General features: G+C 36.1%; 11 protein-coding genes and 2 pseudogenes across 20 annotated transcripts in view; 4 read left to right on the top strand and 9 right to left on the bottom strand.

The window, feature by feature from the left end:
- The window catches only part of LOC125185122 (uncharacterized), a 5,292-nt gene extending 1,620 nt beyond the window's left edge, over positions 1-3,672 (bottom strand). Inside the window, exons 1-4 of one of the 2 annotated variants that reach the window (XM_048081614.2) lie at positions 3,440-3,672; positions 2,780-2,972; positions 2,627-2,685; positions 810-2,528 (exon numbers count right to left, since the gene is read on the bottom strand). In XM_048081614.2, the coding sequence (XP_047937571.1) occupies positions 810-2,528; positions 2,627-2,685; positions 2,780-2,879 (1,878 nt within the window). In that variant the 5' untranslated portion in view covers positions 2,880-2,972; positions 3,440-3,672. The remainder of the gene's footprint in view (positions 1-809; positions 2,529-2,626; positions 2,686-2,779; positions 2,973-3,439) is intronic. The other variant, XM_048081615.2, reaches the window with a different exon arrangement.
- A 6,481-nt stretch (positions 3,673-10,153) lies between these two features.
- On the bottom strand, positions 10,154-16,904 carry RECQI1 (RECQ helicase l1). Its single transcript, XM_048124986.2, has 11 exons — positions 16,779-16,904; positions 15,313-15,678; positions 14,679-15,073; positions 14,091-14,351; positions 12,819-12,982; positions 12,017-12,113; positions 11,860-11,903; positions 11,484-11,598; positions 11,047-11,400; positions 10,580-10,804; positions 10,154-10,498 (listed from the first exon to the last, which is right to left on the bottom strand). Exons 2-11 carry the CDS (start codon positions 15,425-15,427, stop codon positions 10,388-10,390), a joined length of 1,881 nt encoding a protein of 626 aa, XP_047980943.1. The 5' UTR covers positions 15,428-15,678; positions 16,779-16,904; the 3' UTR covers positions 10,154-10,387.
- Positions 16,617-19,443, bottom strand: LOC125222408 (Ppx-GppA phosphatase). 3 transcript variants are annotated; one of them, XR_016134503.1, is made up of 8 exons: positions 18,270-19,442; positions 18,020-18,187; positions 17,661-17,702; positions 17,512-17,586; positions 17,318-17,428; positions 17,074-17,199; positions 16,779-16,953; positions 16,617-16,687 (listed from the first exon to the last, which is right to left on the bottom strand). XR_016134503.1 is itself a non-coding variant. In XM_048124988.2 (7 exons), the coding sequence occupies exons 1-7, from the start codon at positions 19,386-19,388 to the stop codon at positions 16,900-16,902; spliced, it is 1,695 nt and encodes a 564-aa protein (XP_047980945.1). In that variant the 5' UTR covers positions 19,389-19,442; the 3' UTR covers positions 16,617-16,899. The 3 variants fall into 3 exon arrangements, 2 of the variants coding, with proteins under 2 accessions (XP_047980945.1, XP_047980947.1); XM_048124988.2 differs by having other exon boundaries at positions 16,617-16,953; XM_048124990.2 differs by lacking the exons at positions 16,617-16,687; positions 16,779-16,953; positions 17,074-17,199 and having other exon boundaries at positions 17,512-17,593; positions 18,270-19,443.
- Positions 19,444-19,640: 197 nt separating this feature from the next.
- On the top strand, positions 19,641-21,284 carry LOC125222409 (GDP-fucose transporter 1 pseudogene; annotated as a pseudogene).
- Positions 21,285-22,217: 933 nt separating this feature from the next.
- LOC125222410 (GATA transcription factor 15) lies at positions 22,218-23,317 on the bottom strand. Of its 3 annotated transcripts, none has more exons than XM_048124992.2 (3): positions 22,956-23,317; positions 22,765-22,866; positions 22,218-22,656 (listed from the first exon to the last, which is right to left on the bottom strand). In XM_048124992.2, exons 1-3 carry the CDS (start codon positions 22,983-22,985, stop codon positions 22,402-22,404), a joined length of 387 nt encoding a protein of 128 aa, XP_047980949.1. In that variant the 5' UTR covers positions 22,986-23,317; the 3' UTR covers positions 22,218-22,401. The 3 variants fall into 3 exon arrangements, with proteins under 3 accessions (XP_047980949.1, XP_047980948.1, XP_047980950.1); XM_048124991.2 differs by having other exon boundaries at positions 22,947-23,316; XM_048124993.2 differs by having other exon boundaries at positions 23,018-23,314.
- Positions 23,318-27,846: 4,529 nt separating this feature from the next.
- Positions 27,847-30,214, top strand: LOC125220949 (uncharacterized). The gene is made up of 2 exons (XM_048123076.2): positions 27,847-28,233; positions 29,494-30,214. Exons 1-2 carry the CDS (start codon positions 27,897-27,899, stop codon positions 30,024-30,026), a joined length of 870 nt encoding a protein of 289 aa, XP_047979033.2. The 5' UTR covers positions 27,847-27,896; the 3' UTR covers positions 30,027-30,214.
- A 422-nt stretch (positions 30,215-30,636) lies between these two features.
- DPD1 (Polynucleotidyl transferase, ribonuclease H-like superfamily protein) lies at positions 30,637-33,612 on the top strand. Of its 4 annotated transcripts, none has more exons than XM_089062591.1 (5): positions 30,637-30,828; positions 31,137-31,207; positions 31,850-32,537; positions 32,965-33,170; positions 33,250-33,612. In XM_089062591.1, the coding sequence occupies exons 3-5, from the start codon at positions 31,903-31,905 to the stop codon at positions 33,426-33,428; spliced, it is 1,020 nt and encodes a 339-aa protein (XP_088918717.1). In that variant the 5' UTR covers positions 30,637-30,828; positions 31,137-31,207; positions 31,850-31,902; the 3' UTR covers positions 33,429-33,612. The 4 variants fall into 4 exon arrangements, with proteins under 4 accessions (XP_088918717.1, XP_047975542.1, XP_047975544.1 ...); XM_048119587.2 differs by lacking the exon at positions 30,637-30,828 and adding an exon at positions 30,854-31,065; XM_048119585.2 differs by lacking the exon at positions 31,137-31,207.
- Positions 33,613-34,050: 438 nt separating this feature from the next.
- LOC125218881 (syntaxin-43-like) lies at positions 34,051-38,334 on the bottom strand. 2 transcript variants are annotated; one of them, XM_048120672.2, is made up of 8 exons: positions 37,829-38,334; positions 36,674-36,947; positions 36,007-36,096; positions 35,770-35,853; positions 34,894-34,971; positions 34,749-34,814; positions 34,591-34,671; positions 34,051-34,492 (listed from the first exon to the last, which is right to left on the bottom strand). In XM_048120672.2, the coding sequence occupies exons 1-8, from the start codon at positions 38,008-38,010 to the stop codon at positions 34,385-34,387; spliced, it is 963 nt and encodes a 320-aa protein (XP_047976629.1). In that variant the 5' UTR covers positions 38,011-38,334; the 3' UTR covers positions 34,051-34,384. The 2 variants fall into 2 exon arrangements, with proteins under 2 accessions (XP_047976629.1, XP_047976628.1); XM_048120671.2 differs by having other exon boundaries at positions 36,674-36,950; positions 37,829-38,333.
- A 1,849-nt stretch (positions 38,335-40,183) lies between these two features.
- On the bottom strand, positions 40,184-41,314 carry LOC125220950 (F-box protein CPR1-like). Its single transcript, XM_048123077.2, has one exon. The coding sequence runs from the start codon at positions 41,312-41,314 to the stop codon at positions 40,184-40,186; it is 1,131 nt and encodes a 376-aa protein (XP_047979034.2).
- Positions 41,315-45,501: 4,187 nt separating this feature from the next.
- On the bottom strand, positions 45,502-46,665 carry LOC125220951 (F-box protein At3g07870-like). Its single transcript, XM_048123078.1, has one exon. The coding sequence runs from the start codon at positions 46,663-46,665 to the stop codon at positions 45,502-45,504; it is 1,164 nt and encodes a 387-aa protein (XP_047979035.1).
- Positions 46,666-47,537: 872 nt separating this feature from the next.
- LOC125220952 (F-box protein CPR1-like) lies at positions 47,538-48,359 on the bottom strand. The gene has a single exon (XM_048123080.1). The coding sequence runs from the start codon at positions 48,357-48,359 to the stop codon at positions 47,538-47,540; it is 822 nt and encodes a 273-aa protein (XP_047979037.1).
- An 11,579-nt stretch (positions 48,360-59,938) lies between these two features.
- On the top strand, positions 59,939-60,445 carry LOC125220953 (secreted RxLR effector protein 161 pseudogene; annotated as a pseudogene).
- Positions 60,446-67,532: 7,087 nt separating this feature from the next.
- Positions 67,533-68,156, bottom strand: LOC125220954 (F-box protein At1g47340-like). The gene has a single exon (XM_048123082.1). It carries the CDS (start codon positions 68,154-68,156, stop codon positions 67,533-67,535), a length of 624 nt encoding a protein of 207 aa, XP_047979039.1.
- Positions 68,157-69,310: the final 1,154 nt, after the last annotated feature.

Raw genomic sequence — 69,310 nt, 5'->3', positions numbered from 1 at the left:
TATGGTTTAATTTATTTCACTCCATATAATCTTTCCATGCCCCAACACCATGTATTAGAAAGAATGACATAAAAAATTGGCCAAAAGGTATACATTATGATTTCCTTTTCGTTTGACAATCAATGCACACTTGCATAGTAGAAGATAGCTGACTACACGAGATCTAGGGAACAACCTTTGCTGTCAATTTTCCTTGAGTTATAACACTAGAATTAAACAGCATGCAACAATATGAAACAGTGTTCCTGGCAAAGTGAATAGAGAAAATTTCACTAATGACATTGTTCTCTAGTTAGATGTCTTTGTAGTTGAAATTGAAGGCCAGTCAGATATCTATGGTAGTCATATCTAATGCTTTCATGGAAAGGGGTTAGTCAATCATCACACCTTTGCTAAACATAAAGCAGCAGGAAAGAGCTTGATTAAAGACCTGAGTAATTACATTTAAAGATTATCTATTGCAAGAAATTGGCAGGTAAAAAGATGTTGCGGAATTGCCAGGAGAAAAAAGAAGATTAAATCAATAATTAGAGAGGAACGTCTCAGAAGGATGAAATCTGTAACTACAGAGAAGCATCCCATCACTTCTCAGGAATCAACTTCCTTTGAACTCAGAATACTGATTCTCCATATATTGAACTCTCCCATAAATTTTCAACTGAAGTTCATGTCCAAATATTAGTTATCTAATTTTCATTTCTTTACAGTATGATGCTACCAGAACAGACAAAGAAAACACAGTTTACAAGGACATAGGTTATTGATATAGTATAAACTAGCAAAGAAGATACCAAAGGAAGGTGCAGTACCTTGCTGCCTTGCTCAGCTTGGAGCCAAGGTTTGTCAACAGAAGTACAATCCGATGCATCCTGGGCTTCTCGGTCCACCAAGTTAACTGCAGGTCCCATGTTTCCGTAGTTATTAACGGACAAAGAAGATGACCCTGACACGTCTTTCTGCGAAAACTCAACCCTAGAAGTCAATTCTTTAAGTTTTTCCTCCAGAAGTACACTTAAAGCATCTCCACCTATAACATTGAAACCTGAAGAGGATGTTGCAGTAGTTCTTAAATCAGATTCGCGTACACAAGGATCGTAACTAGGAGAAGGCAAGCTAGTTTCTTCCAAGATTGCAGCACTTGAATTAGATCCAACGGACTTCTTGATTGGAGATGTGAATGTGAATGACACGACATCAAAACTACTTTTCCTGTCAATTCCATCCCACTTGGAATCACCTTCAAAGGAAACATTACATTTTATGGATTTTTCATCTTTAATGGCCATAGCTTTTAAAGCAACACCTCCACTAGACTGAACATTCCTGTTGATAGGTAATCTTTTCTTTGAAGCTGTCTTTGCTCTGACTGAAGAAGCATCTTTTCCAGGATCAGCAGCCACAAAATTTGTCTTTCTTGATGTCGTCAAGGTATTGAAAACAATTTTATTGACAGTCCTATTTGTAGTACGCCCATTAATGTAACTGGAGGACAAGTTTGATTCTTGTCTCTCCTTAGGCTTGGAACAAGAAGATTCAAACTTTTCTTCATCTTTGCCTGAGGCACGATTTTGCTTCTGATTATTCAACCTGAGCGCCTCAGAAGGCTTTCTTGATGAACCTTGCTTTTCCACTTTTTTTTGTGCATGTGTAAGATCCCTAGTTACACATCCATTGTGTTCTTTTTGCTTCTCAGTACTTCTGCTACCAGAAGAAGTTGACCCATCTCTTTTCTGGATGCTGGGTTTTGTCTGAACTGCAAGAGAAACTAGTTTTTCATTACTCTTTGATCTTTGAGAACTAGCCCTCTTGGATTCTTCAGATCCCTTATACTGATAATTGTCTTCTAATCGGCCTTTACCCCGGGCATTAAGTTGTTTCTTGATATTTTTTGAATTATCCTCTTTCACCTTTTGGGATGCATTAGCTGCTTGAGATGATCGCGGAGCAGACTCGAGTTTCTCCCTCAAATCCCGAACTCTAAACGGACCAGAAGGCAATCCAAGTGACGAAAAATTGCCTTTAGTGATTGACCTTGGACTCTGGTCAATTATCTTAGAAGCAGCCTCAATTATGTAAGCCGCATTTTTAGGTGGAATGAATCCAGGACTTTTGATAGGAGACATGATCCGGTTATGAGTAACAGGCATGGGCTTAGCGGATTTGGGAGGCAATACCTCTCTTTGAAACCTCTCTATATGTCGATTCTGTACCTTCTGCAACCTCAGGTCTAAAGGATTCCGACTATATCCATCCAATTTATTCCGCACACTCTCAAAGATTACGATATCATGTTCACCATGAAATGCATGAGCAGCCATTAAGTAACTAGAATCTCTGAATGAGTAGGAGTCAGAAAGCGGATTAGAACAAGGTTCATTAACATTTGAAGTTGGCAAGGAATCCAGTCCCATAAGACGTGCGACAACCCCAGGTGCTTTTGTTCCCTGTTCTGAGTCGCCACTGGCTGAAGAAGCATAAGGATAATCATTCTCACAAGTGGCATTAAGAGGGAAGCCTTGATTAAGCACCTTCATACAAGCACACAACAAAAATAATTAAGTCAGTACCAAAACCTTACACAGTTACTTTGAGCCCACTTTGAGTGGAGAAAATTCAAGAGATTTACCAGCTGACGCCGTGCAATGACTGAACCATGGCAATTATCTTTTCCATGGTTGGAACTCTCTGCATACAATACCAAAAACAACGTTCAAGCACCGAAACAGTCAAAACCACAATAAAACGTATATGACTGTTACAGTAAGAAGAAGAAGAATACCAGGTAGATCAGGTTTGCTAGTGAAGAGCTTCTTCCGAGATTTACCATTCCAATCAAACAACTGAAGAAAGCCTCCCTTTCCTCGCTTCTCAACCTCCATTTTAGTTCTTTACTCGAACGTGAAATTCTCTAGATAGCCACTAGATAAATCAAGTGACACCCATCTGCTAGAGTGAATTCCAATCTTTACTCCCTTAGGAATGTGAAGTGATCAAAAATTGAAAAGAAACCAATTAAATCATTATAACTCCAGTGATAGCTAAGCTAACAAAAATAGACCCCAAATTAAGATCAAAACCCTTCACAAATCAAATTTGCGGAGATTATCACAAATTCGTGTTCATTTTGCTCCTCTAAGTATTCATGAAGGTGATAACAATATGCTATGCGAATCACCCTACAAAAATCAAGCCGAGACGCCATTTTCAAAAATCCCCAATTTCAATGGCAAAACCATTAGCGCACACACAAACCCAGAATTCAAGAAAAAGATGGAGACCTCACTTCCTACAAACACACATTAGACGCGCAAGAAAACAAAGGATCCGATCTCATTCAATTCCATGATCCATCCATGAACATAAAACATAGCAACATTCAACAGAGAAAGCCTCAATTTTTCATTATTTCAAACAAATAGAAGAAGTTGCAGAAACAAACCTGCAAAGCTCATATCCTAAATTCTCACATCACTAGTGTGAACAAGTCTTGGTAAAAAGTTTGAATCTTTGTTGTCAGAAACTGCAGCATTAAATTACGAGTACAGGAAGAGAGCAGAGGTAAAGATCTGGGAACGTTAAATGAGAAGTGGATATGGATTTTGAATTTCGATCTTGCAGAGAGAGAGAGAGATTTGAAAAATATTAAAAGTGAAAAAGAGTAATAAACAAAGAGAGTGTCGCAAAACAAAAACACGCAGTCAGATTTAAAATTGATTATTGGTTATTTGAATATGACTGTATATTGTAAGCTATGGCCCACCGCCACATTTATTTTCCATTTATTATTGGTTTAAATTAAGGCTCAAAAAAGGGAAATAAATTCATTGAAACTCCAGGGGATAATAATTTCTTCACATGCTTGGTCTCAGGAATTTATTTGGAACTTTTACAATAATTTTTCTCAAGTAGACAGAATATGGGCATTCTACTCTTTTCGATATATATCATGTTGTCTTGGAAATTTTGGATGATTCTTTTGTTCTTTTACTTTTGAATTTATTGGAGTTTAATTAACCTTTGAGTGATTTTATTTTATCGAATATATGATGGTATAATTAAACGGGTATTTGCATGTTTGCCAAATTTTGGTTTATATAGCATTTTCAAGGTAAGTGTTCATATTTTTGTTGCAACTTTCCAAAATAAATTAGCTATTTTCTTTTATGGTATTCACTTTCTTATTTTTTTTATTTTATCACTCAACTAATAAAATCTCATTTTCTTAAATTTCATTGTAGGATTAGGAATAACAATAAAAAAAATAGTGTTCTTTAATTAATTTGCATTTACTTATAAATCAGCAGTCAAATGAAAGCATCACTCATGACTTACAAAATATTGTTATTTTTATAAAAGAAATTTGAATTGGAATATTGAGAAGAAACACAATTTCTAAAAATTGAGAGCATGGGTTAAAAGGAAATTTTAACTATATGCCGAGATAAATGCGTGAAATTTTAGTCAAAGTGACAAGCTGATCAAGAGGAAATCATGAAACCTATCCCTCTATTATAAGAAATTTATACTACTTTATTTGTTTATTGATGTTTATTTTGTGCATTCTCTACTAATTTGGAGTTAGGATTATTTTTGGCTGATTACACTTTGGTCTCAGTTTGTTTGTGCCACTTTGTTTTTTGTTAAGCAAGTTGTGGATGACTTGCTGTCTTAACCTTTTTTAAGTTTCGGGACTTCATTGATGTTTTGATGAATTTTTTTAGTATTGTTTTGCTCATCATTTTGTTGCAATTAGAGTTATTATGGATTGACAATGAAAATGTATACACATACCCTTACTATATACACTTCAAATCAAATAAAGCTCTTATAAGATTCAATCTAGGTCATATACAACCTTTTATCTTACTTATAAAATTTTCAAATAATCATGGTCACTTCTAGAAATGTGACCCACATTAAAAAAAATATGACTATTTATGTGTATGTCTTCTTCGCTTGTGGTAGTTGCACCAATGTAGTATTATTCGGAAGTAGCAATGTGGAAATTTACAAGATTTAATTGTTGGCGAATACCCCTGCAGTGACTTTAAGCGAAGAAAATTAAATCACGCAATAATAAAACTCCATCTATCTATTAAGAATGTGCAACATGTTAATCGGTAAAGAGGTTAATGTTCGAGGTCAAAGGTTTCGAGTTCGAGTGTGACCTTAAATCTAAACTCTATCATTATCCATAAAAGACGTGCAACATAGAAAATGAAACAATTTTTAATAAAATATTAATTAGATATTTGATTAACGAATAAAATGTCACATTATGGGCAATAATAAATTGAGACGGTTGATCATATGCATAATTCGTATTAAGAGCTACTTGATATGATGAAATGGAATGTGATTCCTACTTCCATTCTATTCATTTGCTTGGTGTGATGGAATGAATGAGTGAATGGATGAAAATGCAAAGGAAATCCAAGAAAATTAATATTTCATTCCTATCTTCATTCCATTCCAACCTCCATTCCATTCCACCCTCATTTCATTCCATCATACCAAGCATGGCCTAAGGATTATTGTGAGAGTAAATAATGAGTGGTATTTGTTAAAAAAGTTAAACTCTCAATGTGGAGGTCAAATAAAGCCATTACATTTCAAACGTTCTCATTTGTGGGCAAAGTTATTTAATTGGATTTTGAGACAAAAATGTAGTGTTTGGTGTAAATTAAATCTTAGGTTATATTTGATTTTCGGTATGCACATATAAAATGATATTTATCTATATTATATCTTGAATGATATAATATGTGCATACCGAAAATCAAATATAACCTAAGATTTAATTTATACCAAACACTACATTTTTGTCTCAAAATCCAAATAAATAACTTTGCCCACAAATGAGAGCGTTTGAAATGTAATTGCTTTATTTGACCTCCACATTGAGAGCTTAACTTTTTTAACAAATACCACTCATTATTTACTCTCACAATAATCCTTAGGCCATGCTTGGTATGATGGAATGAAATGAGGGTGGAATGGAATGGAGGTTGGAATGGAATGAAGATAGGAATGAAATATCAATTTCCTTGGATTTTCTTTGCATTTTCATCCATTCACTCATTCATTCCATCACACAAAGCAAATGAATAGAATGGAAGTAGGAATCACATTCCATTCCATCATACCAAGTAGCCCCTAATACGAATTATGCATATGATCAACCGTCTCAATTTATTATTGCCCATAATGTGACATTTTATTCGTTAATCAAATATCTAATTAATATTTTATTAAAAATTGTTTCATTTTCTATGTTGCACGTTTTTTATGGATAATGATAGAGTTTAGATTTAAGGTCGCACTCGAACTCGAAACATTTGACCTCGAACATTAACCTCTCTACCGATTAACATGTTGCACATTCTTAATAGATGGATGGAGTTTTATTATTGCGTGATTTAATTTTCTTCGCTTAAAGTCACTGCAGGGGTATTCGCCAACAATTAAATCTTGTAAATTTCCACATTGCTTCCGAATAATACTACATTGGTGCAACTACCACAAGCGAAGAAGACATACACATAAATAGTCATATTTTTTTTTTAATGTGGGTCACATTTCTAGAAGTGACCATGATTATTTGAAAATTTTATAAGTAAGATAAAAGGTTGTATATGACCTAGATTGAATCTTATAAGAGCTTTATTTGATTTGAAGTGTATATAGTAAGGGTATGTGTATACATTTTCATTGTCAATCCATAATAACTCTAATTGCAACAAAATGATGAGCAAAACAATACTACAAAAATTCATCAAAACATCAATGAAGTCCCGAAACTTAAAAAAGGTCAAGACAGCAAGTCATCCACAACTTGCTTAACAAAAAACAAAGTGGCACAAACAAACTGAGACCAAAGTGTAATCAGCCAAAAATAATCCTAACTCCAAATTAGTAGAGAATGCACAAAATAAACATCAATAAACAAATAAAGTAGTATAAATTTCTTATAATAGAGGGATAGGTTTCATGATTTCCTCTTGATCAGCTTGTCACTTTGACTAAAATTTCACGCATTTATCTCGGCATATAGTTAAAATTTCCTTTTAACCCATGCTCTCAATTTTTAGAAATTGTGTTTCTTCTCAATATTCCAATTCAAATTTCTTTTATAAAAATAACAGTATTTTGTAAGCCATGAGTGATGCTTTCATTTTCATTTGCACCACTTGTTTTAACGAGTTTTCTCTTTCTCTAAATTTCTGTACAAGAGCAACATCGAGCGATGAGTAACGCGGGTGGTAGCAGTGGTGGTAGTGGTGGGGATGCTGAGGAGTACGAACGGCAGATGAACGAGGCTATGGAGGCCTACATGAACCGCGAGATAGAGCGGTACATGCGAAGGGTCGAACAGCAGGCGGTACCTCGCCCTCCACCCGTTGTCCACCGCCAAGCAGTGATTGATCGGGATCATGTAGCTGCACATCAACGGCTATATGACGACTACTTCGCTCCGGACCCGCCGTTTCCCGCAAACATGTTTAGGCGGCGTTTTAGAATGCGCAGAGAGTTGTTTATGCGTATTGTTGACGCTTTGGAGCGTCGATATCTGTATTTGCGCTCCAAGCACGGTGCGGTTGGCAGACCCGACCACACCCCTATTCAAAAGTGCACGGCGGCAATCAGACAGTTGGCCTACGGAGGCGCGGCAAACATGTGGGATGAGTACCTCCACATCGGTGAGTCGACAGCCCTGGAATGTCTGATGTATTTCTGTCAGGGCGTGATTGCAATTTTCCGTGATCAGTACCTTCGAAGCCCTACCCCCCAAGATTGTCAGGATCTGATGCAGATGCACGGGGAACAGCATTGGGAGTGGAAGAACTGTCCGATTGCCTGGAAGGGGGCCTACACGACCGGCTACAAGGGAAAGAATCCCACGATGATCCTCGAGGCCATAGCTGATTACCGGCTGTGGATCTGGCATGCGTATTTTGGGGTAGCCGGGTCGAACAACGACCTCAACGTCCTCAACTCGTTGCCCCTCTTCAACGAGCAGTGTCAGGGCATCGGTCTGGCCGTCTCATTTGTGGCCAACGGCAACCGGCATGATATGGGCTACTACTTGGCGGATGGGATATACCCTAGGTGGCCCGTCTTTGTGAAGACGATCAGGCACACAAATGATGACAGGAAGGCCTACTTTGCGGAACAGCAGGAGTCGGCGCGCAAGGACGTGGAGCGCGCATTTGGTGTGCTCCAGTCTCGATGAGCAGCAATCAATGGTCCAACGCGTTTGTGGGATGTTAGCTGCATTGATGATATAATGTACGCATGCATTATCTTGCACAACATGATCGTCGAAGACGAAGACGTACAACTGACTAATTGGGCCAATGACGATGAAGCCGGTCCAAGCCACGGAATGGTCACCCCTAACGTACGACGTGAGGTACCTCACGATGAAGCCGGCCGCCTCCAGGCACATGCCGACATGCGCCAAGTGAATGCTCATATTCAACTCCAAAAGGATATAATTGAAGAGTTGTGGGCACGGAAGACTGCACGGTGATAGTTTTTTTCTTTATTATGTATTTTTTTTAATGAATGTACTTTTTTTAAAAATGAAATTAATATGTCTCGTAATTTTAATTCTGTAATTTATCGTAAATTTAATTCCATAAATTTAGTTGTTTTGAATTATTTTTATTGCGGCTAGCCTATTTACTTAAAATAATGATGTGGCATGTGAAATTTTAGTGCTGATGACATGGCAGAGAGAGAGAATGACTAGCCTTGCCTAACCTAAAGCTATTGGAGATGCTCTTATAGCTCCTCCCAATTCCCATAGAAGTCGAGACGTATTATTCTTATTTCATGTCCTTTTCATCATCATCTCAAGACTCAAGTCTCAACCACTGCAAAAGATTTGTATCTTTTGGAAGAAAGATAATATGATGAATAGTTTTACACTTTTACTGTATTATAAAAAAATATGTTGGATATTATCGCATATAGTAATAAAAAAGAGAATTTCCAACATTTATTGCAATTTCAAATTCCATACTTGGTTTTGTAAAATGTTCTTTTACTTTGTGTCGTCTTCGGTCGTTCCTCTAAACAAGATTGCCATTCTCAAGGTCGAGAAGTAAATGAAAAGGGGAAGGAAGAATAAACAAACCAACCAACCAACAAACAAACAAATTTAATACCTATCCATCCTTTCCATGCAACCACAATAGATTTAGTCAATATTAATAAATTGATAACACTTGAAACAGTAAAATACACAAAGAATAAATATATTACGCTATTACCATTAAACTGAATGTATATATATAGAGGAATAAAATAGGACAATAAATTATTTAATAGAGGTATGTGTACAAATTTATACTCCCATCACTCCATCAGATGTTCTCTCTGTGCGGATTAATTTAACTTAAAATTGACGGTGAATATACACTTTTTGTTTGAATGAAATTGCATCATGTCACATATTTAAGGCATATTGATGTTGGATATAAGTATAACGCCATTCTGCATCATTCATGATGGACTAAGGCCCCCCTCCAACCATAATTATAGGCAAATATTCAAACTGTAGCCAACATCAATGGGGTTTTGGGGGCCAACGATTCTGTTCAATCTATTATTTGGCACTATTCTTCATTTTCAACCACTATCATAATCACTATAATTATTCCTATATAGTACTTTCATATTGAAAAACCTCAATAATAAAGGGAAGGGGTTAAATTTATAGCAATTGGTAGAAGAATATGAACAGGGGCCAATCCCTAAATCTTGGTGAGTGATTTCTAAGATGAGCAGAATTGGGGCAGGGGCCAAATTTTGAAGATATAAATAAATAGATAAAATAGTGGGTGGAAGAGCTGTTATGATTAAAACCATACTAGAACAAATAGTCAAGAAAATCCTTGTGGCTAGATCTCTGATTGAGGGCCCATCCAGATTCCACTATCATAAGATGCTAACTGAAAACCCCAATTTATACTAATTAGATGGAGCATATAACAATGACCCATCCCTATATATTTTATTAGCATTAATAGACACAGTGCTAGATGATTAGTCAAAACACGTTTTCCCATTCTTCTGTTTTTTGGGCACATGGGAGTTGGGCTGTTCAGGTTGCTTTCAACACAATGGAAAAATCATCTACACCACATAATCCAAACACCAAACTCTCATATTGCTGACTAATTTCTACTCCATAATTGTTAACACCTCAAAAGTATGGATCTACTTAGAAAATATGTTCCATACATGAGAAATAATTAAGGCGGTTACAAGTGAAAGGAAATAGAAAGAGACCTGCTTGTATTGAAGATAATATTCTCCATGAAGCATGAGTTGTTTCATATATTGCAAACACATCTCTCTCAATATGAGGCATTCCTGATCATGAAGATAACTTGAGACAGTTATCACAAGGATTGGAGCCATTTCTGCAGGCATTGGGGTCAAAGGATTCTCCAAAGTGTTCTAGTAAAGCTTTCCTACGGCATTTATCCTGCAGCAGTTGCAATTTTACATTTATAAGAAAATTCTAAGTAAGATGATCTTGGCATCTCCATAGAGTTGCAGTCTGTACCTTGAGTTCACAATATGTTTGCATTTTCCGAGCTTGATCCATGGCTAGTTTGAAGCTTTCTCTTTTACCAGTTTGTCCACTCCTAAGCATGCATACAGTCCGACTGAAATCCTTCTTCTGATACAGAAGAATGCATTTGGAAGGTAGATTATCTCGTCCTGCCCTTCCAGATTCCTGATAATAACTCTCTATTGATTTGGACATGGTGTTGTGAACAACGAAACGCTGAAAAAAGTGACAAGGAATCAAGTTCATCATTATAAATTCTTGCAAAAATAAGATTTTCGAAATTCAGTACTACTTTTGGGATAATGCACAGATTCACAGGCCCTTCAGCAATTGTAATATAGAAAATGTCTCTCTCTTAATCGCTGACAATTCAGTTTCGTGTATTTTCAAACTTCAATCCTAGAAAGGAAATGAAGAACAATAGACACAAAATTCAAAGAACAGACAGTAAGACTCACAACATCAGGTTTGTCTATTCCCATCCCAAAAGCGATGGTAGCACAAACAACATGGGCTTCTCCACTATGCCATTTTTGCTGAGCTGCAATCCTCTGACGAGCAGACAAACCAGCATGGTAATACACTGCTTTGATCTTGAATTTGTCATTTATATATTTTGAAACCTCCACACATTCGTTTTTTGAAAGGCAGTATACAATTCCACACAAATTTTTGAAACGATCCATCAGTAAATTCCCAAGCTGTTTGAGCGGTTCTTTAGTTTTCCCTATCACTTCATACTTCAAGTTTGGTCTATCAAAACTTGCTTCAAGCACCATTGCCCTGGGGATTCGCAACGAGTTTATGATATCCTGGTCGTAAGATCACTTTAGAGCTTGACAGTTAAGAGATACTATTAGCTAATTCAGATGTAACCAAATGCCGGTAATCTAACCTTTCGAACTACAGGGGTTGCAGTGGCAGTTAAAGCCATCACAGGAACATATGGAAAGTTCTGCTTGAGGCATCCTAGTACTCTATAATCCGGACGGAAGTCATGGCCCCACTGGCTGAGAAACATAGCAAAGAGATTACAGAAAATAAACCCTTCTCTTCAAACTAGCCGTATCATTAATCCAACACTTTATCATGTAGGCTCGATTTTAAAGACATGCAGCACAGGCTTCGTGGACTCAGAACATATTTATGCCATCGATGATAACTATCTTGATTTGAAAAATTTGTTTTTTTAAGTTCTTTCCCTTTTATCAAAATCTTTATTCTTTAACGTGCTAGAACTTGTCACTGGAAAATCTCAGTGAACAGCATACCTCAGACAGTGAGCTTCATCAACAACAAATCCTGATAAAAGTCCCTGCATTGATGCTAATATTTTCATACTCATTATCATGAAGAAAGCATCGGAAAAGTTGAAAGAGTCAAGCATCAAACATTGCCTTGATATCCCACAGCATAGAAAGGATTTACCTTCCTATGCAGAACTCTTAGGATCTCTTGGAATGACATATTTCCAGCAACCCTTTCTGGAGTTACATATAGAAGTTTACAGGAAGGCTTTTCTTTCCTAGAACATTCAAACAAAATGCAAAATGTGAGATGGAAAAATTAATGAACAATCAATGTATTTATGTTGAGTAGCTGCAGTTTGCACTTCAATTTGAAGCTATATCAATATGCGGTGCACATAATACCACCTTCCTGTGATTTCACATAAAACCTCTGATGTTAAGTAATAATCTGAGAAATCGACTGAGATCCTTGTACATTTCCAGCAGTTGATCCCATAAAGACCATAGTATCCATAATTTTGGCATAATATGTCTTGCACTCTAAACAAAGTCACAATAATAAACAGGCTAGGAAAAGAATGAAGTAGTAAATTTAATCACTATTTAGATCACTTGGCAATCAAGTGAAAGAAAAAGAATAAAATGCTCTATTATATGCAAATGATGACCCTGTTATGTTCATATTAGGTCTTTCATTTCCTCCAGGTGTATAAAATGTTTGCTGTTGCATAGGATGGTAAAACTAATGACGATTACATTCAAACAATAATATGAGTTGGACATGGAATTGCTACGTGATATTGGATTTGTAGGAAACACATTCTAAATTTATGAAAAATTTAAGTGGCACTGGCCTGATAATGACAGCTTGAGAGGAGTGTTTGACTGGACAAATGAGGAGGTGGAAAATACATGTAATATTACACCAATAAACATGGAGAATATAAAAATATACGCGTGGAGAATACACTGTCGTGTACCTTAATTCTTGTAGCACGGCTGCTGCTTGTGATGGCTTCTGTTGAGAATTTAAGAAAGTCGCTGGTATACCATATTTGAAATTCAGTGCAACAATCTGATCTTGAATGAGTGAGAGAAGTGGAGATATAACAATTGTAACACCTGGCTGCAAAATGGCTGGAAGCTGCACTATATGGTATGACCAAGTAAGAAAACAAATATAAATCCCTATGTGTAAGGAATTAGGAAGTGGATCATATGAGAATGTTTCCTACTATACAGTTTAGGAACCTATCCTGATCAGTGATCATTGATGTTGGTATTATCTACGGTTGTTATGAAAGAAAGCATAATTGTGATATAGAACAAGCATTATCACCAAAGAAGAATAATTGTATGCATAATTTAATTGTCAATTAATTAGCCTGCACATAGATGAAGCCATAATTCTTAGTCCCAGGGGCCTGAAACATCCTGCTGTTTGAATTTAAAATAATACTCATCTAAACAAAAAGAGGGATGCAGCCACTTGGATCTAGTGTGTTCAACTTCAGCTAATATACGCTTTTCAGGTTTATGGCACTCGACTCACTAATAGTACAAGGACTTTGATAAATACCTTACTTCAAACTACATGCAAAGTTTCAAGTCTAATATAGTCAATAAATGCAGTACTGCAGAAAGTTTCCTATACAAAGCTTCAGCTACACCTGCCTTAGGCCTAGTTGGCCTTTTGTCAAAAAAATGACTTTTTCCTTTTTTTGATTGAACTATTTTTTAGATAGTAAAATTGTTATAATTACTTCATATTTTATAAATCATATGTTTATTTGTGGAAAAAAACTTTACAATAGTTTAGAACAGACTAACAATTAACATCATTAGTCGGGAACTTGGAAAACTGTGGTCTATGAACTTCTCCAACAATAACAGAATGAATCCTTGAGAACCCATGATCAAAATAAGGTCAATAAACTGTTTGGTCAAGAAACAGACTAACAAAATGTGCAACTATAAGGAGGGCAATGAAGATGGAGAGCTCAGATAATAATAATTATACAATGAAGATGGTTTGTCCCTAGAAAGTTGAAAGAAAACAACAGAGCCTACATCCTAGCACAAGCAAAGAATGATCAAGTCATGAGAAAACTAGGCAATTTCTCATAATTATGTCATGCAAGTTATCTACAAAAATGGGTATCATAGGGTTATATCTTAGTAGTTTTGCAGGCAGATATGATAGTCCAATAAATTTCATAGAGAAAGGCCTAGTGTACCATCTTGGCACTCACCTGGTAACAAAGGCTTTTACCACCTCCAGTGGGCATAAGAACAAAACAATCGCGATTAGCGACAAATGCTTTACACGCTTGATGCTGCAAGTGTCGAAAACTTCTGTTACCAAAGACAACATTGTTTGCCAATTCAAAATCATCTAGTTTTTGCAGCTCCTCATATGTGAGAGATCCATGCCTATTCTCACATAAACTGGAGTTCCATGTTTCATGGGAAACTGATGAATCTAAACTTCGAGTAGGATCATTTCGATGGGCCTGCAAAAATAATTGCACATCATTACTTGGAAGCAGAGAATGTTAAACACTCTTGTCTATCTTACTCCTTTTGGGCAGGGGAAAACTGATGGGCTTTGAAGCAACACAAAGGCAGGTTAAAGATTCATAGGCCTATTCATAATTCTTCATCCCTGGTATAAGCTGCTTTAAAGGATATTGTAAGTAGTTATATTTATCCACATAAATATCAGATATTGTAGGGGTGGAGCCGTGGAAGGGAAGGGTGGCTGCAAAGAATCAAGGATTCTAAAGCAACAGGTTTATACATAACCCTAGTAATTGATATTAAGGATAAGAAGTCCTTACAGAAATTGATGGAGGTTTTACTGAACTCGTAGAGGGGTCCCAACCATTTCCATTTAAACCAATATTAAAGGACGACTTGAATCGTTTGCTGGAAATATTTTGGCTTGCCTCTTCACTGTCACTTGAAGAATCTATATGCATTACGTTGTGATGCTTTCGAGATTCAGGAGAATCTTCTATGACATAAATTTCGCTTCTATTTTCTGTAGCCTCTGAATCATAATTACTGGGATGATCCTTGTCCAGGATCTCAGTCAAAGCACCGCAAGCTTCTGATTCCATAGCTTGCTCATCATCCCAATCTTCAGCCTGAGTCTCTTGCATAAATTCAGCTAGTGATGCAAGAAAGTCATCACCACAATGCTCCACACTGATGAAATCTCGCCCATCATCACCTTAAAAAATGAAACCAGGAATTTTGGCATGCCTTCGAAATGAAATTCAGAATAGAGCATAAAAATTGCTTAAAGTTCTTCATACTAAGTAGTTACATATAGGAAATTAGGCAGCTTTGAGAAATATCAATATGCGGAGACATGAGCAAGTCAGGCATTAACAGCAAAGTGAAATGAGAGAAAAACATAGCATAAGCCATAAGGGTTTTGGGCGTGAAAGAAAAGGGGGAATAGTTTACCATATAGTTGAACAAGACGATCCAAACAGCTATGGGCGGACTCCCCGTCGAACCCGAATTCCAGAGCCAAGCTTATCAATCTCGTCTTCTCTAACTCCAAATCGTCGCCGTCCATTTTCTTCCCGCCGGCGAGAGTTCAGAAGTGGTGAACTTCCCGCGCTTTCAAATTGGATTTTATTTTCAGTAAATGGGTCGTTTGGATATGAACTTCACAATTTATGGGTATAAATGAAAAATGTTTTAACTCCAAGGCAACGAGTCATTACTGTATGAAAAAAGGTTTTAAATAAGAAAACAAGAGCATCTCCAATGTAAATAGGTCAGCCACTCTCTCTTGCTGCCACGTCAATAGCACTAAAAATCCACCTGCCATATCAGATTTATGTCAGCCGCAATAAAAATAATTCAAAATATACTATATTTACGGAATTAAAATTACGATTAAATTACGGATTAAATTTACGACACAGATACAGGAAAATTAATTCAAAGATTTATTAAAAAATACATGATTTTTTTAAAAAAAAAAGGCTTCCACACACGAGCCCCGCCACTCTCTACTCCTCGTCGCCGTCGCCGCTGCCGCCACCCGGGGTATCTAACCCCACGTCGGAACCCCCATCTGTGCCCTCGCGGTATCCAAATCAACCCGCATGCTCTCAGGCATCGAGTGAAGAAACATCTTCTCCGTGGGGTCAGTGGCGTTTATATAGGTTTTAAAAATGAAAATGAAACTAAAATCGCGTTTATATAGGTTTTAAAAAAATCAAAAAAAAAATCAAAAATCGGCGCTGGCCGATCGGGCCGCCACAATGGCGGCCAGCGCATCGGCCAGCCCACGCCAAAAATTTCGCCGATTTCTCGCTCGCCTGCTCTAATGGTTCGGCTAGCCGACCGGCTAGCGACGCGGATCGGCTAGCCGGCATTGGAGATGCTCTAATACTCCCTTTTATTACATAGTTAGTAGAATCATTTTTCTATTTTGGTCATGTTTGCTTTTCAGGAATCTATCCAGGAAAGTAATCCGATTTCTTAATTTTCAAATTCCTGTGTTTGTTCTTAAGCATACGATCTTGTGAGTACTTACTAAATTGATCGATCTGAGTTCAACAAGTACTTATGGACAATATTGACTACACTCTACATATGTGTTACATATACAACATAGAAAGTAGTTACCATAAAGAAAACATATATCAAAGCGACGATGAAACGCAACTCAATTGGTAAGACGTTTCTCATCCAACCATATGAGTGCCATTATTGATCCTCTTTAAAAAAAACATTTATCAAGGCCTCTGCAGTAAACCACATTCAGTGCAAGCTCTAGCACACCAGCTTCACTGCATTCATTTTATATTCCAACTTTTTTTTCCTGATACATTAACACAAGATATTTCCTTTTGGTATTGAACTTCTATTTGTTATAATGGCTATACATGTAAAGAATACAGGAACCAATCAACCTTACAAGCTTCTTGATCATAGCATGGAGAGGAGATGCTGAGGAATTCATATTCTTTAGCCTGTTACAAACTCTACCCGGATAGTAAACAACCAAACTGATTAAGGGCTTCACTTCACAGCCTAGCCGCCAGGAACGGTTCCAGTAACTAAAATAGACAATTTTTCCCTGAAAACCTGCAATGGCATACATGTTTTGATGCTGATTCAGAAGGATATGGTTGTCGCCTTGTCAGAATAAGAGAGAGCTAGAATTTCAAAGGAATTAAATGAAACCAGAATAGTAAGTACTACTACCATCCTAAAATGTTCCAATTCTTTCTCCATCAACACATTGTTATCCTCATCTAATGGTTGGATGATGTCAGCTAATGCTTGGACATCCTCGGCAGACTGATTTCTTGCCTCGCTTGCATTGAGTACCTGAATGTACTTACATCAGTGCATTGCTTCATGGAATGAATTCAATTCAATCCTATGCCAGGATATTAACAGCTAGAAAGAATGGGAGAAGTTATATATAAATATAAACTGAACATACCAATTTGTAACCTTCTGGAGAATATGCAAATTCTGCTACTTGAATATCCCCAGGGAGACATTGCTGCACTGCATAAGCTAACCGCATAATCGTACAGAGAACTCTGAATTTCTGCTTTACCAAACACAAAGGTAAACTAACAAGAACCTAAACCACAAAATCAAATGCACATAGGTATTGTACAGAGATTTAACCTGTTTAGCAGGTCCCTTAAAAGCATCTTTTTTGGGATATTTTTTCCTATGATATCTCACAAGCAATGCAGTCAGCTGAAAGCTTTGAAAAGCGAGTTAATACCAAAGCCCTTTAAAACTGAATTACATCACATCGAAAAAGTATATACCTTAATCTCTTCCTCAGTATATCCGCAGAGGTGATCCCCATTCTGAAAACAAAAAGGCAGAACACCATGATTATGAAAAGATATAGGCTACATCCAACTAAAATATTTACAGGCAAGAGGATTGAGAGTCAAAACTATCCAGCTGATCATGGAACGAATACTAGGGTAATTTTTTCCTGCAACTTAGATAAATAGTGACTTCTCATACCATCAGATTATACATCCCTTGTCCAATACAATCGACAAGACATATAAAGTTACATCCAACAAGGTTGGACGTTGCATGCATTGGAATTAAGATTTCACAAGTACCTCCGACCATAAGATAAAATGAAGCATACAGCACAAAATGCACTCACCATTATCACGCGATAAGACTGCTTGTGATAACCCTTTTTGCCAGTATATAGGCCAATATTGTGAAGCAAACAAGCAGCATCCAGGCATTCAAGATCCCTGTGATCCAAGGACACTGAGAGCTTATTATCATGATTGTCATTCAATTTCCTCAAACCTTCACAAATATCCTGAAAAACCCAAATTAATAAGCAACAGGAAAGGAGATTGCACACAGAATGAATGATCCATTAAATAAATGTTCCTCTATACCCTTGCGATTGCTGCATACGTTGTAGCAGCATTCATCCTCTTCTTATTATTAAACCTCAAAGCAAGCCTGAAAACGGACCTCCACCGTGCATTAGCATTCAAATCAAACCCCTCAAAAACGCGCCCCGCCATCTCTGCAAGCACCCCCTCCCCTAATGCATACCCTGAAACCTCCATTTCCTCAATCCCCAGCCTCCCAAATATCTCATCCAGTAAAACAGTTCCTGCCAAGATGAACGCACCTCGCCTCTTGAAAAACTCCATTCTTCTAAGCCTCCCCTCCATTCCCTTGTCTTCCTCATACAAACTCTGCAGTAGACAACTCAGCTCGTGCCTAGTAAACCTCCACTCCCTTTTCCCAAATTCCTCAGGCACACCAACGGTTTCCACCTCTGCCTTAACTGCATAGCCTTTACACACAGCCTTCTCGATAGCATTAATCGTACCCGAGGAGCCTATCACTGTATCGAGTTTGAACTCCCTGATTTTCCCGATCAATCCAGAAGCTTCTATTTCATTACGAATATGTTCCCGCATTTGCTCAACATCGGGATATCTCCGAGTTAATGTGACGTGCCCTAATCTCAATGATTTCGAATACAGAACTTTTCCCCCTTTCGCAATGGTGAATTCAGTAGAGCCGCCGCCGATGTCAATTGTAAGAACCGTAGAGCTGTAAACCGGGAAGAATTGTAGAACTCCGAGGTAAATGAGGCGCGCCTCTTCGGCGCCAGAGATGATTTCTACGCCGAGACCTAGGGTTTCGCTGATGGTTTGGATGAATTGGGATTTGTTGGAAGCTTCGCGGACGGCTGACGTGGCGACGAGGCGGAGATGGGAGGGGGGAAGGCGGTGGGAGTGGAGGTAGTTTTGGAAAGTGCGGAGGGCGGAGATTGAGCGGTCGAGGGAGTCGGCGGAGATGGCGGCGGAGGAGGCTGTGGTGTCGAGGCCGAGGACGACTGGTTCTTTGAGGCGGCTGAGGGTGAGGAATCGGCCGGAAAATGGATCGACCTTGGCAAGCGTAAGTTTGAATGAGTTGGTACCCATGTCCACGGCGGCGAAGAGGTTGTTATTGGCCGTTGACGTGGCGGTCATCGGAGCTGGATAATTGGTGCTCATTTTGTGAAAATTGATATTGACTCAACAGATTCTGTTATTTTGTTTGAATCAAGTCTCAAATCTAAAACAAAGAAAATAAAAAACCAAAATATCTAATTACATTTAATTAATCTATAGGCGTAATACTAATTTAAATTAAATTTGGTTTAAGTACTGATCACAGCGATGATGTATCTTTGGCAATAAAAATTTGAAATTTCATAATTTAACATTCTATTTTGAATTTCTTCGTATATTTTGTCCATTTTAATTTCTTTTACAAAGCTCCATTGATTTTTTTTCTTCAATCCATGCTTCCTTGTCCTTTCTACATTGAATTCACTGATTTCGATCATATGGTTTTCCATTCCACGCATTTATTTGACCTTGATTTAGCTTTACATGAACCACATTTCTTGTCAATTTTGCCACAATTTTTTCCTTCTCATTTCCCTCATCAATTTTTAGGGTTTCTCTTCACCCTATTTTTTATCAGGGACAGATCGTCTATTCTGCTAACGAGCTGATGAATCCATATCGATTCCACCAGGATTTAGCTTAACTCAGCTAAATTTCTCCAATTTAAAAGCCCCGCAATGATGGCGTTGATACGGTTGGAGGCGCAGAAGCAATACTGCGCAACTAGCAGCTTGGTAATCGGCTATGCTCTCTGCTCCAGCTTGCACTCTGATCAACAAATTAGCGATTACCAAGTTTAATTACCCTGGTTTACTCACTGCTCTCCAGTATTTAACTTCAGCTGCAGGTGTTTGGCTTCTTGGTAAACTTGGGCTCTTGCACTACGATCCTTTTAATCTAGACACAGCCAAGAAGTTCCTTCCTGCAGCATTGGTGTTTTATCTGGCTATTTTCACGAATACGAACCTCCTTCGTCATGCCAATGTTGATACCTTCATAGTTTTCAGATCTTTGACTCCACTTCTTGTGGCCATAGCTGACACAGCGTTTAGGAGGCAGCCTTGTCCTTCTAAATTGACTTTCCTTTCACTGGTGATCATTTTGGGGGGCGCGGTTGGATATGTAGCGACCGATGATGGGTTTACGCTGACTGCGTATTCGTGGGCTTTCGCCTATTTGGTGACTATCACGACAGAGATGGTTTACATCAAGCACATTGTGACTAATCTTGGATTGAACACTTGGGGATTTGTGTTGTACAATAATCTTTTGTCGTTGATGATAGCTCCCCTGTTTTGGGTTTTGACAGGGGAGTATGCTGATGTCTTTGCAGCTCTGGGATCCTCGAGTGGATCGGATTTCCTTGAACCCGTTGCATTTTCTGCAGTGTCTTTGTCTTGTGTGTTTGGGTTGCTCATTAGCTTTTTTGGCTTCGCGGCGAGAAAGGCTATATCCGCTACTGCATTTACAGTTACAGGGGTTGTGAACAAGTTTTTGACTGTTGCTATCAATGTGTTGATATGGGATAAGCATGCCACTCCTTTTGGTTTGGTGTGTTTGCTCTTGACTATTGTTGGAGGGGTTTTCTATCAGCAGTCACTCACTGGAGGGGTCGGAACTGCTCCTAACCAGCGGGAGTCCAAGCAAATGGACAGTAAGAATGATATCAAAACTGATAAGGATGAAGAAAAAGGTATCTCTGGTAAACTTTCGGGAGTATGAGTGTTCATTTTGTTATTAGCTGCTGGGAGAACACTTCTTATTTGATTACACTCTATAGGTCACTCACTCACACAAAAATTTCCTGGAATTTTGTATATTTGGAATGTCTATACTTATGATCATCTCCATCATTTACTATCTTAGTTTGGCCATGTTTTAATTTAACTAGTTATAGATTAGACTCTTTTGCCTTATAGATTGATGCTGAGTGTTTATTTTGTCCGGCTTTTATGGTCACTTTCATATTTATCTACCAGATTCTTCGGATTGCTTCCATTTCTGATTAACTATGTTAGATCGTCTATTTATTTTTTCTAGGCACTTATATTTGAATCCTCTTTCAATGGCCATGACAACTTTACAAGGCAATCGTGGATGCTTATGTATAAACTATCCTCCTTTAGTTACTAATTAGGCTGCAAAGTTATGCTTTTAATAACAGAGTAGCTTCTCCATGAAGAGTTGAGCATGATCTTCAGTTGCATTAGGTGGTTTGTTGCTAAAATCATGAGTTTAATCTCCTGGTTTTATACCATAATTGGAACGAAAGGAATATAGCTGCATATTGGAAAACAGATTTGGTGAAATAAAGCCATAAAGGTACACTTCCTATTTTCAAATAGTATTGCTAGATTCAAGCTCTCATTGACCTTCTTCATTTAGTATAAAATGTAGTGGTTGTCCTGTTATGTAGTAGCAACTAGCAAGTGCTATCTTATAAGTAGCATAGAATGGAAGTTTGGGTTTGGTGGAGTGGTAAATACACCACACCCTCTTTGCATACTTGGAAATAATCACTTTTTACTATCAGAATAGTGATGCTTTTCTCATGGGATCTTGTTCGATTCATAAAGAAAGTTATTCCTATTTAAATGGGAGTACTGTTCTTTATTTTTGGGTTGGACTGACTTGGGTTGAAATGGGAATTGTAAGTTCACTTTTATCTTTTTAAATAGTTGGTCTTAACATATTGATTACTATTTGATTAAAACTAGGTGATGAGCAGACCTTATTGTCAGCGGACATCTTTGACGTGCCTTAATTTGTTGAATCATACATATGTAGAGTACTTTATACAAATGACTGAACCAATCCCTCACTAGTCAACCTTGAACAAGGTCAAAAAGTAGATGAATTTGCACGAACAGAGAAAGCCTAGCTACTCGACTAGGCAAATGATTTATTTAATGCTGAGAATAAAATAAAGACTTGAAAAGAAAAACACTTCATTGATGATTTCCATCGATATTTACACTTGCTTTTTTTTTTCAATTCTAACACCCCAAGCCCAACAAAACAAAGGAAAATGAAACCACTAACTCCTAACCCCCTTTCTTCAATCTACAACCCTAGTAAAACCATGAAGAAAATAGCTACTCTTTCTCACACCAATCTAGGCAAAAACAGCACCACAAGACAGAGCCATCAGAAGCAGGGCAGCCCTCTCAACTTCACCCCACTCTTTCGGCCTCCTCAGCCTCTTCGCCGCCGCCGTCGACCTCCGCCCCTCCGCCACCTCTACTTCCTTCCCCAGAGGCATCAAGTTCCTCGTTTTCCCTATTTTCCCCTTCCTCACATCGTTCTTCGCCACCGCCACCGCCACCACCCGCTTCTTTCTGTGTCTGATCCCGCAAGCATTACACAGAGACTGAGGGGAAAAAACACACACAGCAAACAGAATTAGCTTCACAAGAAGAGATCCCGAATTGGGAAAAAAATGAACTTTTTTATGGATCGATTGATGAGAAATTGAGACCTTAGGGCCTGAAGGGCCGCTCCTCCACAGCGGCGTGGTGGTAGTTCTGCAGTCGGAGCAGTATTTCTCGATCTCCGCTCCGATCGTCGACGAACCCTCTTCCTAAAAGACCAGATAAGTAAGTACATCAGCGAAAGGGGAGATTTTGAAAATATAAGTAAAAAGAGTGTGCGATGGATCACTTGAAATACTTGTGAATTGCAACGGAAGACTGATCCCATCTCTCAATAAACTAATTCTCCTTCCTCTTTACCTTTTGGCTAGATTCCATGGCTTCCTTTTTGTGATCGCTGTTTACTCTTTCAAAGCGGGAAAGGAAAAAGATTGTTTCGCGACTAAAGATGAATGAATGTTGGGAAGCAGAATTTCGCAGAATGGTCACATGATCTTGTTAATCACAAGGAGAAGTAGTTTAATTCTGGGAGTAAGACATAGAGAGAGACGGAGAAACCCCAGAAAGCAGGTAGGCAAAGGGGGGAAATGGCGAACTGAGCAGAGGGATCATAGAGAGAGAAAGAAGAGAGAGAGGCACGGGCACCGAGAAAAATCCAACCCTAATTGGAGAAGTGGAATGACGAAAAAGGGCCTGAATTGAGGTTGGGATAAATGTCCCCGCCAAATAAGTGTTGAGAAGGAAAAGGCGGGTATTATCCCACGTGTCACCATGCATGCAAAGGTCCCACATCTCTTCTCTTATTATCCCTGCCACCACCTTTTTTTTAAAAAAAAAATTTAAAAATGCACAAATGAATTTTAGAATAAATTATTAAAATAAGAGATAAGGAGAAGAATCGTTAAAGTATTATTAGTGGATATTGAGATTTTTATAATTAATAATATTTAATAATGGTATAAATTATAAATAAGTTGATGTATTAGATATTAAACTGGGATGATTTTTTCAAAATGAAATATTCATATTTTTTTAGGATAAAAATGAAAAGCACATATAAACGGAGGAGTAAATCACTTTTAACATCCTTAAATCTATAAATCTCTTTAAAATTCTTACACAATTTTTTGGGTCAGGGCGGACTTCCATTACTTTCATGGGCCTCGTGATTGCCTAAACATGGCAATCAACAACTATAAACTCAAGCTTATCATGATTCATGTCTATTCCACTTGTTTCCAGTCAATCAAACGAGCCCTTAATAATGTTATTTCTAGGTCTTAAAATTTTGTGATTAAAGAGAAAGGCGCTGATGTAGTAGGGAAAATAGCAAGAAATGTTGGAGCAAATAAATCTAATATTTGTAATTGAAGAAGTATTGCTAAAGAAATAGCCAGGAATAAAGGAAAAAGAACAATATAAGGCTCAAAGAGCTAAAATTAGGGAAATTAGCAATGAAAAATCATCGGTAACTTTACTTGGCCAATCGTAGATCATGTTTCTCAACAATCAAACAGATCAACAAATCAAACATTATTATTAATATTTAAATAATTATTTCTTTCTCACATCTTCAATATTCTTCTAATTCAGCTATACTTATGTTCCATAATTTATCAATAATCATCCAACAACAATACTATCTTTTATATTTTGTAAAATACAAATTAGGTCTCTAGATAATTGAGTTCTAACATTTTTTATCTCTAATAAATTTTTATGTCATGTATAGTCCTTAGACGATAACTGCATTTCTATGACTTGAACACTATTTTCAAACTAGTATCTCTCCCGTGCTATGCACGGCACATTATATTTTCTTCCAGAATCTATATAATACCAAAGAATTATGTAGCATGAATATTAAATGAAAAATAATTTACCATAATTAATCCATAAATATTAATGAAAATATTTTCACATCTAATATAAAAATTGCGAACACACATCAACAACATATAATTAAAAATATATATATAATTCAATACTATAACACTATCACCAATAAATAAAAAATACAACTAAAAACTCATGATAAAAAATTAAATGCTGTATATCATGAGACTAAAAAATAAAGCAAATTCACATCATACAAAAAAAAAAACCTAAAGAATGTATAATTACCACTTCTCCTAATGAGATTTTAGATATTGTTTATCAAAAGCTATAATTTAAGATTGCATTGGTGAGACACTTCCTAGTCGAACTCCATTTGATTACAATATAGTGACTCTATACACTAAAAACCCAAACCTTGAAACCTAAATTCTAAACCCTTATCTTAAAAATATACTCATCATGACCAACAAAATGAGCCAAATATCAACAAAATTCTCCCTCCGTCCCGATTCAATTTTACTTTGTTGATAACTTATTCTATATTGGGGGTTTTAGATCTATATTTGATATCTTAGTTTGGGTCGGCCTACTTGATAATCCTTACTGATAGTAGATGTTTTTTTTTTACCCGAATCTTGGTTGTAAATCTGTTTCTATGCTCATATAAAGATAAAATTAACGGCAGAATGACGATAGATCGATCAAATAATATTTTTTCTATTATTGTTGTCTAGTTTATTTTATTTATTATTCTAATGATATAAAAGAGGGAAATAAAAATTCTAATGATTTAAAAGAGGAAAATAAATATTCGTAACCTCACATTTGAAATTGCCGTAGTTAAGACAAATGTAATTAAAAAATACTCCCATACATTTTATCATTATAGTTTATAATTTTAAATTTAAATGGCAGTTTTGTAAATATTCCTAAAACTCCCATACATTTTTTCATTATACTTGGATAAGTCTTCTGTCACAAAGACATACATTTGACATTATTAGTACACGCAAATATACATACAAATATTATCTATACTTGAATGTATTAACTCATCACGAGTGATCATCATTTACCACATAATATAATTATAATGTCTGTGATAGTATAGATACACAAATAATAATTTGTGTAAAGATGGAGAAAAATAAAGTGTTACAATTTTTCCCTACTTTTAACTCTTTACAATCTAAGATAAAGAATAATAATAAATGGAATGAAAATTACGATGAAAATTATAACATAAATCGAATTATAAGTCAAGTCGAGGAGATCCCTCTTAAAGTAAGGCAAATTACGGCACAGCTAGTGCTCTCAGATTGATATAATAAAACAACATTCTCCTAACGTGTAGAAGCATCTTAAACCAGCTAGTCATTGACGTACTTGATGGAGCTATGAGAATGTAGCAATACAATGCTCCTGAAATGCAAAATAAAATATTGAAAAATTGAGATAGAAAGAAGAATGCTTTTGTTGATATATAATTCATCTACAATTCTAGACCTTTTATAGGAAAAATAATCAACTTAAGAGGTCTTGAAATTAAGGTACCATAAATCATGAAGTGATGACAAAAGAGGTTACAAATTCTCCACTACACATGTCATTACTCCAATAAAAGTTTCCATTCAATTTTTTCTTAGCATACTATTAGACGTCATATGCGATAGTTATATAAATTAAATCTTTTCATTTCTCTAATTATCACATAAATAAATAAAATATTTTCATTTTTCTAATTTTATTTAGATAAGATGTGTGAATTTAACACTCACAATAATGATTAGAATAAATTTAATTTTGATAATAAATATATAATCATGCATGAAATATATTGAGAAACAAAATGGTACACCTTATCTACTCCTATTTGATGATAATAATCCACAAACTTGAATATCCTAGTAACTGCCGGTTGAGATATATACAAATTAATTATCAAAATTTCAATTTATTCTAATCATTCTAGCCTCAAAAATTTCAAGTCCATAAATACCCCCAAAACTCCCCTTGATAATTCCAATAATATCCTCAAAACTCTCCTTTTATATATGTATAGATACTTTTGCCTTATTAGCATTTTTTTAACGGTAGGCAAAATTGTCCATTTATTATATTTACTGATATGCATCATTCAGATTAATTTATACCCGAAACTATATTAAATATTGGGTTATTTGCCTGTAAATACACGAACTTCCAACATTTTTTGTTATTTCTCCTAAACTTTATTTTTTGAATATAAATGCATGAGTTTAAACTTTTCTGATTTTTTCCCTAAATTAAAAATCATAGTTGACGTGGCATATTAAAACTTACGTGGCAATTGAAACTATATTATTTTTATTTTACTATTTGAAAAAAATGAAATTAAAATTGCATATCATCACATGATTCACATCCTCTCTCCCATTCTCTGTCTCCTGCTCTTCTGTCATCTTTTCTTGCCATCTCCTTTCTTCCCAAACATTTACCATATCCAAATCCTTCATTTACTCAAATGGATTTAAAATGAAAACCAAAATAAGAATAAAAAGCTACTCCAGATGGTCCTTGCATAATTCATCAGTTTTCTCCATCGATTTCCACAATAGCACCGAGACCCTTCATATTTTCTTGAACTCCAACCTTTCTTGCTTCCCAAACCCTCACAAATAAGCTTAGAAATTGTGATAGAAATATTGTTTCTTTTCAATTGGAATTGCTATAAAATCATTTTCATTTATTATAGAAATTTGAAATGAAATTTGGGAAGAACGAAATGAGAGAGATAAATGAGATGGCAGAATGATGATATGGAAGTTTAATTTCATTTTTTTTTAATTTATAAAATAAAAATAATATAGTTGTAATATGTCACATAAGTTTTAATATGCCACATCAGCTTTGATTTTTAATTTAGGGAAAAAATCGGAAAAATTTAAAGTTCATGCATTTGTATTTAAAAAATAAAGGTTAGGGAAAAAATAAAATATGTTGAAAGTACATGTATTTACATGCAAATAATTCTAAAATAAAACTATTACATAAAATTTCATGCTAAAAAACAAATGTTTTATACTACCTCCATTCCATATTAAGTGTCATATTTATAAAAGTAAAATGAGACTCTTATTGTGGAACAAACCAAAATGATAAAATTAAGTGTTATATTTATAAAAGTAAAATGAGACTCTTATTGTGAAGCAGACCAAAATGATAAAATATGAAAGTTACTGTGGGAAGGGATAATATTATTCACCTTTCTGTGCACAGTAAAAAAGTCGGTAATTTTCTTATTAGCCGAAAAAACAAACAAACACTGTAGTAATTATCATTATAGAAGCAAATTAGAAAAATAAATGTGCATACCCCCAAACCCGAATTCATTGCTCACTCGAAAACCCTAGTCTCGAAAATGGTGAGAGAGGAGCAACCCAACAAGCTGCGATGGGGCGAGCTGGACGAGGACGACAGCGAGGATTTGGATTTCTTGTTGCCGCCGAAGCAGGTTATCGGCCCCGACGACAGCGGGATTAAGAAGGTTATCGAATACAAGTTCAAAGACGATGGAAACAAGGTCAAAATAACCACCACCACTCGGATCCGCAAGCTCGCCAACGCCCGCCTCAGCAAGCGCGCTATTGAGCGCCGCTCTTGGCCCAAGTTCGGCGATGCCGTGCACGAGGACGTCGGCAGCCGCCTCACCATGGTGTCCACGGAGGAGATCCTCCTTGAACGCCCCCGCGCCCCTGGTACTACCATCTTTCCGTTTATGATCGCTATTTCTGCCGTTTCTGTCACTCATGCGCTATTAAACTGCATATACGTTTCTGTTCATAATTGTTGGGTGTACGGTGTTTAATTTGGGGAAGAAAAGGTCGTGATTTCATAAATCCTGATTGCAGTTTCAGTAACATGCCTCTATTTTCTTTCTCATTTGATTCACTGATTAATTTTGAGATCTATGAAACATTGTCCACTGGGCGATAGTCGCCATAGATTTGGGAGTTCTGTTCTGTTTCCTTAAATGTATACAGGATTGATGACATATCAGCTCCATGTGTTTTCATCTTGTTTTCCTATACTTGTTTGAGGATCAATTGTATAGTAAATAGAAGTCAGTTGCTGTGAAGTTTAATTGCTTTCCTGCAATACCTCCGTGTGTCTAACTAGCACAGTAGTGTTTGCAAGGTTGAGATGGGGCCAAATGGAATTGGTTTTTGTTGATTTTGAAAGTTCGTTTCCTAATCCGTATTTTTAAACAAAGTGTTCTTCTATTGACAATCAGGGTCCTCTAATCTGATCTATCTGTTGTTTTAAATCTCTTTGATAATTAACCAGAGGAGGCATGCCCTTGGAGTATGCTATTGTTGAGGGGCTCTTGGGTTTTCACTGCCCATGTGCAAGCCACAACTAATGCTCTCATGTCATTACACCATCCAAGGATGGCTGATTCTTCCTTATGATGATTACTCTTTGAAATTTATGCCTGGTTGGTGGAGTAGTTTAGATATGTCTAAACTCATGATTGCATATTATCTCACACATGTTATGTGATTGTTCATAGATGAATTTTTCTGATTGATGCTCCAAACAATAAAATCATCTGTCTTATTTGTTGACTAACATGGCTAGAGATATTAAGCTGTTATGCATCAAAGTGGTCTTACTTGATGATTTGTTTGCTTCCATCTGACTTCGCTGTTCCCTTTTCCAACGTCATTACTTTTTCAAATCTTATATTGAAATGACATACTAGGACTGTCACTAAAAATCGTCTCATTTTGACACTAGAGATGACTACCTTAAATTGCAATAATTGATCTACAAGGGTGCTTCATTGTGACATTGCTCAAGCAATTGTTTCTGTGGACGACAGTTTTTCCAATTCTTATGTAATTTGACAGTTGTGGCATTTATACAGTGTATGGCTTGTTTTTTCTTTTAAGGTTTATGTTGTGTTCTTTTCATATGTCTACGCATTCTCATGTAATTGATGAATTGGCTAATAGGTACAAAAGCAGATGAAGCTAAGTCTGCTGGGGATCCGTTAGCTCAAATGGGGAAAGGAGGAGCTGTGCTCATGGTATGTAGAACTTGCGGGAAGAAGGGTGATCATTGGACCTCAAGATGCCCATACAAGGATCTCGCTCAACCAAGTGAGACCTTTGTTGATAAGCCGCCAACTGAACCTAATGCTGCAGCTGGTGGTACAAAGGGAGCTTATGTTCCCCCTAGCATGAGAGGAGGTGTTCCCGAGAGGAGTGGTACTGACATGCGGCGCAGAAACGAGGAAAACTCAGTCAGGGTTACCAACCTTTCTGAAGACACAAGAGAGCCTGACTTGCTTGAGCTTTTCCGGCCATTTGGTTCAGTTAGCCGAGTTTATGTTGCTATTGATCAGAAGACTGGGACAAGCAGAGGTTTTGGTTTTGTCAATTTTGTCAACAGAGAAGATGCAGAGAGAGCCATCAACAAGCTTAATGGGTATGGATATGACAATCTCATCCTAAGAGTTGAATGGGCTGCTCCTCGGGCAAACTAGTTGGCGGAATGAGTAAAAAATGTGCATAAGCTTGTTCTGGATCATCGAGGACACTTGTGGGAGAAGATGGCACGTTCGATTTTGTACGTTGTGTAATGTTTTTATTTATTATGTTCGACAAGTATAATATTCAAGTTTTTGTAAGTTAGATCCGTGACTTGCTTGTGGAAAGAGGGCTTATTTTCTCACGCATGCAGTTTTTATTTGGTAGTAGTACGTTTTTATGATTGGAGATGATTTTGTTGTATGCTGCAGCATATCTTGGTTATGACTGGTTACATTATTTATTTGGGTCTTAACAGTAATGTTACACGAAATTATGTAATGTTTATTAATGGATCCATCCTTTATATACCACAACTAAACAATAGTTGTGCTGCAGATCGAACTGTATTTTTTATTTGTTGGTAACCGAATATCCATGATCCATATTCCATACAATGTCTGAATAAGTAATCTAAAGATTCAAAACTGTTATAGTTTATTTGGGAAAGTGAAGGAAGATAGGTAAGCGTGAAATATGGATCGGAGCCACGATCCGCACATTTCGGGTGGGCTTTTCTACCATTTTTCTATTTATTTAGGACAATTAAAATAGAAAACAATAATAATAACAATATCTGAAGTAGAGAGAGAGAGCGCTTTCTTCATTACTGTTTCGCTTCACCTCTACGGCTCTTTCATTTCGCATGTTCTTCCTTCCCCCGACTATTTTGTTTTCTCCCTCCACACTCAACTTTATTCATCCTAACATCTCAAATTTTGGATCTTTAAAATTCGCATTTCCGCTAATTCTCCTCAGGCATGCCTCGTTTCCCCCCTTTTTTAATACTGCAATCGTATTCGTATCGACAGTTTTCTGCGTCCGAAAATGAGTATCAGATCTTAATGTGTGTTTTATTTGGTTCTAGATTGACATTCTTTATTTCCTTTTTGAGTTTTTCGACCATAATTTATGGATTGGCTCAACTGGATTGCTCCCTCGCTCTCAAAGTTTTGACCTTTTTGGTTGGGTGGATATCTCCCTTTGTGATTCGGGGTCTGAAATTTTCTTTTTTGGTTTGGTTTTAGTCTGTAACGGAAGATTTATCGCTTCATTATTTTTTATAGGTTTGGCTTGGCTGTTACTTTTGTTTTCAGTACACACAAGGGGCTGGTGTTTAACTCTATGCAATTGATAGGTCTGCGTCTTTATTGACTTTTTTCCTGACTAATCAATTTTTGAAATGTTGCTTTAAAATCTCTAGGTTATTTATTAACTTGGGTTTCATGAGTCTTGTATCAATGTCGGCCTTCAGCTATAGTTTTGGTAACTGAAATATGGTAGTCTGTGCTTAAGAGCTGACCTTCACTTGTTTCTTAAGGTCACAGTCAGTCTCAAAGCATTGAGATGGTCAAACAAGGAAATAGCACTGTATGGTATTTATGTATATGTAAGTTGCCCTTTGGTTCATGTTAAAGAAATCAAGGACTCATGATTTTTTACCCCAAATCTTTGCTTTGAAGCATGGTAATGAAAATCTTGTTTATTTAGAAATGGAAGGACTCTGTTACCATTTAGGCTAGCGTTTGATGTATGATTTAAGGCAGCAGGACTAATAGCACACATGGATTTGTCTAGTCTGTGATACCTCTTGTATTGTGATGCACCTTACATCTTATTATGGTGATATCATGTATCGATGGAAGTGGCTTTGGATTCTCTACTCTATTTGTCTTATTATGCTTGTGTTTTCCATTTTCATATCGTCTACTTCAAAACATCACTGAGCAATTTCTGAAGTTTGTCTTATATGATAATATATCCCTTGTGTCCTCTGCAGGTCAAAACATTTTACCAGTTTTTGAATTCGGCACTGGTGGCCCTTTGGTTTGAATGAAATCAATTGCAATGTGCTTCTCTGTCTTGCCATTTCCTCGATGCAGAATTCATTCATTAGCTAATTGTTGGTGGGAGAGTTTATATAAATTTCGTAGCAGTAGTGGAAGCAGTTGCAGCAACAAGATTCTGTGTTCAAACAACTACGAGCTTGAAGGAGGATATAGCAGCAGGAGGTGGACAAGGCGAACTTTAAATTCAAAAACTGGAGGAAATAAGGAGAGCCTAACTAGCAATAAGAGTATCAGCCATAATATCATTCCTGAAACAGGCAATGATTCTGGTAAATTGGAAACGACTAAGGCACGGAGGACCAGAAAATTAAGTATTAGAAACAATGTCGTATCTAAAAATGCAAGCACCGAAGTAAATACATACAGTGTAGAAAGAGCAGAGGTAGAAACAGATCAGTATTATGCGGACTTGGCCAAACTCGCAACAATTCTTTGTTTTGATATTGAAACCACTGGTTTCTCTAGAGAAAGAGATCGAATCATTGAGTTCGCATGCCAAGATCTTCGAGGGGGTGAAAACAGCACCTTACAGAGCCTAGTCAATCCAGAACGTGATGTGCCAAATGAACAAATTCATGGCATTTCAACCCATATGGTTAACCGATACGATATACCCAGGTAATTAGACATTGAGGTTCAGACCTCTACAACATATCTTGATATATAATGTGGTTGACAAGGATCATGAACAACAATCATTACATTTTGAAAAATATTTTATGCTAGTTGAAGATATATCTCGTTAATTTGACATGTGAAATCTTATATCGCATCTGTTTTTGGTATTTCTTTTCCTTCTGTTGCTTCCTTCTCGCAGCATGTATGTATTAGCTTGCCATCAACCTCCCTCTCCCTTGCAGTTGATCTTAAATGTCTATGTTGATGTTTCCGTGAGTTTGATTATCATAAATAGACTATGATTCTCAGTTTAGGACCCTGATTTATGGAAATTCATTTTCCAAATACTTTGATCCAAATCCAATTGAACCTTTCAGAAAATAAACATATCATATGCACATGCTTTATACTAGCTAGCCTTGTGTAGGATGAAGGACTTTATTCCCGTCCTACTTCAGTATGTCCGGAGCCGTCAGCTGCCTGGTGGAGTTGTGGTCTTGGTGTCTCATAATGGGAAAAGTTTTGATGTCCCCTTCCTGAAAAGTGAATTTAGTCGCTGCTCTTATGAGATTCCTCCAGATTGGTTGTTTGCCGACACCCTGCCTCTGGCTCGTTTAGTGGTGAAGAATAAAGGTTCTTTCTGTCTTCCTCTATATGTAGTTTCTACCTGTACAAAGTGATTTTCTAACCGTATTATCGTTACTGTTATCAGGATCAAAGGTTCCTTCAAGGGTTTCATTGCAGGCCCTCCGTGAGCACTATGGCATTCCATCAATCGGGCCAGCTCATAGAGCCCTATCAGATGTACATTCGTTGGCATTGGTTCTCCAACGACTGACATACGACTTGAAACTGCCGGTATCTGGCCTCATTCAAGCTTCCTTTAGATAGGGAATGCCTAGATTCTACAATTACTTACCAACTTCTTCTGATTTGTTATATTTGGTCATTAGATTGAGCCAATGTACAGCTAGCGTATAAGCACGTCAAAATATCTGCATGCACAAGTTGCCAAGTGTATTTGTAGCTTCGGACATTTTTATATGAAAAATTTATGCAACTTAGCTGAACTAAATTGATGATGTAACATTTGCAATCAGACATAAGTTATATACTCCATCATTGTTATTGTTGTCTGTATTTTCCTAATTTTGGTCTATTTACAGAGATAATGCATATTTAAGGGGAAAAAGTAGTTCATATTTTTATGGATATACGATGAATATTGGCATCCTTTTTTTTATTTGATTGGCAAATAAACATAAACTTTCAAAGGCTGCCCCACGGTGGACTCGAAATTATAGCCTTTGGCCCAAGCATTAACTACTTTATAACTAGGCCAACTCAACACCTTACGGGATCCTTTTTTAATGTTATGCCTTGTTGAATATGACTTATATTCAACCCATAAAAATGAAGCACGATAAATCGATGAACCAAAACAGGACAAAGTTTAGGCCCCGAAAATATTTATTAGATATAATGAGATTGACTACAAAAGAAAACGTAATACTGAATGTTTGGAATGTGAAATATTTGTATTCCCCAATTGAAGAGTGAATCCTTACAAGAGCAGTAATATTTGGGCAAAAATAAAGGCCTCATTCTTGTACACAACTACAATATCTTCCTAGACAAAAAAAGAGAAAAGGGTAGAATGAGTGTGAAATCCTCAGACTATACATGGTGCCGGAAATTCTACAGGGAGGAAAGAAAGCAGGAGGAGAAATAAACTAGTAGTATTAACTTTTTTCGACATTTAACATCGGCGCTGGACAAGGTAAAACTCGGAAATCTGACTCATTGGTTTGAGAGGGTAACCATAATCATCCCAGCTTTATCCTAGGTTAGAAGATGATCTCCTTCAAAACTAAGAGTACTAGCATCACAAAGCACATGATGATAAGAATCGTCGCACACATAACCATGCCACCTTGTTTTTGATTTCTCTCAGCCTGCAATTTTGTTTCATTCCAACACAAAGTTAATTGCAACTTAATTCAAGACCCCATCAAAATAAAGTAAGGAGTATTTGCTGATAAAGTGACTGGACCTTCTGAAGTTGTTTCAAACCATCTTCAACTGTGGCTGCAACATTTGTTATGTTGTAATCGATCCTGTCAACAATAGTACCCTGTTTGGAGGCAAAAGCTAAATCAAATTGACATTTGCTGTATTAGTAGCTATTGAGAAAAGCATAAAACATCCAACCTGATCAATGACTAAAACTGACAAATCCTTCATAATTTGAGCAAGTTCATTGACTGATTGCACCACCTAAAACCAACAAAAAACCATAAGAAAAAACCAACATCTAGCGCTCTTGCATAGAAGAAAATGTAAATATTTTTATCACCTGTTGAATTTCTCTCTCCCTCTCTACAGTGAATGCCTCACTTTTCTTTAGTCTGGCAATTTGATGTTCACTGAATCCCTAAAACATAGTGAGGTTGGCAACCAACTGGAGGTTAAGGATGCGTTCATGACATGATTAGAAGATTTGTACGTCGGGGTAAGGGGGATAAGGAAACATCAGTCAGAAGGTGATCGAAGAGTAATAAATTTCTGGGTAAATAACAAAAAGTAATCCAGAAAAGGTGATCTCATCCTCCTCACTTTGAATGAGAAACGTTTGTTTAGGTCCAACAGTCACAGGTTTAAGAATTTTCCAAACTCAGCCCAGGTTTAAGCAGTCATCTAGCAGGAATTGTAATCGCAAGTAGAGGAAACTCATTTTCCTATTGATATAACAACAAGAAAATGATATAGGCATACCACTTTGATAAAAGAAAATCAGTGTTTCAATGCTTGGTAGGTTACAGTAGACAATAGTTGCATCAATAACCAAGCTTGAGGTCAGTAATTCTAAATGATGCTGAGTCACGATTTCTACGAGCTGTTGGTTCAAGATTTGAAGATACCATTTTTACTACTCACTTCAGGTCATAGGAAACTCATACTAAGAAAAAAAATATCAAGACTTTTAGAAGTCTAGGTTGGACTTAAATGATGCTACATTAAGTACCAAATGTACGAATGGGAAAGAGGTAAAGACCCATCCTACTTGAAATACCTATAAGCTAAATATACGTGCATGTCTGTCTGTGTGCACATGCATATCCGCTTTTTGCACAGTTTACCGAGTACATAATTTTTGTCTACTGTTCTAACCAAGACACTGAAACCATATGGATAGAAGTTTAAGTCATATCCAAAAGAGAAATTCACTCACTATGTCATCAATATCATCATCATCATCATCCCTTGTTGACTTGTTGCCATTTAGATTCATTTCTAAGTCAACCCCATCAGAACCCTGCACACAGTGGCAGGAAATTAGAGCTTGTTCTATACATGAATGCCAAGAAATTTCCCATCACAAGGAGGATGTGTATTATTTCACTGGAACAGAGTTGATTGAGATTCACATTTTAATTCTGGATGACAGTGTCAGGAAAGGAAATCATACCTCTTTCTGCTGCCGAATCCGTTTCAAATATACTGACTGTTTCTTGCGTAGCTCCATTGAGAGGGTCTGAAGGTCGGTAGCTAATGAACGCTGTGAAAGAAATAATGCACTTTAACTTTAAGCACAATCTTGCTTGTATACAAATTACACTGAGCACAAGCTTTCATAACACAGGCATAAAATAGACTAAAACTGATGAAAAATGTTCTAGTAGAAAAATATGCAACATGCTACATGCTACATGAGCATATATTATGTGGTCAACAGGGTAATCACAGATATGTTAATCATATATGTGACGAATGAGAGCCACATGACCACGATTTTTATTATATTCTGTTTAAAATCTGCATCTGAGAGTAAAGATCACCAGATGATTGACAGTTCCATATGGACAGACACTAGCTGGGGTAAAAATACTCATTAAAATATCACAAAAACTTCCATTGTACATAGCAAACAATGACTTAACATACTGCTCTTCTAGTTGCATCAGAATATAATTTTATCATGTATACTAACTTATGTAGTTTCTATCAGAGTTTGTCATCCTGTAGAGTTCATCAAGAAGAATATTTACAGAAATGGCTCATCGTTCACATACAGTTCAGGAAATAGAATATTATGACTATTGCTTATGATTACATTATTTCAGCATATATTATACCTGGACATTTTTCCTGATATTTGAATCCTCTGATGGCCCACCAACCGAGAGTCTTTGTAATCTTTTCTCTGATTTTTTCAAAAGATCAGTTATCTCTAGTGTTAGTGCCTCAATATGGCGTTGATCCTCTTTACCATCCCCAAATGAAGGCATTAAAGCCTTGGCATGAGCCTTCGATAAATCAGCCATCTTCCCTCTCACACGTTGTATGTTAGTCGCTATTTCTTCAGATACATCCACCCAAGCTGGCGGTAAACCTACTGCAACTGTTCCCCTGCTGTAATAATAATTTTATGAAAGGAATACTCAGCCCAGGTTGTGCGGTGTCTTTGCTTGTATCAATGCACATATATGGACGATGATAGAGTTCAGTTTGCAAGTTCTCATTACTGATCAAAGTATCAAATTATACTAGAATATAACGAAACTCTGAGCTATGTGCAGCTGGAATCCTCCTCTCAAAGCAATTAAAGTGTCTAAACCCATTATAAGGACCTATACAGATGATCCCTAAGCTTCTGAAGCAGAATGCGGTGATATTGCAGCAAAGGTATTTCGGATAAATTTTGGTTTAGGTGATATTCACAATTATGAATTAAAATCATCCACGGCCACATGTGGTGCATTCGCCCCATCCATTTCATAAGGACATTGTAGCCAAGAGTTTTCGAGGTAGCTCACCTTCTATTTGACTAGGTACTTTTTTATTTGAATATCACCATAACCAAAATTTTCCAGAGGACACTGAACAATCTTAGGATTTCAAAATTGTATTATTTGGCCCCTCTCTCACTTCAAGGTCTAGCAATGATTCGGAATTTCAGATGGAACAATAAACTGTTAAATTTTAAGATAACATTACTTTTCCTTTATTTTTTTCGATTCCTCAAATCATAAGTACCAACCATCATAACGAACTGGATCATAATCTCCGGTGAACTGTATTGGATGCGATAGAGGCAAAACATATCTCATAGCATACAATTTTTCAATCAGGCAAATCAATGCCAACCAGTTCAACAACTGATACAATAGTGCATTGATCTCAAAAAATCATAACTAAATCTAAAATATCCAAAAAAAAACAAACAAACAAATTCAACTACTAAAAGCAGACAGAAGACTAGAGAGACATTGGCAGTTAAATTAAAGCACCTGGAGGTTCCGGGATCTTCAGTGCTAATAGGAGTGTAAGATCGGTTAGGGTTAAGCAACGACGTTGTCGAGAGCTCGATCACCGCTCTTCCGCCGGAGCTCGACGAGCCCGCCGGAACTCTGACGCTCTTCAACGCATCCCTATACCTTCTAAACAGAATCGTCCGATTCCTCGTCGCCATTGAAACAAAAAGGCGTATCAATATTTTCACAGAATCTACCAACGCATATAGTATTAATCAAATCACGAAATTGCTTTAGTTTATGATAGATCTGTGTATGATGCAGCGAGCACTGCGTAAATTGGATCGGCCCGACATCTAAACGGGCCGCATTAACTGATTCGAGTAGATTGGAATGGAAATGTTCGGGCTGAAATTCGGGCCTAATTTGGTTGGCGAATTTTCTGATACGAACGAGCCGCGGGTAATTTTCGCACAAACGAAGAAGAACGAAAATGGAGATATAAATTATGAGGGGCCTATTTGGTTATTTCATCCTGAATTTTCTAATAAGGAAATAAGGTTGATGTATGCATATACTATAGATAGATCTAATCCGCCAAGTAGTAGTTCATATTGCATATCCAGCAATTGGTCGTGACATGTTCAAAACGTGATATCATTGCTCGATCCACTCATGCCAAAATAAGCAACGTTGGTTAATACTTAACAACTACTTTGAGAATTAATGTCCGATATGCGCACTTGTATCCATTAGCGTAAAGACTTATTCATGCTATAAGACAATTCTTCCAATCTATGTGGCCGAGCATATCGGGTAAGTCATTTACCCTCTCATGTCATGATCAAGAATTGAGTGTCGTGCACAATTGACTATCAATACCAACTGAATAATAACATAACCGTGATTAGAATTGTCATTTTTTGGGGATCCATTAAATTTTAGAGAGAGAATTTTGCAAAGTTAAGAATGAAGATGAATTGTGTTATTTGTTGTATTTACAGAGAAAAATAAATTAAAAATTAGTAAAAATGAAATTTTAAATTAAAAAGGCTTGTGGCACAGTTATGCTTCCTTCATCACAGTTGCATTTGGGTCGGCCGGCACCTCAAGCTCAGTATCGCACCGCTAGGGTCAGTCCTGCATCGAGGGATAAGTAATTCGACCCATTCACATCGAGAACATGAATGTTTGGAATCTATATTATGCAGGCAGACATTGTTTTTGCCAATTCGAATAGAAGGATGATATAAATGGGCCTATTTCCAGCATCATATCCATAGTTAGTGCATTCATCGTAGTTAGCCTCAACCTAGCTCCCTTTGTTTCCTGTACCAATGCGCGGTGTGGTATTGTACCATACCAAAAAAATGTAGCGATATGATACCAAATTGTAGTGTGATGGGGATGTTCTAAAGGCTCTAGGTGTTTACATCTTGGTACAAAATCAACAAATTTCCCAATATTTTATTGTCTCATGCTATGAGTTTTTACCGAGTCAGGCTCTAGTAGTTAGTTTCAGGATTGACGTTATTATTATTATTGTTGTTTAGTCACATAAGGCATCGGTATTCCTTTTGTGGTGGTGAGTTTGGAGCAATTGTGAGCCCAAAAGATAGATTACTCAGCCATTCACAATTTTGTTGTATGGAACTGAAAACAGACCACCTAATTTTTTCAATTTTGATTCGGCTTTAAACTATTTTCATTGGTGCTAAACCACCAATTCCAATAAAAAATGGCATCACTAACCCTTATTGCGAAATGTTAATTTTTTTTAAAGGGAAGTGTATTCACTTTGACTTTATTAAGAAGTGTTATTATATGCAAATAGTTATTTTCTAAAAATAATTATAGAAATAAGTAGTCATTTTTCGGTTTCAATTACTAGCTTGCACTTCAAAAATTAATTCATGAGTTAAAGGTTTTAGTTTTGAATTGTAGATAAAACATAGTACTACTCCTAGTAATTAATTTACAAATAAGAAGCATCAAATCAGAATTGCGGGAAGAATGTCGATTCAAAACAAAAATATGCATATGATGGTTTAATCATGAATTGCAAATTTACAATTTTTACTTAAGCTATACCACTATCAACTAGTAGGACTTTTTTCCCAATAAAAATAAGTCCATTTTCATTAATAGATAGTACAACACAATAATTACATACTAACAAGACAACAAAAAAAATCTGAAACACGAATACAAAATTTTAAAGAGCATCCGATGATACATAAAATGCACACATATAATACTAGCTAGGCCTAGGAAATAGTGTGTGGGAGGGCCAACACAACAAGACCAACCCCGAAAACCAATCAATAAAGAAACCTTATACATGATCACGAAGATATTGCAATAAAACACAAATGTATACTACATTAGGATTTAGAACGAGATCACATTCTCGAATTCGAAATTATTGAGTGAGAAAAGGCTAGGAGTGAAAACCATGGCATCAGTATTATAACGCACGACAGCTGCATCATTAAACAAAACTATTCTTTGAGCGGTTGTTGTCTTGTTGGAGTAATAGATAAGTTGTCCGTCTTCCATCAACAACATCAAAATGTCTCCATCTTTGAAAACTTTGATAGGACGAAAAGATAAGTGAATCCACTCATCAAAACCAAGAGCAACAGTACTCAACTTGTACTCTATGGTCCAAGATTCCTCAACTTGATATTCCTTCATCATCCAGATCACGACAACATCATAATCATAGTCATGTGTGTAAGAAAGACACAAACAGTTTCTTAAAACAGCCAACTGGACATGTAACTCTATAGGTCCATCCGCAGGAAGAGAAGGAGGGGGAGAGAAGATGGTAAAACATTCTGTTTCAATATCAAAACCACAAATCCGAAAGTAGGGTGTAACCAAATCCTCTACTTCCCAATGGAGGTTGCCATTACATAAAGCATGGCCAGCAGAATTGAAACTTAAACCAGAAGCACCACCAGTGTCAATGGGTCTCCATATTCCTGTTCCAAGGGTGTATACTTGAAAAGAGAAGGTATCAAGGGTCTTACAGATACATATCACCTTGTATTGTCCACTTATTTCGCTCACACAAAATTCAAAATAATCATTTTCCTTTGGATGGTCAAGTACAATATATTCACGAGTGATCGTATTGCATATGTAAACAGGAATTTCAGGATCATCTCTGTATGAGTATAGAAAAAGCAAACCATTAGCAGCGATGCCTAACATTCCGCTGCTTCCTTGAGGGGTATTGAGAGCCGTGAGCGGAATGTAGTGAAGATCGTGGCTCTCCAAATCGGCTTCTTCTTCATCTTCAATCTCGAAAATCGTGCACTGAGTTGGGTTCGTTCCCACCGACTTCAAGCAAAGTAGGGCGGGTTGGGGTTTAATTTTGAAATCGTCGGAATTGAGGAGATTGAGCCATGATTTGCAAACGCATTTGCTGAATGGGATGCTTCGGAGAGGGAGACGTGAGAGGATGTCGGTCGTAATTTCTGATGGTAATTTTTTGAAGAAATCACGCCGCCCCATAGACAGATTTGGGATGAATGATGAAGAAAAAGTAACAGCCGCGAGTATATTTTGTTTATTAGGGTTAAACCTAAGATAGTTCAACGGCTATATTTGGGCATTTTAAATTACTACTGTAGCTACTAATTTTTTATCGTTACTAATATCTAGAGTGGATATCTTATCCTGTAGGCTGTAACTGTTGATGTGAATTTTTTCTATTCTATATGCAAAGCAACATGTGCAGACGTTAAATACTACTCCCTCCGTTCCTTCATAGTTGAGTCATTTTTCCATTTTGAGAAGTTCCCTCATAGTTGAGTCATTTCCATACATAGTAACTTTTTCCTCTTTCTTACTTTACTCTCTCTTACTTTATTCTCTCTACTTTATTCACTTTTTACTTTATTCTCTCTACCTTTTTCTCTTTCTTACTTTTTTTATCTATTTATTTAACACACTCAACATTCATTTCTTAAACTCCGTGCCGAAAAGTTCCGCCTCAACTATGAGGGAGCGGAGGGAGTACTATTTCTATGGTCCATGAAAAGTAGGAATAATTTTCTTTTTAATTTTTAATCTATCCTTAAAAAAAGTATGAATATTATAATTTTTTTAAAAAAAACTCTCTCAAAAGAGATGTGAGGCCATTTATCCACTAACAATATTTTAATTCCTTTTTCTCTCTATTTTATCAATTATACATTAAAATTTATGTCAAATGAAATGTTTATATTTTTCAGTGACGAAGGGAGTAATTAATTTTAAAGATTTTGAGTATTAAAAGTCTGAAATAACTTCCTATAGTTACCATGATTGAAATTGACGACTTCTAACTAAAACACTAATTAACCGACAATTTTCTTAGTTTGAAAATCTAAGTTCAAAATTTGAGTTAGAACTTAAAACCATTTCATTTGATTTAAGCAGGATCTCATATTTTACTTTATTTTCACTTTAATTATTGAATATCATTTTTTCGAAATAAATGCATAAAGAAAGTGACTCGCTTATGATGGGACGGAACATATATATTCCCCACGTCCTTTAACATGTGTCTCATTTTGACCCAATACGTATTTTATGAAACGTAAAAAAAAGTGGATGGATCAAGTTAATGGTATATGTGTCTTACTTTTATAAATTAGTATTAATATATTATAATAAATGTGAGTAAAATAATTTAGTTGAATGTGTGGTCTGCTAAAAAAAATAGAACGCGATCACATTTTTGAATCCCAAACTCTTGAGTGGAAAAAGGCGGGGAGTAAAAATCACGGCATAGGTAAAATAATAGCATACAATTGCATCATTTAACACACCTATTTAATGGATGGTTCTTGTCTTGTTAGAGTAGTAGATGAGTTTATGTTTGTCTATCAATATCAACATGTCGCCATCTTTAAAATTAAAACTGAAATTTGGAGATTAATCGGTAGTATTTCACAATTTTTTTTTTTTGAAACTTAACAACCTAATTTTTTCAGTTTCAATTCGACCCAGATCTGTACAATGCTCAACTGAAAAGGTCAACCAGTCGTTTTTGGGCTGAACCGCCAATTCTAATTAAATATGGCATCACTAACCCTTATTGCGAAATGTTAAAATGTTTTGAACAGAAAGAGTATTCATTTAACTTTTATTAAGAAGGTTTAATATATCCAAATAGTTAATTTGTAAAATGAGTGAACGGCATGAAATGTCTCCAACTTTTATGGTTGTTGCACTAGTGATCCCTAACAAAAAAAAATAGCACACATGGTCTAACAAAACATACAATCACAAACCAGATTTTTACGGACAATAACACCCACAGACCCTTAAAGGGCATTCTCGTCTAATTGCTCCAACATGCTCTAACGCCGCCCAGCATGCACCTGCAACATTCACTGTGACTGACACACTACTAATGATATGACTCAAAATGTCATGTCTTCTCTCCTCTCCCTCAATTTATGAATCAATAATTTTGATAAATTAGCAGTAAGATAAATTATTACTTCTAGGATCTTTGAACATGCTTCAATAAATTGGAAGCCACAGTAATCTCGTGTAAAATTTTAAAATATTTTATTTTCTTTATTATTCTACTTATTAAAATTCGACTCAATTCAATTAAAAAAATTTCATATTGCATAAAAATTTGAAATCTAATTATAGAAAATCAAGAATTCGAAAATCCAATACCAGAATATGAGCGAATAGTAATAAATTTCAATTTTGGATTTGGGACATTTTGCTGACCATTAAAATTTAACATTAAAGATTTTCACTGAAATACATTTCCTCAACATAAAATTAAACTATTCATTATCTTCATCTTCTCTGCAGCAGCCACCGCCGTTGATTTCAACCATCCGTCCGTTTTCAACTTCGGCGATTCCAATTCCGATACCAGCAACTAGTGGCCGGCCTGTGCCTCAACCTTGAGCCTCCCAACGGCCAGACTTACTTCCATAAGCCCTCCGGACGGTTCTGTGATGACCAGACTTTACTACTACTATTATTGTTAGAAGCTTCGTTCTCAAAATACTTGACGGCGACTTGCATACTTCTGAGTATGGCGAAGAATTCCTCCACGTACCTCTTCCTCCGTTGGAGAGGAGAAGCCTCAGCGGCGGCGGAACCCTTCCCATCCCCAAGCGGATCTCTTGATTGATCTTCATCTTGTCGCCGGCCTTCCTAACCTCCGATTTGGCCGCTCTTTTCCTCCTCTTCTCCCTTTCCATGATTCTCTCTCTTTCCATTTCTGTTCCTCTCTCTTTTCATCACATATTATATACATTGATGCACAGATCAACGACTATGCTTTTTTGTATATTTTTAAACGTAGACAATATCATGTATGATTTGACAAATCATGTGTTGTTGTGCAGAGTAGGTGTGCAGGGTGTGCAGGTCTGGAGGTCATTAGACAAAATGTCTTTCAAGCCATTTAGGCATTTTCGTCCAAAAAATGGCTAAAAACACCTGGTTTGTGATTGTATATTTTGTTAGGCTTCTGTAGTGCTATTTTTTTTTGTTAGGATCACCAGTGCAGGGGCATGTTAGGGTGCCACCACCCCTTAAAATAACACCATACCACCATTTCTAGCCAATCATTTGTACACGTGGACGAATAATAAGTTGCCACGTGGCAAAAAAAAAAAAAAAACCAAAAAAGACGGGCAGCAATATGCTGGCCTTTAAACAACAATTTTTCTTGAACAGCAATATCCAACACGTTAGACAGCAATCTATAGATTGCTGTCTAACGTGTTGGATATTGCTGTGTAGCGTTTATAATATTGCTGTATAAGCGTTGTCACGTTGTCATTTTAAGGGTGGTTGTCATTTTAACACAAACTATTTTTTTTTTGTTAGGATCACCAGTGCAACAACTGCAAAAGTTAGGGACATTTCATGCAGTTCCCTCTTGTAAAAATAATTAGAGAAATAAGTAGTCATTTAAATTACTAGTCTGCACTTTATACACATAAGAAGCATTAAATCAAAATTGTGGGCAGAAACTCAATTTAAAACATAATATACATATGATTCTTTAGTAATGAATTGCGAATTTACAATTTTTACTTAAAATATACTCTCATTGTGTCCAAAAAAATAGAAACTCTTTTTTTTTCCATCCCCTGAAAATAAAAAATTTCTTTTTTTTAAAGAGCTAAGACTCATTTTCCACTAATACACTTTTCTTTCTACTTGTCTCTTACTTTATCAATTTTGTATTAAAACTCGTGGCATTTCAAAAGTTCTTATTTTTAAAAAACAGAGGGAGTATTAGTTAGAATTTTTATTTCCAATAAAAATTAGTCTATTTCCATTAATAGAAAGAAACTTGATGATAATGTAACAGTGTGACATGATAAGGACAAACGAGAACAAGATACAATAAAAAAAAACTTTCCAACACGAATACAAAATTATAGAGAGCATCCGACGATTTAAATACAAAATTATAGAGAAATGAAAAAGTACAGAAGATTTTCCATTTTGAAAAATGTTTTATTTTTAATGTCACAATCCAAAAGGAAAAATAATTTAATTTTAATAGGACAAATGGAGTATAAGTATAAGACTAGAGCTAGGTGTAGCAGATAGTGCGTGTGCCGACACCATAAGGCGAACCCCGAAAGCCACTCAATAAAAAAGCCGTCTACACAAACACGACCAGATAGCAACAAAACACAAATGTAAAATAATATTATGATTTAAAAAGACATTACATTCTCGAATCTGAAACTCTTGAGTGAGAAAAGGCTAGGAGTGAAAATCATGGCAGAGGTAAAGTACTTGTAATATTCTTGATCCTCATCATTAAACATACCTACTTTTTGAGTGGTTCTTGTCTTGTTGGAGTAGTAGATGAGTTGTTGTTCGTCTATCAACATCAAAATGTCGCCATCTTTAAAAACTTTGATAGGCAAAACTGCCAACCCAACCCAATCCACATCAAAATCAATATCAAAATCAATAGTGCTAAACTTGTACTCTATGGTCCAAGATTCCTCAACACGGTATTCCTTCATCAACCAAATGACAATTTCATAGTCCCGTGTGTAACAAATACACAAGCATTCCCTAAACATAGTCAAATGGATTTTTAACTCTACAACTCCACCTGCAGGGAGAGATGAAGGGGCAGAGAAGATGCTAAAACATTCTGTTTCAACGTCAAAACCACAAATTCGAAAGATGGGTTTAACCAAATCATCTAATGTATAATGGATTATGCCATTACATTCAAGGTGTCCATCAAAATAGTATCTGTAGCCATCAAAATAGGTATTGTAACAAGAAGCTTCCCAGGTTTCAATAGGCCTCCATATTCCTGTTCCGAGGGTGTATACATGAAAAGAGTCGTAGTCGATTTCAAGGGTCTTACTGATACAAACCACCTTATACTGGCCACTTGTTTTGCTCACACAAAATTCAAAATTCAACACATTTTGGCATTCCTTAGGAGGACGGAGCACGATATATTCACGAGTGATCGGATTGCATATGTAAACAGGAATTTCAGGATCACCTACGTTTGAAGATAGTAAAAGCAATCCATTAGCAGCGATGCCTGACATTCCGCTGCTTCCTTGAGGGGTATTGAGATCCGGGAGCGGAATGTAGTGAAGATCGTGGCTCTCCAAATCGGCTTCTTCTTCGTCTTCGATTTCGAAAATCGTGCACCGAGTTGGGTCCGTCCCCACCGATTTTAAGAAAACTAGGGCGGGTGGGGATTTTAATTCGAAATCGTTGGAATTTAGCAAATTGAGCCATGATTTGCAAACGCTTTTGCTGATTGAAATGCTCCGGAGAGTGAGTCGTGAGAGGATATCGGTCGTAATTTCTGATGGTAAATTTAAGAAATCGCGCCCCATTGATTTAGACAGATTTGGGATGAAAAAGAAGCAGCAGCAACGACGCGTATATTTTGTTAATTGGGATTAGACCTAAGTTAGTTTAGGATTACGGAGTAAAATAGTAATAATGGTTATATTTGATCACTTTCAAATTTATGGAGTAGTTTTTGTTGCTATTTCTCCTTAAATAAAGTAAATTAATTACTAATAGATAAATTATCTAGAAAACATAAAAAATTCAATTATGAGATAAAAAAAAAAAGAATTAATTACTTAATAAATTATTCATCTAGAAAATTCAAAAAAGATAAATGTAAACTCGAACATGACAATCACTTCTAGTGTCAACTACGCTAAATAACGTATTTTAAACCTTGTGTACACAAAATATATACTAACAGTTCAAATGGTTGGGATTGGTTTCAAGGACACACGTACAATGCTAGCTAGACTCAATAGATAGTGCATATGGACCCCGAAGAAAACCACTCAATAAAGAAACCTTTTACACGAACATGACTAGACAGTGACAAAACACAAATGTAGACTAACATTAGGATTTAGAACGAGATTACATTCTAGAATTCGAAATTCTTGAGTGAGAATAGGCTAGGAGTGAAAATCATGGCAGAGGTAAAGTAATACTCCCTCCGTCATGGCTAAGATGACACATTTCTTAGCCGGCACGGGATTTTAGGAGTTGTTGGTTAAAGTGTTTAATTGGAGAGAGAATAGGTGGGTGTAAGTATTAAAATAGAGAGAGAAAGGAAGATGAATATTTTAATAGGAGTGAGAAAAAGTTGTTGGGTGTATTAGTTGGAGAGAGAAAATTTCCAAAATAGGAAATGTGTCATCTTATTGGGACAAACTAAAAAGGAAAACGTGTCATCTTAAGCGGGACGAAGGGAGTACCTTATATCTGCATCGGTAAACACACCTACTTTTTGAGTAGGTTCTGTCATGTTGAAGTAATAGATGAGCTGATGTTCGTTCACCAACATGAAAGCATCGCCATCTTTGAAAATTTTGATAGGACGAACAACCATGTTAACCCGAGCCACATTAAAAGCAAAATCCATAGTTTTCAACTTATACTCTATGGTCCAAGATTCATCTACTCGGTATTTCTTCATCAACCAGGTGGCGATTTCATAATCTTGTACATAGCAAATACATAAGCAGTCTCTTAAAATAGTCAACTGGACACTCAACTCCATAGGGAGAGATGGAGGAGCAGAGAAGATGGTAAAACGTTCTGTTTCAACATCAAAACCACAAATCTGAAAGTAGGGTTCAACCAAATCAATCACCATCCAATGGAGGTTGCCATTACATTCAGCGTGTCCATCGAAATAGAATCTGAAACCAGAGGCAACGCCGGTTTCAACGTCCCTCCATATTCCTGTACTGAGGGTGTATACTTGAAACGAGTCGGATTCAAGGGTCCGACAGATAGAGACCACCACCTTATATTGCCCACTTATTTTCCTGACACAAAATTCAAAACACGACACAAATTTGTACTCCATAGGACGACAGAGCACAATATATTCACGAGTGATCGGATTGCATATGTAAACAGGAATTTCAGGATCACCTACGTTTGAAGATAGTAAAAGCAATCCATTAGCAGCGATGCCTGACATTCCACTGCTTCCTTGAGGGGTATCGAAATCTGTGAGCGGAATGTAGTGAAGATCATGGCTCTCCATATAGGCTTCTTCTTCATCTTCGATTTCGGAAATCGTGCAGCGAGTTGGGATCGTCCCCACCGACTTCAAGAAAACTAGGGCAGGTGGGGATTTTAATTCGAAATCGTTGGAATTGAGCAAATTGAGCCATGATTTGCAAACGCATTAACTTATTAAAATGCTTCGGATAGGGAGTCGTGCGAGGATGTCGGTCGTAATATCTAATGGTAAATTTGTAGAGAAATCACGCCGCCCCATTAATGTAGACAGGTTTTAGATGAATCACTGCTCCAACAAACACACACAAGATAATGGTTAAATTTGGTCTAACGTATATATAGTTATATTTTGTTAGGTGTGTGATCAAATATACAGTAATAACTAATAACTCTCAATTTTGTGTATAAAAATTATCAACACAAAGACATAATTATATCAATACAACATGTAAATTTAAATATCAGTACAAAGACATAAATTTATCAAAACAAAAATATTGACAAATTTATGTCTTTGTATTGATATTTTTAAATACAAAATTGATATTAGTTATTAATTATTATTTTAAATTAATTAGTATTTGATCGCACTTCTATACTATTTTGTTATATGCAACTACTGGTCTACTAAAATTTGAAAATTGGATTTTGAAATAACAGAATACTAACTATTGAGCTATATGTGCCTACAGACATATATTAAGTTATATAACCACTAAAAATCTTTGAATAAGATAAGAGGAGACATGAATTTATATCTGGACTCTTAAATGTGTACATTTAATAAGGATGTGTGATTTTAACTGTATCGAAAATTTATCCAAAATTGTTTTTACTCCCTCTGTCCCACAATAATAGTCCTATTTTACCATTTCAGTTCGTCCCACAATAAAAATTATATTTTACCATTTCAGTCTGTCCCATAATAAGAGTCCTATTTACTTTTATCATAAATTTTCCGACTTCTAACAACACCACTAATTAACCGCAAAACCATGGTTTTCGATTGAAATTTTCCGACTTCTAACAACACCACTAATTAACCGACAATTTTGTAAGTTGAACTTAAACCCATTTCATTTTATTTTCTTTTCATTGTAAAATAGTAGTGCCTCCATCTCATGTAAGATGTCATATTTTCGGGACGAATGAAATTTTAGTAGGTTTTATTTTATATTTTAAGTTAAGAGAGAAATTATAATTTTTATATTAATGTGAGATGTATAACTTTTTTCTAAAAATAGAACCATAACATCTTTAACTAGACAAACTAAAAAGGAAAGTGAAACATCTTTTATGCGGTGGATGTACTACAACATATTACTCCCTCCGTCCCACTCTAAGTGGAACATCTATAGTTCGGCATGATATTTTATGTAGTGTTGTTTTGTGAGTAAAATATAGAGAATAAAGTAAGAAAGAGAAAAAGTAATGAGAGTGGTGTTTCTATATTTAAAAATGTATCATTTAGAGTGGCACATCCCAAACAGGAAAATGTGTTACTTAGAATGGTGGGACAGAGGAGTATTATGTACTCCCTCTGTCCCACAATAAGAGTCCTGTTTTACCATTTCAGTTCGTCCCACAATAAAAGTCATATTTTACCATTTCAGTCCGTCCCACAATAAGAGTCATATTTTACTTTTATCATAAATGGTAAATAGGCCCTACATTCCACCAACTTATTTAACTCATTTATTCTAAAACTAATATATATAAGTGAGAATCATATTCCACTAACTTATTCAATCCACTTTTCTTTACATTTCTTAAAATTCGCGTCATAATCAAATAGGACTCCTAATGTGGAACGGGGAGAGTAATAAATTTGAAACACTTATAAATTATAAATTGTACTCCCTTCGTCTCACTCAAGATGTTCACATTCTTTAGTGACACGAGATTTTAAGAACAGTTGTTAGTTGGAGTAAGTAGAGAGAAAAATGTAGTTAGGAGAGAGAGATTTATTTCAAAATATAGAAAGTGGACATCTTGAGTGAGATAAATTAAAAATGAATGAAGGACATCTAGAGTGGAATGGAGGGAGGGAGTTCGTGACTTTTTGTAGTTTATTTAATCTATGTGAGTTGGATTAGATACTTAGAACTAAAGTGTTTATTTATCTTGTACTTAAAATCGTAAACATTCTTATTAACAAACTGCATATCTTCGGTCGCTCGAGCACATAATCATTTCATGAACACCGACCACCGTAGATAGATCTTATCTACCAAGTAGTATCTCATATTTTATCTCCAGTCGTACTCTATTAGTGCAAATTTCATTGAAAAATGTTGATTGATTCAAGACGTTGATATCATCATTCAACCCACTCGCGCAAAAGTAAGCGTATAGGATTCATAAACATTGGCCAACAACAACTTTGAGAATCAACATCCAATGCGTGCACTTTTATCCACTAATGTAAGCACATCTCCATGCTAGAAGACAATTCTTCCAACGCTCTCAATGCATACAATCTATGTGATTAAGCTTACCAAGGAAGTCATGTACCCTTTCATTCATATTCATCAAGAATTGACTGCGTGCATGGTTGATTTTCAATATCAGCTGAATAACGACATCATCATAATTGGAATTGTCATTTTATTTGGAAATCCATTAAATTTTCGATATAGAATTTTGTAAATTTAGTAATGAAGATAAATTATATTACTTGGTGTTGTATTCTTAGAGGAAAAAAAATTAAAAATTATAAAGAATGAAATTATAAATTAAAAAGGCTTGTGGACGTTTAGCATCCCACATCACAACTGCATCTAGGTTGGGCCACACCTCAAGCTCAGTCTCGCACCCGACCTAGTCCTCTTCGTTTCCTCCACCAACGCGGGGTACCGTACCACACTACAAAAATCTAGTGATATGGTAACAAATTGTAGTGTGATCCGAGGATGTTCTAACGGTTTTGTGTAGTTTACATTTTGGTCCAAAATCCACAATTTTCCCAACATTTAGATTTTATTGTCTCACGTTATGAGTTTTTGCATGGTCTAGTGGTTAGTTTCAGGATTGAATTTGAAGTTGCTATTGTTTAGTCACATTGGGCCTTGGTATTTCCATATGTGGCTGTTCGATTGGAAGATTATATCTCAAAATTAAATATGTAGTGTGTTTGGTTTATGAGATTGAATCTTACAACTCAATCATAAATGAATAATCATGTGATAATTATTCATAGCCAAATCCTTCCAAACTAAAATAATCTCACAACTCAATCATGGAATATATAATTTGGGTGCTATTTTATTAGTAAATCGAACAACACCTATGTGTGTTGAGTTTGAGCAATCGTGAGCCAAGAAGGGTAGACTTATTGGTGTTGGTATTGAGAAGAGAAGCGACAAACGGTTGTGCTGCTAATCCAATTGTCTTATCGAAGGAAAATGAAGGCATAAACACCGACATTAGCGACGATGGCAACTTTGGCGGCAGTCCAAAGTTGAGTGATGATATGAGTCATGTCTGAGAAAATTAGTGAAAGATAGGGCTGACAATTTTTGGCATTACACGATAACCACACACGAATCTGCATGAAATTAATGGGTTTGAGTCAAAGCTTATTGGGTTTGTATCCTTATTTCGACCAGTTAAGAACACGAAAATTTCATATCGTGTCGTGTCGTGTTCGTGTCGGGTTTGGGTTACCCGTTAAGAAATACTCCCCCCATCCCATAGAAATAGGTCATATTTTCTTTTTAGTCCGTCCCATAGAAATAATCCATATCCATATATGACAACATTTTTCTCATTCTCTTTTACTTTATCATTTATGAATTCTACGATCCACTACACAATTTCAACTAATTTTTCTTCATTCTTTCTTATTTTACTAATTACGCATTAAAGTCCGGGTCAATTCCAAATGGCCTATTTCTATGAGACGGATGGAGTAATATTATAATATTATTAGCTTTTAGTATTTTAAAAATATTTTTTTTGTTTGATCGTATCAGACTTTGTAATAGATTTAAGATCTTTAATTAGAATTTAATGATCAGATTGAAGACTTTTGTTAATTAAAAATAGTTGTTATCAAGTTCTAGCTGTGTTGTTATAGAGTCGTGTCATGTACGCGTTGTTATCGTGTCGTGTTAACCCAAGGTGGTTTATGTCGTTAGTGGGTTCATGCCATGTTCGGGTTTGAGGGTAGCAGGTTGGGTTCGTGTTCGGAGTTGGGGTTTTCTTAACATGTCATGTTCGTGTTTGTTCTTATTGGGTCGTTTCATTAATAGGTTGATCTGATAACGAATCAATACGCACGATTTGCAACACCTAAGATAATGATGGCAAGTTTGAGAGAAGGAAGAGATAGACAAATTGAAAACAGAGAAATTAAATTTAAAGCTAAAATTGGAAGATTAATCAGTTCACAATTTTATTTTATGTCAAAAACACACCGCCTAATTTTTTCAGTTTTGATTCGGTAATGTATTCAACGATGCTGAACTGAAAGATCAATCGCCTATATATTCCATTATTCCTGTTAAAATAACTTCACTGACCCTTATTGCGAAAGGTTAAAATTTTAAGTGCATTCATTTTTACTCTTAAGGGTTAATATCCAAATATTTATTTTGTAAAAGTAATTATTGTCATTTTTTGTTTAAATTACTAGTTTGCACTTAGAGCACATGAATTAATTTAAAAAATTAATCCGACTTTAAGTATTTAATTGTGTATTGTAGATAAGATATTAATATACAAATAAGAGGCATTAAATCGGGCAGAAAGTCAATTTAATCAGAATATGCATATGATCGTTTAGTCATGAATTGCGAATTCAAAATTTTTACTTAAAAATATAAATTAAGATTTTTTTTCTTATTATAAATATAAGTCGTTTCTATAAATAGAGAGAAACTCCAAGTTACATACAACATTGCGACATGATCATAAGGATAAATTAGAATAGATATAATAAAAATCTTTCAACTAGAACACAGTTACTGAGAGCATCAGCTAATATATACACAGATATATGTATAATACTAGCTAGGCCTAGCAAATAGTGTTGGGGAGGTGGTACACGAACACAACCAGATAACAACAAAATACAAATGTGGACTAACATTAGTTAGAAAGAGATCACATTCTCGAATATGAAACTCTTGAGTGAGAAAAGGCTAGGAGTGAAAATCATGGCAAAGGTAAAGTAATACCATGCACTTGTTAAAATTAGTGCTAAACTTTAGGCAGTGGCGGACGCAGAAATTGTTTTTGGCAGAGGCTCCACAGTAAACTTCATTCATTCAGATTTAAAGTCTCCCTCATGAGTGGAAAAAGTACGTGGAGCATGTGTCTTACTTTTACATATAGAGTTTATAATAAAATAATGCTTTAGTAAATAGACGGGTTCACTTATCCAAAAAAAAAGTGAATCAGGCTATAAGTTGGTGACGTATTAAAATGACAAAATGTGATATTATTTCACCAACGGAGTGAGTATTTTGTTTAAATAATAGTTGCACTGAACCTACAAGATAAAAATCAATTTTAATAAATCACTAATCTTATACTCCTTCCGTTCTACTTTAGGTGGAACACTTTTTGTTTGGTATAAGATTTTATATAGTTATTCTACATAAATTGTGTAGAGAAAAAATAAAATAGAAATAATGATAGTTACATTTTAATAATGCGTCAACTAGAATGTGATGATAAATTTAAACCACCAACTCTAATTTTTATTGTGAAATTTTTTGTAATAAAATAATAAAAAGAAATGTTAAAAACCATTTTTTTATAATAAAATTGAAAAGAAAAATATACAATTGAACCGTCAAAAAATTGTTATGTTAAAATAATGAAGAAATGGCTTTTTAAGCACATTTCCAATTTATTAAACTATATAAATTAAAATACTAATAGTAATTTCTAAACATAAATATTGTCACATTAAAAAAAAATACTACATGGAGTATAAATTTAAAATATACTGTGCCTATTTAACTTAATGTGTGACGTCACATTTTAAAGTACTAATATTTTAATCATTTATGTACCTGCAACTATTTTTAATAATAATAATATTATATTGTTACATAACTTTTTAGTCGTCTTTCTTCCCGAGAGTTACGGCAACCATTTTTATCTTCTGCAACTTCCAATTTTCCAATTTTTTCAGCCCCTTCTTGTCATTAAGATTTGGCAATTTACTCTTCTGTGGTAGAATCTTAGGAAGGGCTATTGATAAGTTTTTATTTTTTTCAAAAATTTTAGAAGAAGAAAAACATTTAAAAAAAAAACTTTTGGGGAAGGCTTAAGCCCCTCACCACTCCTTACTGTGTCCGCCACTGACTTTAGGAACTAACAGATATTTTTAGCGGCTGTTTTTAATTAGTTTGTTCTGTTATTTTCTATTCTAGAATTTAGGAGTCACTCGTAGAGTGATTTAGTAGTCAATTTAATTCTATTATTCTGTTTTGTTAGTGGCAAATAGTGCTAGAGAGTTTTTAGGAATTTGTTGAGCAGCTTGCCTATAAATAAGTTGTATCTGGAAGTATTTTAATACACACTGATTTTCTGCCATCGTATAGCTTTCTTTTTTGCTTTCCTTTTATTTGTTTTATGGTACCAGAGTCGAGTTGTACTCTTGGGAAAACTCTTGTCGTCAATACGATGGAAGCCTCAAATGGTGGAAATAATCAGTTTGGGATGGAGAAACTTGTAGGCCATAACAACTACAAGTTCTGGAGGATATGTATGGAGGCATATCTTCAAGGTCGGGATCTATGGGAGCTGATTGTAAGAATATTATATTCTTATATGACCTATGTATCTATTGGTTTAAATTAAAGTTCAAGTTTATAATATTAAAAGTTAAGAGGGATTCTAATATTAAAGACGACACCGTGATGGATCGGTTTCGAATAAAGAATTAGAATCGGGTGTATTGATAACCCCCCTCTCTTACCTCTAATTATAATGTTATAATATAATATATATAGTATATATTATATTATACAAAAAGTATTATATATATGATGTATGTGTGTAGCCGAGCATGTACTAAAGTAACAATTAATTATGGTAGTTACTTAGTATATAAAATAATATTATTAAATGTGCATATATTTGAATATGCATGTGTGTGAAATGAGGGATTGAGTTAGAATCAGTTTCTTTAGAAACTAATTAACTACCTTCCCAACCGACATGTCTATCACGTTTATGTGTCTCTTCATTGAAGAGTCACTTCTTGCCTATATAAAGAGATGGTATGTGCATTATTTACACACACCAACAAATGCTTACAGTATTTAGTCGGCATTTATACACACATATATAGTTATACACACACACACACACACACACACACACACACACATATATATATATATATATATATATATATAGAAAAGTGCTCTTGATTATTTATCCATTAAAGGAATCAAATAGAAGGCTTGAGGTCAAGGAGAGGAGAATCATCAAAGATGGATTCAACATCTTCTTCAACACAAGAAAAGCATGGATGGAGATTAGTGATCTATCTCCACTTTATAGTTTAAATGTTGTGGTTGAATTAATTCAAATCTAGAGTTAGATTTCATTATAGAAATCATTAAAGTTGAAATATGGCTTACAGTTGGTATCAGAGCCAATCTAGATTTGGTTAATTCACCATTTATGTGATTTCAAAATCTAAATTTGAATGGTCTTGAATTTTTCAATTTTGATTAATATGCTTCCGCTTATGTGTTGGGTAATTGTTTTATGAAATATTAAAATAATATTAGGATATTATACCCATTAAAGATTTCAATATTTAAATAATATATAACTTGTTTATCACCAAAGTGGTCTTGTTATATTACATTTATTTATTGAAAATAATAAATGTTAGTTAATTGATCATGATTAAAGAGATGTTATAAATGACATAAAAGTTTGATTGATCAATTAAATTATTATCTATATGCTTGGAGATCACCCAAAGGTAGATCATTGTATATATTTAATAATACGAAAGGGATTAATCATGTCTACTATGTGTCTTATGTAGTATGTATACCCAAAAGCAACATGCTTATTTGATATATGTATGATTTGATTAATTGTTAAAGTACTATGATTTTAGCATCGTTGAAAGTATGTGTATTTAAGTATTGCCCAAAGGTTACTTGAATTCATGTTATTTAAGGTATTACTGTTTATGAATCTGTATTAAGGACTCAAGCACTAATAGATAAGCATGTATAAATGTTGCAGCCTCAGCGAATTTGTATGCATATGCGAACTCTGTCATTAAATTTAATGGGCAAAACTATGGTGAGTGGTCTGAACAGATCCGGTTTTCACTGGGTGTAATGGCGTTGGACCATGCCATACTAACAGAAGATGAACCCTCAGCCATAACGGACGAGAGCTCCGAAACTGAAAAGTCTCAACATGAGACTTGGGAGCGATCTAACCGGTTGAGCTTGAATCTTATGAGGATGATGATGGCAGAAAATTTTAAGCCATCAATGCCCAAGACAGAAAGTGCAAGGGAATTCATTGAGAAAATTAAGGAGTGTTCACAATCTGAATTGGCTGATAAGTCAATTGTAGGAAGCTTAATGAGTGAACTTACTACAAAGAAGTTTGACTGGTCACAACCAATTCATGATCATGTGACAAACATGTCTAACTTGGTGGCAAAGCTAACGACCTTGGGAATGGAGGTTCATGAGCAATTTGTGGTCCAATTTATCATGAACTCCCTACCTATTGAATTTAGCCAGTTCCAGGTGAATTATAACACCATCAAAGATAAATGGGACATTAAGGAATTAAAGGCTATGTTGGTTCAAGAGGAAGGGAGATTAAAGAAGATGAATGGTCAAGTTGCGAATCTCATAGGTCATGCAGGTGCTAGCACCAGTAAAGGAAAATCAAGTAAGAAGGACAAAAAGAAGGATAAATCTTTTCTGAAAGGTCCGGAGAAGAAAATCCAAAAGGAAAGGAAGTGTTTCTTTTGCAGGGAAACGAGACACTTCAAGAAAGATTGTCCAAAAAGGAAGGCCTGGTTTGATAAGAAAGGTAAACATAATAGTTTTGTTTGCTTTGAATTGAATCTTATTGAAGTGCCTAACAATACTTGGTGGTTAGATTATGGTGCTACAACTCATGTGTCTCATATTAAACAGGGATTCAGTTCGATCCAACCTATAAAAGGGGTTGAACAATATTTGTTCATGGGAAATAGGATGAAAGCACTGATTGAAGGCATTAGGACCTACATATTGATCTTGGACACAAGATGTCATGTAGATCTTATAGATTGTCTTTATGTACCTGAATGTGCTAGAAATCTTGTTTCTGTAAGTAGATTGGATGATTTAGGTTTTAAAGTTAAGATTGTAAATGGTGTATTCTCTTTGTACCGAAACGATTACTTTTATGGTAGTGGTACTTTGTATGATTCACTTTATAGATTCAATCTTGATGCAAAGTTTCGTGAATCCTTATTTAATGTTGAAAGTCGAGGCATTAAGCGTAACGCGTCAAGTGAAAGTTCGGCTTACTCGTGGCATCAAAGATTAGGTCATATTTCTAAAGAAAGGATTATGAGGTTGGTAAAGAATGAAATTCTTCCTCAATTGGATTTTAGTGACCTAAATATGTGTGTAGATTGCATTAAAGGAAAGCAAACTAAACACATTGTAAAGAAATCAGCCACGAGAAGCACTCAACTTCTTGAGTTAATACATACTGATATATGTGGTCCTTTTGATGCTCCTTCGTGGGATGGTCGAAAATACTTTATCACATTTATTGACGATTACTCACGTTATAGTTACATATATCTACTGCATGAAAAATCTGAGTCAGTGAATGTGCTGAAAATATTCATTGATGAGGTGGAAAGACAGTTAGATAGAAAAGTTAAAATTGTGAGATCGGATAGAGGTGGTGAGTTCTATGGAAAGTATAATGAGACTGGACAATGTCCGGGCCCATTTGCAAAGTTACTCAAAAGTAGAGGCATTTGTGCACAGTATACAATGCCCGGTACTCCGCAACAGAATGGTGTAGCGGAGATGCGGAATCGTACATTAATGGAAATGGTTAGAAGTATGTTAAGTGGTTGTACTTTACCCTTTTATTGTGGATTTATGCTTTAAAGACTGCAACATATATGCTTAACCGGGTTCCTAGTAAGGCAGTTCCTAAGACCCCTTTTGAACTATGGACGAGAAGGAAACCTAGCTTAAGGCATGTTCGCATTTGGGGTTGCCCAGCAGAAGTAATGTTGTATAATCCACATGAAAAGAAACTTGATTCAAGGACCGTCAGTGGATTTTTCATTGGCTATCCGGATAAATCAAAGGGGTATACTTTTTATTGTCCTAACCTTAGTACGAGAATAGTTGAGACGGGAAATGCTAGGTTCATTGAAAATGGGGAAATTAGTGGGAGTGGTGAACCTAAAAAGGTGGATATTCAAGAAATCCACGATAAGGTTCATCCACATATTGTTGCACCAAATATTGTTGTTCTTATTGTCTTACAATCAAATGACACAATAGAACAACATGATAATGTGCAAAACTCACTAACCGAAAATGAAGTAATTGAACCTGTCACAATTCAAGAAGAGAATAATGAACCACAATAAACTTTGAGGCGATCGGTAAGGGAAATAAGATCTGCCATTTCAAATGACTATGTGGTTTACACTGTTGAAAGTGAATGTGACTTAAGCCTTGATGAAGATCCGATCTCATTCCGACAAGCCATGGAAAGTGAAGATTCTGAAAAGTGGTTGATTGCCGCAAAAGATGAAATAAAATCTATGGGTGATAACAAAGTTTGGGACTTAGTAGAATTGCCTAAAGGTTTTAAAACCATTGGTTCTAAATGGATTTTTAAAACAAAACGTGATTCGAAAGGTAACATCGAAAGATACAAGGCTCGCCTTGTTGCAAAAGGCTTCACCCAAAAGGATGGCGTTGACTATAAAGAAACCTTATCTCCAATTTCAAAGAAGGATTCTTTAAGAATTGTTTTGGCTTTGGTGGCTCATTATGATCTCGAGCTACACCAAATGGATGTAAAAACGGCCTTTCTAAATGGAGAACTTGAAGAGGAAGTTTATATGAACCAACCCGAAGGATTCTTGGCAACATGACAAGAACACTTAGTATGTAAGCTGAGGAAGTCAATATATGGACTAAAACAAGCTTCTAGACAATGGTATATAAAGTTTAATGATATCATTGTATCACATGGTTTTGTAGAGATCATTGTTGATCGATGTATCTATGTAAAAATCAGTGGGAGTAAGTTTATAATTTTAGTCTTATATGTTGATGATATTTTGCTTGCTGCAAATGACATGGGTATGTTACATGATGTGAAGAAATATCTCTCTAAGAACTTTGAAATGAAAGATATGTGAGATGCATCTTATGTGATCGGAATAGAAATATTTCGAGATAGGTCACAAGGATTATTAAGTTTATCTCAGAAAGTATATATCAATAAGATTTTAGAGAGATATAGAATGGAAAAATTTTCTGTAGGATTGCTCCAATTCAGAAGGGAGACAAGTTTAGTAAAATGCAATGTCCTAAAAATGAATTGGAGCGTAAGGAAATGGAAAGAATTCCATATGCATCAGTGGTTGGGAGTTTGAACTATGTTCAAACATGTACGCGACCAGATATCACCTTTGCGGTTGGTATGTTGGATCGATATCAAAGTAATCTCGGAATGGATCACTGGAAGGCTGCAAAGAAAGTCCTCAAGTACTTGCAAGGCACCAAAGAGCACATGCTTACGTATAGAAGATCCGATAATCTAGAGGTCATTGGATATTCAGATTCAGACTATGCCGGATGCGTTGATAGTAGAAAATCTACGTTTAGCTATTTGTTCCTTTTAGCCGAGGGAGCAGTATCATGGAAAAGTGGAAAGCAGTCTGTCATTGCTACTTCCACTATGGAAGCCGAATTTGTGGCATGCTTTGAGGCCACTGTTCACGGATTGTGGTTGCGCAACTTTATTTCAGGGCTTAGAATTGTCGGCTCTATAGCTAGGCCGCTGAAAATTTATTGTGATAATTCCGCAACTGTCTTCTTTTCAAAGAATGATAAGTACTAGAAAGGGGCTAAGCACATGGAGTTAAAATACTTATCTGTTAAAGAAGTGCAGAAACAAAGAGTGTTCTTTGAACATATTAGGACGGATATGATGGTAGCGGATCCGTTAACTAAAGGACTACCCAAAATGTTTATTGGCCATGTAGAGCGTATGGGTATTATAGATAAAGCCTTGCTATTTTAGTTGTATTATGCTTATAAAGTGTAAGACACTTTGAATTCAATAAAAGTTATGTTTCTGTTTATTGAATATGTTATCATTATAGTTTGTATACAATTATGGTTATTGGATAACATATGATAAATTGAGAATAAAAGTTCATCTCAATGAAATGACAATGTAAAGTTGGAATTGATTTGTGATACATGGAAGGAATCATGTCGCTTAATGATGTGTGACCGCCATGATTCGATCAATTCTAATTTTGTCATGGTATTTAAGGATATTTTGAACTTGAAATAAAAGTGCGCAATATGGTTATTAAACCATCAAGACGATACAAAGGTCAAGTGGGAGAATGTAAGAATATTTATATTCTTATATGACCTATGTATCTATTGGTTTAAATTAAAGTTCTAGTTTATAATATTAAAAGTTAAAAGGGATTCGAATATTAAAGACGACACCGTGATGGATCGGTTTCGGATAAAGAATTAGAATCGGGTGTATTGATAACCCTCCTCTCTTACCTCTAATTATAATGCTATAATATAATATATATAGTATATATTATATTATACGAAATGTATTATATATATGATGTATGTGTGTAGCCGAGCATGTACTAAAGTAACAATTAATTATGGTAGTTACTTAGTACATAAAATAATATTATTAAATATGCATGTATTTGAATATGCACGTGTGTGACGTGGGGGATTGAGTTAGAATCAGTTTCTTTAGAAACTAATTAACTACCTTCCCAACCGACATGTGTATTGCATTAACGAATGCAATAGTGTTTTAAATTGTAAAGTCACGTCTATGTGTCTCTTCATGAAGAGTCACTTCTTGCCTATATAAAGAGATGGTATGTGCATTATTTACACACACCAACAAATGCTTACAGTATTCAGTCGGCATTTATACACACACACACATATATATATATATAGAAAAGTGCTCTTGATTATTTATCCATTAAAGGAATCAAATAGAAGGCTTAAGGTCAAGGAGAGGAGAATCATCAAAGGTGGATTCAACATCTTCTTCAACACAAGAAAAGCATGGATGGAGGTTAGTGATCTATCTCCACTTTATAGTTTAAATGTTGTGGTTGAATTAATTCAAATCTAGACTTAGATTTCATTATAGAAATCATTAAAGTTGAAATATGGCTTACACTGATCGCCGGTGCTGAAACGGAGGTTCCCAGAGATGTCCCTGTAAATGCCGAATCACGAAGAAAGTGGAAGATCAAGTGCGGTAAAGTGCTCTTTGCGTTGAGGACATCAATCAACAAGGAGTTCATTGATCATGTTCGTGATGTGAGCTCTCCAAAAGAAGTTTGGCAAACACTTGAAAGTGTTTGTACCAAATAAAACACCGCAAGGCTGCAACTTTTGGAGAATGAGTTAGCAATGTTAACTCAAGGAGGTATGTTAGTTTCCGAATATTTTTTACGGATTAAAAGCAGTTGTGCTGAAATATCAGAGATAGACACGAACGAAAAGATCAGCGAAGCACGTCTGCGTCGCTATCTTATTCGTGGTCTGAGGAAGGAGTATGGGCCCTTCGTCACCTCGATACAAGGGTGGGCAAATCAGCCTTCAGTAGAGGAGCTAGAGAATCTTCTTTGCAATCAAGAAGCCTTGGCGAAACAAATGGCGAAGAGTCTTGATTCTGATGCTGTTCTCTTCTCAAAGGGGAAATCAAACAAGAAGAATGCGTGGACTTCGAACAAGGGTAAGGATGAAGACACGAGTGCAGGCAAAGGCAAAAATTCTCCAAGTAAGAAGCCTATCACGTGTTTCAGGTGCGGAAAGACTGGGCGCACATTAAGAAGAATTGTCGTGTTAAGCTTGCTAAAGCCAACATTACCAGCACAAATGATGGAGATGATAAAATTGAATGGGATCAGTGCTTCACCATTGAAGCAATCAAAGAAAAGGAAGGTGATGCCCATGTCAACTACATCAACGACAAGGAGAAATGGATCGTCGACTCTGGTTGCTCTCATCATGCAACCGGAAATGACACTTTGTTCTCGGAGATGCGTGATCACCATGGAGAGAGAGTTGGTGTCACTGCAGACAACTCAACTCATCCTGTAGCCAAAGAAGGTGATGTGACCATTGACGTTGTCGGAAATCCATCAGCCAAAAGTGTCAAGCTGCATGATGTTTACCACGTTCCAGGTTTGAAACGAAATCTAGCTTCGGTCACTCAAATTACAGAATCTGGAAAATATGTCTTGTTTGGTCCTAATGATGTGAAGGTGCTTGATAATGTGAAGAATATTTCTGCTGATGTAACATATATTGGAGAGAAGAAGGGTTCTTTGTTTGTTATGTCAGCAGGTGAAGCCTATGTCAAGAAAACAAGCCAAACCGACAATGCAACGATCTGGCATGCTCGGTTAGGCCATGTAGGCTATCAGCTATTGCAGCAAATGTCGTCTAAAAGGTTGGTCGTTGGCATGCCTACTCTGATGAATGTGCATGAAGATGTAAGAAAACTAGTACATGGAAGTAGGGATCGAATCCACAGAGATGAATGCGCAAGTAAACATGTTCAAAGACTCAGGAACTCTTTTTTTATTTTTGGCTGCTGCCACACAATTTTTGGGGTTGCGCTTTAATTCCTAGACTTGGTAATTGAAATATTCTACTCTAACAGCTAGATCTAGGCAGAGACATAAAAGCATGCATATTAACCGAAATAGAGCGAGACAATTTCTAGATCAAACGAACAGTTTCCTAAATTAACCTAGACTTGGGAAAGAAACTAGACGTGGGGACCATTTTCTGAAAAGGTAGAGTACGATTGAAAAGCTGCAAAATAACTAACTAAAGGACTAACTAACAACGACATCATCTTCTCCAATATTTATCACGAAATAACCAGTTAAAACAGAGCAAGAACGTAGATCGAAGCAAAGTAAACGAAATTACACCGATAGAAATTAAGCCAGTTAAAACTGAAGCAGATCTACAACTACTAGACGAGGCAAAACGAGAATGCAGAACTTAAACAACTAAATGAAACGAGAACAAGCAGATCCAACCACGGGGCGCTTAATCCACTCCGGATCCAAGCCATCCATAACAACCAAACATCATTTCCACCTCCGATCCTCACAAGTCTACGTAGTTTCAACCGATCACAAACAAATTTCTTACAAAACAACTCCAAACTCAGATCATCCAACAATAATCAGCAAATCAAACCCAAAACAACACGATAAGATAAACGAAACAAAAGCAGTGATATCCATTGCAAAATACGAGGTATCCAACGATAGTAACAACATAAGGCCGAGCCTCGAACAGCGAGGACTCGGCGAGTACCAAAAGTAGACAGAAAAATAAAAGACAACTGTTTCTTCTCCTCCTTAGAGACGGTGTTGCACCACAAACTTCTGATGAAATGAGAACCATCCCCTCAGATTTCCCCCAAGTGTGTGAGTGTGTAGAGAAAAATTGGAAAACTAAGCTAGGAGCTGAAAGTTGATTCCTTCATGTTGATTGCGTGCTCCTTTTTATAATGGATAGAGCTTCTAGACTGTTCTTGTAATGCCCATTTTTCCCTTCGATTCGATGCTCTTTTGTCTAGCGCTCTTCCTTGTTCAGCTTATTTTTCCTGCCGGCTTCCTCCACCAGGCGATCTCTGTCTTTTTCCTGGGGTTGACGATTTTCTCTACACACCTGGCTCAAAAAGGTTTGTTAGACCCGGGAAATCACAGAATTTATCCCTATTACCAATGCATGAAATTAGCCTTATCAAGATGTGATTTGCCAAGGCTGTCAATATGGTAAATCGCATAGACTCCCTTTTAAAAAGTCCTTGAATCGTAGATCTACGTTGTTCGAATTAGTTCACACAGATTTCATGGGGCCGACTAGAACACCAAGTTGCAGCAGTCATCGCTATGTTATGGTGTTGGTGGATGATCACTCAAGGTTCACTTGGGTGAAATTTTTTAAAGAAAAGAGTGAGGCTCTATCCAAGTTTATGGAGTTCAGAGATGCTGTTGAAAAGGAGTTTGGGAAGAAGATAAAGTGCCTCTGCAGTAACAATGGTGGAGAATATATGTCAAATGCTTTCTTCAAATATTGCGAAGACAATGGCATTCAACGGCAAATGACTTTTCCAGACACTCCTCAGTAGAACGGAGTGGCAGAAAGAAAGCTAGCTCATCTCACCTCAGTTTGTCTTTCATGGCTGCATGAAAAGAATCATCCTCGAGAACTTTGGGCGGAAGCTGTTAAATGTGCCTGTCATGTGACGAACAGGCTGCCTCCCTGGCCAGGTACTCAAAAATCACCTTTTGAGATTTTATATGGTGAAGTTCCAGATGTCAATTACTTTAGGGTCTTTGGTTCTATTTGCTACGCACATGTTCCTACGTCTAATAGAACCAAGCTTGACCCGAAAGCGAAGAAGTGCATATTTGTTGGATATGACTATTATAGAAAGGGCTGGAGGTGCATGGATCCGAAGACGATGAAGTATACTACGTCTAGAGATGTGGTATTTGATGAAGTATCATCTCTTTATGCTGCTCAAGAATTTGCTGCCCTTGATGGGGATCAAGATAGTTCGGAGCCACTATTTCCTGAAATAGATGTACAAGCTTCTAGCCGTGAAGGAGCTGAAAATGATTCACCAATTTCAGAACAGATTGTTGGTGCTTCTCCAGTTTCTAGACAGATTGCAAGTGCAGAGAATAATGATGTGGAGCAGATTTCGGGAAGGCCGAGAAGAGAGATACGACAACCAGATTATCTCAAACATTATGAGGTAGATATCAATCATTGTTCGGTTGTATCGTGTTTCTTTACAGGAGAGATGAATGTTGAAGATCCAATAAGCTATGAAGAAGCAAAGGGCAGTCCAAATTGGGAAAAAGCTATGCGAGAGGAGATCGAAGCCTTAGACAGAAACGAGACATGGGAGCTGGTGTGTAGGCCTGAAAACTGTCAAATCGTCTCGTGCAAATGGGTATTCCGCATAAAAAAGAAGTCTGATGGAACCATTGACAGGTTTAAAGCTCGTTTAGTTGCTCGCGGGTTTTCTCAAAGCTATGGAATCAACTATGAGGAGACTTTCAGTCCAGTAGCAAAAATGGTGACAGTAAGATCTATACTCTCTATTGTTGCGTTCAAAGGGTGGAAGTTGTGGCAACTCGATGTAAAGAATGCATTTCTTTACGGTGAGTTAGATCATCCGGTGTTTATGGATCAGCCCGAAGGCTTCGTCTCAACAAAGTTTCCAGCCTGCGTGTGTCGTTTGAAGAAGACTCTATATGGCTTGAAGCAAGCACCTCGAGCTTGGTATGGTAAAGTTGCTCAATACCTTCTCTTTTGTGGTTTAAGAGTATCTACCTCAGATTCCAGTTCGTTCGTCAAAATAGAACCACATGTGCATCTTCTAGTATTATTGTATGTTGATGATATGATAATAACGGGAGGAAATGAGTCAGAAATCGTTGAATTGATGGCTGATCTATCTGTTCGTTTTGAGATGAAAAATTTGGGAGAGGTTGAATGTTTCCTTGGCTTAGAAGTGGAGAGAGCAGATCAGGGATATTTTGTCTCTCAAAGAGGCTATGCAAGGAGTCTCTTGGAGCGCTTCGACATGGGGGAGTCGAAAGAAATGGCTACACCAATGGAATCAAATCTCAAGTTGAAGAAAGATGAAGGAAAGCCACTGAAAGATGCTAAGAAGTTTCGACAGCTTGTTGGGAGTCTGATTTACTTGACCATCACAAAGCCGGAGATCTCTTACTCTGTTGGTGTTGTTGCACAATTTATGCAAAATCCAAGGAGTTATCATTTAGATGTTGCGAAGAGAATTCTGCGCTATGTGAAAGGAACTATAAGCTACGGGCTACTATACAAGAATTGTGATAACTTCTTGTTGAGTGGATTTGTTGATGCAGATTGGGTTGGAGACTCAAATGATCGTCGGTCAACTACTGTTTTGATATTGGTTCAGCGGTTGTTTCATGGTGTTCGAAGAAACAAGATATTGTGGCCTTGTCAAGTAGTGAAGCAGAATATGTTGCAGCAACCATGGCTGCACAAGAATGTGTTTGGCTGAAGAGATTGATTGGAGATATGCTAAGTAATGTCGACTATCCTGTGCAGATCAAGTGCGACAATGAAAGTGCTATAAAGTTGGCTTCAAATCCAGTTTTTCATGCTCGTACGAAGCACATTGAAGTTCGACATCACTTTATTCGTGAGAAGGTTCTGAATCAAGAAGTCAAGCTAGAGGAGTCTGCACCAACGATCAAGTGGCTGATATTTTCACTAAGGCCTTGGCAAAGTCTAAATTCGAGCTTTTCCGTGCTGCCTTAGGTGTTGTTGAGCAGGAGTTTGCACTAAGGGGGAGTGTTAAAATTAGTGCTAAACTTTAGGAACTAACAAATATGTTTAGTGGCTGTTTTTAATTAGTTTGTTCTGTTATTTTCTATTCTAGAATTTAGGAGTCACTCGTAGAGTGATTTAGTAGTCAATTTAATTTTGTTATTCTGTTTTGTTAGTGGCAGATAGTGCTAGAGAGTTTTTAGGAATTTGTTGAGCAGCTTGCCTATAAATAAGTTGTATCTGGAAGTATTTTAATACACACTGATTTTCTGCCATCGTATAGCTTTCTTTTCTGCTTTCCTTTTATTTGTTTTAGCACTCGCATCACAAAACATACCTACTTGTTGAGTGGTTCTCGTCTTATTAGAGTAGTAGATGAGTTGATGTCCGTTCATTAACATTAAAATGCCGCCATCTCTGAAAACTTTGATAGGATATATAGACATATTAACCCACCAATCCACATCAAAATCAATGCTCAACTTGTATTCTATGGTCCAAGATTCCTCAATATGGTATTCTTTCATCAACCAGATGACAATTTCAGAGTAGTTTTATGTGTAACAAACACAAAGACAGTCCCTAAAATTAGTCAACTTGACATTCGATTCCACATCTCCATCCATAGGAAAGCCTTGAGGTGCAGAGAAGATGCTAAAACATTCCGTTTCAGCATCAAAACCACAAATTCGAATAGAGAGTTGATCAAAATCATCTACTATCCAGTGGAGGTTGCCATTACATACAGCACGTTCATTGGAATTGAATTTGAAACCAGAAGCAGCGCCAGTTTCAATGGGCCTCCATAATCCTGTTCCGAGGGTATATACTTGAAAAGAGTCGGATTCAAGGGTTCGACCGAGATAGACCACCTTATATTGCTCACTTACTTTGCTCGCGCAAAATTGGAAACACGACCAGCAATTGTATTCCTTAGGACGGCAGAGGCTGATATATTCACGAGTGACCGGATTGCATATGTAAACAGAAGTTTCGGGATCATCTGCGTTTGGGTATAGAAGAAGCAATCCATCAGCAGCGCTACCTATCGTTGCTTTCATTGTGTGAGGGGTATCGAAATCTGTGAGCGTAATGCCGTGAAGATCGTGGCTCTCCAAATCGGCTTCTTCTTCTTCTTCGTCTAAAATTTCAAAAATCATGCACTGAGTTTGGTTCATCCCCACCGACTTCAAGCAAACTAGAGCGGGTGGGGTTTTTATTTTGAAATCATCGGAATTGAGCAGATTGAGTCATGATTTGCAAACGCATTTGCTGATTGAAATGCTTTCGAGGGGGAGTCGTGAGAGGATGTCGATCGTAATATCTGATGGTAAATTGGTGAAGAAATCAAGCCGCCCCATTAATGTAGACAGATTTGGGATGACGAAGAAGATGTAACGGCGAAGATGCAACGGCGTGTATATTTTGTTGATTAGGATTAAACCTAAGGTAGTTAAGAATCTATCTATACTTATATAAAAGGCGAGTTTTAGGACTTTTTTAATAAGAAATTTGTGCAAGGAATCTTTCACTTCATGAACTCATTAAATTTCGGTAAGCACAATTTTTAATTCATTCTGTAGTTTCTATCTTCAAATATAATTATGAATTAATTGTCATAATTATCCACTCTCTTGGGCTGCAATGATGGTTCATCTCTAGAAATTAAATATTTTGACTATCAAATTATTGTTGATTTAATTTTCTGTATGTTTTTAACGTTACATTACATGATGGATTGAGTTAATGGCCATCACTCATAGTTAATTATTATATATAATGATCAATTATTATTAGCACCAAAATAATATGACGCCACTTATTATAGAAATTGAATATTTTGATTATCAAATTATTATTGACTTAACTTTATGTATATTTTACAAAATATTTGGGGAATAAATTATGTGTCTTTATGAAGCCTTAAACACCAATTAATTTTTCATATTTAAGGTGCAAAATTTAGGTTTTGAATTTGGAAGTTAAAAACGTTTTTTTTTCCTTATCAATTGAAAGTTTATGGAAGAGGCTTATATTTTTTATTATAAATATATGACATTTGGTAGTTTACAATCCACATGTTCTTTACCTTTTTTCCACTATATTCTTCGCTAAACTTTTTACAGAAATCTAATCCGTATTTAGGTATTGTTCGAATTCTGCGTCACTGTTGTTTTAGCATGAATTTAGTTTTTAACATGATGATTTTTTTTCATTTGTGTATTAATAATGTTTGCTTTGAACCCTCAATTCATTCTCCAAATTATTTTGTGATTGGAGAATTGTTTTTCTCCGGTGATCTATTCATATGATCTGTTGCATCCTAAATTCA

The sequence above is a fragment of the Salvia hispanica genome, chromosome 1, assembly GCF_029641045.1.
Source record: "Salvia hispanica isolate PSC_SH4W2 chromosome 1, Shi_PSC_v1, whole genome shotgun sequence".
Classification (NCBI taxonomy): domain Eukaryota; kingdom Viridiplantae; phylum Streptophyta; class Magnoliopsida; order Lamiales; family Lamiaceae; genus Salvia; species Salvia hispanica.
The sequence above is the reverse complement of the archived record's forward strand: the minus strand, read 5'-3'. Positions and strand labels throughout refer to the sequence as shown.

Bases quoted from the DNA above. Each gene is read 5' to 3' on its own strand.
- RECQI1 (XM_048124986.2), bottom strand. From the start codon at position 15,427: ATGGACGGCGACGATTTGGAGTTAGAGAAGACGAGATTGATAAGCTTG. The intron at 11,599-11,859 runs GTATGCTGTTCA...TATGTTTCTCAG, and splicing joins GATGAAGCTCACTGTCTGAG to CCAGTGGGGCCATGACTTCC. The intron at 10,499-10,579 runs GTACAGACTGCA...CAACTGCTGCAG, and splicing joins AAACATATTGTGAACTCAAG to GATAAATGCCGTAGGAAAGC.
- LOC125222408 (XM_048124988.2), bottom strand. From the start codon at position 19,388: ATGAGCACCAATTATCCAGCTCCGATGACCGCCACGTCAACGGCCAAT. The intron at 18,188-18,269 runs GTATAGAGGAAC...TGGGTTTTTCAG, and splicing joins CGTATGCAGCAATCGCAAGG to GATATTTGTGAAGGTTTGAG. The intron at 17,200-17,317 runs GTATGTTCAGTT...AAGTACATTCAG, and splicing joins CTCCAGAAGGTTACAAATTG to GTACTCAATGCAAGCGAGGC.
- LOC125222410 (XM_048124991.2), bottom strand. From the start codon at position 22,985: ATGGGATCAGTCTTCCGTTGCAATTCACAAGTATTTCAA. The intron at 22,867-22,946 runs GTGATCCATCGC...CTGGTCTTTTAG, and splicing joins GCAATTCACAAGTATTTCAA to GAAGAGGGTTCGTCGACGAT. The intron at 22,657-22,764 runs GTCTCAATTTCT...TTTTCCCCTCAG, and splicing joins GCGGCCCTTCAGGCCCTAAG to TCTCTGTGTAATGCTTGCGG.
- LOC125220949 (XM_048123076.2), top strand. From the start codon at position 27,897: ATGGTGAGAGAGGAGCAACCCAACAAGCTGCGATGGGGCGAGCTGGAC. The intron at 28,234-29,493 runs GTACTACCATCT...ATTGGCTAATAG, and splicing joins TGAACGCCCCCGCGCCCCTG to GTACAAAAGCAGATGAAGCT.
- DPD1 (XM_048119585.2), top strand. From the start codon at position 31,903: ATGAAATCAATTGCAATGTGCTTCTCTGTCTTGCCATTTCCTCGATGC. The intron at 32,538-32,964 runs GTAATTAGACAT...AGCCTTGTGTAG, and splicing joins AACCGATACGATATACCCAG to GATGAAGGACTTTATTCCCG. The intron at 33,171-33,249 runs GTTCTTTCTGTC...TACTGTTATCAG, and splicing joins TTTAGTGGTGAAGAATAAAG to GATCAAAGGTTCCTTCAAGG.
- LOC125218881 (XM_048120671.2), bottom strand. From the start codon at position 38,010: ATGGCGACGAGGAATCGGACGATTCTGTTTAGAAGGTATAGGGATGCG. The intron at 34,972-35,769 runs GTGAGTGAATTT...ACTATGTTTTAG, and splicing joins ATGATGATATTGATGACATA to GGATTCAGTGAACATCAAAT. The intron at 34,493-34,590 runs GTCCAGTCACTT...ACAAAATTGCAG, and splicing joins GTTTGAAACAACTTCAGAAG to GCTGAGAGAAATCAAAAACA.
- LOC125220950 (XM_048123077.2), bottom strand. From the start codon at position 41,314: ATGGGGCGGCGTGATTTCTTCAAAAAATTACCATCAGAAATTACGACC.
- LOC125220951 (XM_048123078.1), bottom strand. From the start codon at position 46,665: ATGGGGCGCGATTTCTTAAATTTACCATCAGAAATTACGACCGATATC.
- LOC125220952 (XM_048123080.1), bottom strand. From the start codon at position 48,359: ATGGAGAGCCATGATCTTCACTACATTCCGCTCACAGATTTCGATACC.
- LOC125220954 (XM_048123082.1), bottom strand. From the start codon at position 68,156: ATGAACCAAACTCAGTGCATGATTTTTGAAATTTTAGACGAAGAAGAA.